Source organism: Notechis scutatus, chromosome 2 (genome assembly GCF_049901735.1).
Source record: "Notechis scutatus isolate UNSWTSFEM ecotype Mainland chromosome 2, rNotScu1.2, whole genome shotgun sequence".
NCBI lineage: Eukaryota > Metazoa > Chordata > Lepidosauria > Squamata > Elapidae > Notechis > Notechis scutatus.
Window position 1 is genome coordinate 1,553,504 of NC_142010.1, and position 57,120 is coordinate 1,610,623.

The window sequence follows — 57,120 nt, forward strand, 5'->3', positions numbered from 1 at the left end:
ACACACATATACAATGCATATGTATATATACAGACACACACACACATACACACACACACACACATGTGAGGACGCGGTGGCTCAGTGGCTAAGACACTGAGCTTGTCTATCAGAAAGGTCAGCATTCAAATCCCTAACACCGCATAATGGAGTGAGCTCCCGTTACTTGTCCCAGTTTCTGCCAACCTAGCAGTTTGAAAGCATGTAAAAATGCAAGCAGAAAAACAGGGACCTCTTTAGTGGGAAGTGTTCCGTGTGCCTTTGGAGTTTAGTCATGCTAGCTACATGATCACGGAGACATCTTCGGACAGCGCTGGCTGTTCAGCTTTCAAATGGAGATGAGCACCACCCCCTAGAGCCATAAATGACTAGCACATATGTGCGAGGGGAACCTTTACCTTTACCTTATATACATATGTATGTATACACACTCCCACACATACACACACACTTTGTAAATTAAAAATTCTTTCAGCTCTTCTAATATTTACTCTCTGACTTTCAATTTATTTGGAGAAATATATACAAGTGGTGCCTTCTAGGCAAATCTGAACAATTTACAACACGGAATTAATTTCATTTGGCTTTATACCTGTGGAATTTTATAGATGCTCAAGACGGTGGAGTGGCGGTCAGTAATGGCCGCCACAAAGAAGCTGACAGCTGGACAATATTGTGCTGGAGGAAGAAGGAGAAAGTTCTGAAGCGAAAGTTTTTTGGCTGAACTGGGACTATAAGATACAAGTAATATCCTGAAAATCCTGATTTTTTGAAAGATACTTTGTTTCCAGAAGAGATTTACAAGTGGCAAGTGAAAGTGTTTAAAGAGAAAGTTTACTCTCCTTCCACATGGATTTAACAAATGGATATTGAAAATCCTGCTATTCTACAGAAGGTAAAAATTTAAAGCTTTCTGTTATAAGTGGGAAGGGAGAGGACAAAAGGAAAATTTTTATTAAGATTTTGTTGGAGGAGATGCCTGGAAGATTTTGAGATTGGAAGTTAATTGTAATAAGACTTTAAAATATAGATTGGTGTTTTTTTTCCCTTGCCACTTGATATTACCCCAGGAAGAAAAAGTGTGAAGAACTTTGTGCTCTGTTTGGATTGTTTGATGACTTTGGGATTTTGGGAAATTGTTTCAAGCTTTGAATTATCTTGGTTGTTTTAAGAAGAAGAAGAAGGGAAAAAAGAAGAAGAAAAGGGTTATAATGGCTTTATCTGTTGATGAACTGAGAGAGGAATATGGTAAAATAAAAAAAGAAGGTAAAGACGGTGTGAGAGAAATTTTTCGCTTTTTAGAAATGGCGCTTGCTACTTATCAACAAACACAACAATTAATGGAGGATGAAGAAGAAGAAGAAGAAGAAGAAGAAGAAGAAGAAGAAGAAGAAGAAGAAGAAGAAGAAGAAGAAGAAGAAGAAGAAGAAGAAGAAGAAGAAGAAGAAGAAGAAGAAGAAGAAGAAGAAGAAGCCATCTTTAACGAGTCTACAAAATTGATTAAGAAAGGAAGGAAAAAGAGAGGAAGGAAAAAGGACATAAGATTTTAAAAAAACATCCAAGAAAGAGAAAAATGAGATGCAAAATCAATACAATGTTAGAAAGCAAAAGAAAAGAGAAATACAACAGAGAGGGGAAGCGAAGGGGGGTAAAAAGAACAGATGGGACAAGATAGGAAGGAAGAAGGGGGGGAAAAGCCACAAAGGTATAAAACAAGATGTGAAAAAGAAATCTTTTTTTAGGGATACTGGGTAATGCATAACTTTGTTTCAAAATATTTCTGCAAGGTACATAAGATAGTATTGTAGTATTTGTATTAGAAATAGAAAATTAGAATTTTATAAGACTTAAGTAAAGATTAAAACATTAAAGGTTTAATAATGATAGATTTTAAGATTTAATAAAATATTAAAAGGAATGTTTAAAATATTTAGTTTAAGTATAGAGTTTAATTGACTATTGTGTGGATGTTTGTATGAACTTATTATTATGGTATTTGTTTTTTGCAAAAGATAATTGGAATGTTATGAGATTTAATGTTTAATTATATATTTAATTACTTTATGGATTTACTATTTTAGTAAGTAGAATGTACTAAGCAGAATTAGATAGGGAACTAGGTGTTACCTTAAATGTTAATTTAGGGGAACGATGGAAAGGCATCATACTTCGATTAGTGATTTCAGGAGAAATCTTTTTTTTTCTAATATGAATGAGATAAATGGATAATTGGAAAAGAATGGACAAAAGATACAAATATAATGATTTAAATTAAGATGAAATAAATAAAATAGAAAGCGGGGAGAAGTTATAATGAAGATATAGAAGGGTAAATAAGATAGGTAATGGCATATAAGATGAACATGAATTTAATTGTAGTCCATACAAAGAGAGGTAATCCGGGGCCAAGCTACTTTTTAAAAAGAAGTTTTATGTTTTTGTGTTTTGTGTGTGTATGTTTGATTGAGATTTAATAAAACCTTGGGAGAAAGCGAGAAGAATAATTGTAAACAAGGCAGAGGGAAATATGAATATGATGAGTATAAAATGGATAAATATTGAAGAAATGTAATTGAATAAAGAGAAATAATGAGAAATCTGATTTAAGCGGAAATGGGATATTAGAAGTATATTGTATAAAACAGTGTTTTATCTGCCTTGTAAGAATTTGTAATGGAAAGAGGTTTAATGTTTTTAATGTCTAATGATGCTTTGTTTGTCTTTAAAATTAATAAAATTTGTTTCAAAAAAAAAAAAAAAGGAAATATGATCAAAGAGTTCAGAATCCATCTCTTCAAGAATAGCCAGCAGGTTCAGGACTTCCGGTTTGTCGGCTTCAGCAGCGGCAGGGATTCGCGATACTGCGTGATCCCTGCGGTGCTAGCCATCTTGGTGCCTCCGATCCGGACGGGTTTGGAGGCTGGGGCTGCCCCGTAGAGGCAGCTGAAGACAGGGGGGATCTGGAAAGGGGTTTGGGGGTGTTGCAGACCCCCTCCCCAGCCAGCCGGCAAAACCCCCTTTTCTCAAGACGGTGGAGCGGCGGTCTGTAATGGCCGCCACAAAGAAGACGACAGCTGGGTAAGACTGTGCAGGAGGAAGAGGGAGAAAGTTTGTGAAGAGAAAGTTTTTCTTGGGCTGACCCAGGACTTTAAGATGTACCTAACATCCTGAAAGCTATGACTTTTTGAATGATATTTTGTTTCCAGAGGAGAATTTCAAGCGGCAAATTCGAGGTGCTGAAAAGGAAAGTTTACTCTCCTTCCCTATGGAATCAACAAATGGATATTGAGAAACCTGCCTTTTTATAGAAGGTAAAAATTTGGCTTCTTGTGATAAGTGGGAAGGGAGAGGACAAAAAAAAAAATATTGAGATCTTGTTGGAGGAGATGCCTTGAAGATTTTGAGACTAGAAATCAATTGCAACAAGGCTTTAAAATACAGATTGGGCTTTTCTTTTCTTTTTATTGATATTACCCCAGGAAGAGAAAGTGAGAACTTTGTGCTTTGCTTGGACTGACTGATGACTCTGGACTTTGGGACTGTTCTAATTTTTGAAACATCTTGGTTGTTTTAAGAAGAAGAAGAAAAAAGAAAAGATTTACAATGGCTTTACCTGTTGATGAACTTAGAAAGGAATATGGAAAAATAAAGAAAGAAGGCAAGGACGCTGTGAAAGAAGCCTTTCATTTTTTAGAAATGGCGCTTGCTATTTATCAGCAAACACAACAACAGATGGAGAAAACAGAAGAAGAAGAAGAAGAAGAAGAAGAAGAAGAAGAAGAAGAAGAAGAAGAAGAAGAAGAAGAAGAAGAAGAAGAAGAAGAAGAAGAAGAAGAAGAAGAAGAAGAAGAAGAAGAAGAAGATGCCATCTTTAATGAATCCAAAAATTTAATTAAGAAAGAAAGGAGAAAGAGAGGGAGGAAAATGAAGGACTTAAGACTTAAAAAAACACCCAAGAAAGAGAAAAATAAGATGCAAAATCAACACTATGTTGGAAAGCAAAAGAAAAAAGGAATACAACAGAGATGGGAAGCTAACAAGGCAGAGGTTAGGAGAGGGGGGGGGGTAAAAAGGTTAGGTGGGATAAGAAAGGAAGGGAAAAGGGGGAAAAAAGCCACAAAGGTTTGAAACAAGATGGGAAAAAAGGAATTTTTTTAGGGACAAAGGGTAATGTATAATTTCTTTAAAAAAGAATATTCTGCAAGGTACATAAGATGGTATTGTAGTATTTGTATTAGAAATAGAAAACTAGAATGTTATAAGAATTAATAAAAGATTAAAATATTGAAATGTTTAGTAATGATAGACTTTAAAATTTAATAAAATATTAAAGGGAATGTTTAGAATATTGAGTTTAATTAAAGAGTTTAATTGACTATTGTGTTGATGTTATTATAAACTTATTACTGTAGCATTTGTTTTTAAAATAGATAACTGGAATGTTACAAGATTCAATATTTAGATTTATTATTTAATTATGTATTTAATTATTTTAGATTTATTGTTTTTTCTTCTTTTTAAAAGTTAGTAGGTAGAATGTACTAAGCAGAATCAGATTGGGTACTAGGCATTATTTTAAATGTTAATTTAGGGGGACGATAGAAAGGCATCATACTCTGATTAGTGATTCCAGGAGAAATTCTTTTTTTTTTTTTTTTTACTATAGGGAATGAGATAAATGGATAATTTGGGAATGGACAAAAGATACAAGCACAATGACTTAAATTAAAATGAATTAAATAAAATAGAATTAAGAAGAGTGAAAAGCGGGGAGAAGCTATATAGAAGATATAGAATGGTAAATAAAATAGGTAATGGTATATAAGATGAGCATGAATTTAATTGAAGTCCATATAGAGAGAGGTAATCTGGGGCCAAGTTACTTTCTTAAAAGAAGTTTTATGTTTTTGTGTTCTGTGTGTTTATGTCTGTGTGAGAATTAATAAAACCTTGGAAGAATGTTGGATGAGAATAACGGTAACCAAGTCAGAGAGAAATGAAGATGATAACTATAAATTGGATAAATATAGGAAAAAATGATAATAATAATAATGAAATTGAATAAGAGTAAAGAGAAATAATGAGAAATTTGCTAAGAGATATTTATATGTTCATATGGAAATGGTGTAAAATAGAATTATGTTGTATAAAATAATGTTTTATTCGACTTTTAAAATTTATAATGGAAAGAGGTTTTATGTATTCAATGGTTAATGATGGTTTGTTTGTCTTTAAAAAAAAAAAAAAAAAGAATAGCCAGCAGGTACTTTTGTCTTCCATATGTGTAGTTTGGGACGTTTTCCTGTCCCATAGAAAGCACGCCCAGCATGGCCTCATATGTCATTCTTGCATTGAAAAAGTTCTGGTAGATGTTGTAGCCCAGGGTGATGTTGGGTAAGAGCCTTGAATTTTGGTTGACTTCATGAACAGTGTTGAGGTAATTCCCCGTTAGGAGAATGAGTGCACACAGGGAGATGTAATGAGAGTAATGTTGAATAACACACACACACAGCACACAGCTACACTGTATAGTAAAATGTAGGTTTTACTTCCAGTAAACCAGGGGTCCCCAACCACCAGGCCGCAGACCGGTACCGGTCCGTGGAACATTTCCTACCGGGCTGCCGGTTTGCTGGGCGCCGCCATCTTGTTTGACGAGAAAGTGCTTCCGGGTGAACTTTTCCGGTTGGAAAGCGGCGTTTGGGTCCTGAAGGAATCCTCGTGCCTTAGTTTCATTGAAGGGGGGGGGGCTTCGAATGAAACTAAGGCGCGAGGATTCTTTCAGCACCCAAGGCAAGGCGAGCCAAGCGACCGTCCCGAAGCCGTCCCGAAGCGAAGCCTATCGACAAAGGTACAAAGGAGGAGTTGAATGTGGCGGGGAGAAGCGGGGGACGACTGGCTGGCCGGTCGCTTGGCTCGCCTTGCCTTGTCATGCGTGCTGATGCCGGTACCGGGCCGCGGATCATTTTGTGATGCCAGTACCGGGCCGTGGCACAAAAAAGGTTGGGGGCCACTGCAGTAAACAGTTAAGCAAAGTCCAAACACAGTCCAAGTCATACAGGGTTATAGCAGTCAGTTTTCAGTCCAGGAAAAATCCAATAACAAAGTCCAGTATGATAAACAGTTCAGTAAAAGACTCAAATCCAAGAATAATAACGATCAGCAACAGTCAATAGGGAAATGAAGGAACGGCAACACTCTCAACAACAGGACAGAACAACCCAGGTTTCTGTCTCCGTCTTATGGCCATTTGAGGAACCACACCCAATTACAATTTGAGCATTCCCTTAAAGAGACAGTATTAAAATGTCTAACCTGGTTTATGTATTTTCCAACCCAACTGTTAGGTGACTTACATTCCTAACATTCTCCCCTTTGGGTAGGAAAATATATACAACCTTACATTTTAATTCCATAATTCTTGCAGCAAGCCTTATGCTTTAAAGAGCTTTGGGCTTTTGTAAAATGATCTGCGATGTTATTTTCTGACATACAGTATTCCAGCTTAATCATCTTACTTTGCACACATTGTCTTACATTTAAATATCTTAGATCTGTGTGTTTTGATCTTGTCTTAACAGCAAGATTGGAAGCCATCTGTATTGCTGATTGGTTGTCTTCCCATATCAATTAATAGTTCCTTATAAAAAACTAAATCTGTACATAATAAAGACAAACATGAGAATTCAGCCTCCATTGTTGATAAGTTTAGATGTTTCTGTTGAATAGACCTCCATCCAATCAACACCTTTCCCAATAATACTACAGTACCCGATGTAGATTTACGTGTATTTACATCTGTAGCAAAACTTGCATCGGCATATGCAGTTAGACTTAGTTCATCCTTAGGCTCCAAATACAATGCATAATGCATTGTTTGTTTCAGATATCTTAACACATGTTTAGCAGCTTGCCAGTGCCTCTTAGCTGGCTCAGCATTAAACATCACTAATTGGTTAACACTGTATGCTATATCTGGCCTTGACCAATTACTGAGATAAGATAAACTACCAATCAAGGACTGATAAATGTTCTTATCAAAAACAGGACTTTGAACATCACTATGGCTAAACTCCTGGCTCATCGGTGTTTTAGCCGGTTTACAAAGTTCCATTTTAAAACTTTTTAGTAATTGGTTAATTTTATCTGCCTGTGAGATATTGTATCCTCCCCTAGTTTTATCTATCTTTAAACCAAAATATTGTTTAATTTCTCCTAACTGTTTTATCTTAAATTTCTTCTCTAACAGTGATATTATTTTAGTAGCTTCTTGTTCAGTTTTGGTGATTAATGCTATGTCATCAGTAAACAATAGCAACAATGACACTACACCATTATTTTCCTTTTTAAACAAACATGGATCAGCCATGCCAGCTACAAAACCTATCGTAGTTAATTCCTTAACTATACATTGGTTACACTCATATCCTGATTGCTTCAAACCATAAAGACTCTTTTTCAATCTCCAGAAATCAATTGTATTAGCATTTTTTATACCTAAAGGTTTCTTTAAATATATAGTGTGTTGCAATGGTGCATGCAGACATGCTGTCTCTACATCTAAATGATTTATAATGTATTTCTCCTTAGCTGACCACACTAATGCTGCCCTTAATGTAGTCGCCTTCAGACTCGGCGCAAACACCTCCCTCATAGTCATTTGCTGTCTGATTGAACCCTTGTGCTACTAACCTGGCTTTATGGGTAACAGTCCCATCTACACCTGTCTTCAGTTTATAAATCCATTTACATCCTATGGCATATTTACCAGATGGTAACTTAACATTTTCCTATACCTCCAACTTTTTTAATGATTCCAGTTCCTTAGCCATTGCTTCCTGCCAAGCAGCCTGATCCTTAGCAGGATACAGTTTCAGTTCATTATAGTTACTAGGAACTGTATTCACTTGGCATACAACACTAGCCTGATATCTATCAGGTGGTCGTGTTACTCGGGTTGAACGTCTGGGTAATACAGGGCTTACTAGTGAACTCTCCTGTTCCACCTGCTCCTGTTCTTCTACCTCCTCCTGTGCCTGTTCTCCTACCTCCTCCTGTGCCTGTTCTTCCTCTTTTATGGTTATTGATGGTTTAATTATTTCATCTTTAGGGACTACTTGGGTGTCAATAATGACATCATTGCTGAATACCTGTTCCAGTTTATCCCACCCAATGTGCTCAAGAAATTTTGCACTAGTGCTACAATAAACATGAGCTGTGCCTGGATCCCAGAATCTAAACGATGTATGGTTGGCTTCGTAACTTACGAAAAATAACTTCCTAATTATTTTGTTAGTTGTCCTTTCAGTCTTACTTGTGAGGGAATATGCACCCATGCTGGAGCTCCAAATATATGCAGATAACTTAAATTTGGTTTTCTGCCATGCCAACGAGTGAATGGCAATTCACCAGTTGTGTTCACCACATTGTTTAACACATGGTTGCTACACATTATGGCCTCACCCCACAGTGTTTGAGGCAAACCTGAATCAGATAACATAGTGTGAGCCATAGCTTGTAACATTTGCCCTCTTCGTTCTACAAATGAGTTATGTTGTGCTCTGTAAAGTGCAGAACGTTTATGCTCGACACCAGCCAATTTTAACATAGTTTGGAATCTCTTGTTAATAAACTCAGTCCCGTTATCAATAACTAAAGTAATTAGTTTAGTCCTCATTTTTCTCTCAGCAAATCTTAGCCAGTTAAAGAAATGTTGGAATGTTTCTGTTTTGTTTTTCATAAGATAGCAGAAAACGTACCGTGAGTAATGATCCAGTATACTCAAAACATAGTGGGCACCTCTCAAACTAGGTTTCTTAGGACCAATTATGTCAGCAAACACAACTTCTAAAGGTTCTTTGGTCTTAAACCCATTCAGTCTGTTTGCTGGAGTAACCTTGCTTTTCTCCTGACTATAAGCATTACATTTTAAATACTTGCTACAGGGTTTTAATTTTACTCCCTCTGACAATTCAACAGTTTGTTTCAACATTTTGAAATTAATGTGCCCTAGACGTCTATGCAGTAAATGTATACATTCATCAAGACTCACATCAAATCCAAGAATAACAACGATCAGCAACAGTCAATAGGGAAATGAAGGAACGGCAACACTCTCAACAACAGGACAGAACAACCCAGGTTTCTGTCTCTGTCTTAGGGCCGTTTGAGGAACCACACCCAATTACCATTTTAGCATTCCCTTAAAGAGACAGTATTAAAATGTCTATCCTGGTTTATATATTTTCCAACCCAACTGTTAGGTGACTTACCTAACAGGGCAGAATGTGGTAGAAGGTGTTCTCACTGCAACATAAGAAATTTCATCATCTTGTTTTGCTCTATATCAATGATTTATGTGATCAACTTAAAAGCAATTGTGTTCTTTTTGCCGATGACATAAAATTATTCAATTCTACAGATAATTCTGTTGTTGTGCAAAGTGAACACGACTATGTTACTGAATGGTCACCTATTTAGCAACTTCAAATTTTGATTAATAAATGCTCTATGTTACATATTGGTAAACGTAATTGGTAAATGTCAAGTATAAGCTAGGTGGCATTGATCTAGTAGATGACCCTCACCTTGTTAAGGACCTAGGTGTACTTATCTTCGATGATTTATACTCCACTGTAACAGCGTTGCTAAAGAAAAAGGATTAAGAGTTGTAAACTTAATTTTGCGAAGCTTTTTTTCTGGAATCATTGTATTGCTAATTAGAGATTACCTATTTGCAAAGCTAATATATCACTCATATCAATTCACAACAATCCATAAAATATAATTAAAATCATACCCTTTTCCCCAGGCACCGGACTACATATGTTCACAGCTCGCAACCCTTATTCCTAGCCCAATGCTTGGGGGGAAATCTATATCTTCCCACTCCTCCAGAATGTTAATAAGGGATGCTAACAAGTACATATTGTGTATGTTGTGATTATATTATATGATTTCTTCCTGTTATACTACCCTGGAGATGACTAACAGCTGGATTCAAATGCTGGATTAGCAAAAGGTATTACTGATCTGAAGAGGGATATCTCTTCAACTAGACATTGTTAGACTTAGTGATTTGCTGCAGAATATTTAAAGTTATTGTCCTATATTCTACAGTTAACTACAGTTAATGTGATTCCTCTGTGACTAAACATTAACTTATCACATAAAGTCTCTCCCCTCCTTGAATTTGGTTTTTAAAAGGTATCCCTTTTATTTAAACCAAAAGGAACAGGGGAGCCACAAAAGTGTTAAAGGGTGGAAAGAAAGAGTGGAGAGAGTGGTAGGAATTATAGAGTAAATGTAAGGAAGGGGAAGAAACAGTGGGGAGAAAACACAAGAGATACCACTCTGTTCTAAGGTATTCATTCAATTACTTTATTGGGAGTTACTGCTTCACTATTGTTAATAAATACTTATCTCAAACGATCTAAGCCCCAGAGCTCACTGTAACAACATTGCCAAAAAGGCATTAAGATGTGGGAATTGCTTATATGAATAATCAGTGCATTTTGTGTGATGTAATGCATTTGTGATAGGACGCTAACAAAAATTGCTACGTTAACAAAGATTGCTTCTAATAAAAGAGGGTTTCAGAGTTTGCTCTGAGCTTTCATCCCGAGACAACCCTGCGTTGTGTCTTCTTTTCATGAGAGACCACCACAACTGGTGATCCCGACGTGATCCACTAAAAGCGATACGTCTTTGGCACACCCATTCTCATCGTCTGGAATAGACTTGGTGCACACCATCTGCTTGAATCGCTGGCGACAATGGATCCCTCGTGAGTATGGGTGGTAGATTCTCTAAGGAGCAGGCAGCTCACATTCAGGAAATCAGAGAATTGACCAAACGAAAAAATTTTACCTTAAAAAGGGGGGCTCCCTTCATGCCCCCCTCACAAAAACCTCTATTGAGGAACTCCTAAAATACATTTGGCAACACTGCCCTTCTTATCCGGCTAAAGGCAGTATCAAAACTACAGTATGGAAGGAGATTGGAAAATACTTTCACGCAAGTCCTAGGGCCCCTTCATCTATATTAATTGCTTGGAGGGTGGTTTTTGAGGCTCTCTCCTCTCTAGAGCAACCCCTACTTGGCCCCCTTTCTGGACCCCCTCCCTATGTGAATCCTGCTGTACAAATCTTGCCCCCCGCTGTGGCGCCTGTGTCTCTTAAACCGACTGCCCCCCCCAGAGGCAAATGAGGTCGGTAAACCTCCCCCCTTCTCCTGACCCCCCCCTCACCCAATCCCTCTTCTTCTCTTGCTCTCCCTTCTGTGCCTTCCTCTCCTGCCTTAACTGCCTTTGCTGCTCCCACAGCTCAATATAATAGCCCTATTAATGCTCTTAACCTTTCTGCACAAGCCACTCTGCTTGCTCTCTCTCGCTTGGATGACCCTCATACCTCCGCACAATCTTTTGCAAAAATTCTACAAAATTCCAATGAACCCTATGCCGATTTTATTGAACGCCTCCAAACGGCCCTACAAAGGCAAATTACAAATGAGGCGGCTCGGCAGGAAATTCTTCTTAAATTGGCATATGAGAACGCTAATGCAGACTGTAAAACCTTGCTTACTCCCTTGAATAATTCTCCAGATGCCACTCTAGCCCAATTCCTACAAGCCTGCAGGGTGGTGGGAACACACCAATACACTTCCGAAATGATGGCTGCAGCTATCACCAGAGGTAATAAGCCATCTGGTAATTGTTACAATTGTGGGAAGCCTGGCCACTTTAAATCACAATGTCGAGCCCCCGGCAGGGGGGCAGCAAAGCCCTCCGCCAGTAGAGATGTTCGACCAAAAACAGTCTGCCCGAAATGTAAGAAAGGCTATCATTGGGCTAATCAATGTCGATCAAAAACTGAACCCTCGGGAAACGAGTAGAGGGGCCGGCAGCTAGCCCCTCTCCCAAGGCTGCCCATATACCACCCACTGTGTATGAATTATCAGTGGCAGAAGATGTGCTCATATCCTTTCCCCATCTACCACTCTCTGTCAGCGCACAGCTTCCTCCTTCTGCCTCTTTCTCCTCCGATAAAACTTCTCTTATACAATCTCACCCTCATGCCCTCCTCAAAGGAATCTCTGTGGTTCCCGATCTACTTTATCCTTCCTCAAAACTCTCAGCCATTAACCTTTCTGTGCTATCCACTCTTCCAACGAAGTTACAAAAGGGTGACGTCGTAGCAAAAATGATCATGGTACCGCAACTTCCCTCTGATGTGCTTGCCCTCACTAGATCTATCACTGAAACTAAGCCCACACTCTTGGCTTTAATCAAGGGTCGCCGCTTCACCGGTCTTCTGGATTCTGGTGCGGACGTCTCGGTGATACCCTCTGACGAGTGGCCTACAGACTGGGAAACAGAGACCTCCCTATCGGTAAGAGGTGTAGGAGGGATTCAAATGGCTCGCATCAGTAAATTTTGGCTCCCTGTGACTTCTGAAAATCTCACAGGGACTGCACAAATTAAGCCCGTCATCCTCCCCCTTCACACGAATTTGTGGGGGAGGGACTTGCTCTCTCAATTTGGTGCTAAATTGCAGCTGGAATGACTCACCCTCTTCCCCTTCGCTTGACCTTAACCACGGATGTTCCTGTTTGGGTTGATCAATGGCCGTTGCCAGCAAATAAATTGCTTGCATTGCAGCAATTAACAGCCGCATCTGCTGCTACTATTCTATCCGCTTTCTCTCTTTCTCCCCTAACCCCTTGGGACAGTCATAACTATTTTCATCAAAATAAAAGGGCTCTTATGAAGGAATTCCAAATCACCGCCCAAGAGGCTGCTGCAATTATTCAACAATGCCCTACTTGCAGCAAGCAAGCCCCTGCCCTGCCAATGGGAGTAAATCCCAGAGGCTTAAAAGCCTGCCAAATTTGGCAAATGGATGTAACCCAGTATGCACCTTTTGCACCATGGAAATATATCCATGTTTCAGTGGACACATACTCAGGGTTCATCATGGCCTCCCCGCAAAGAGGAGAGACCACAAAACATGTCATTAACCACTGCATCCAGTCATTTGCGTGCCTGGGAAAGCCCTCGGAATTAAAAACTGATAATGGCCCCACCTATACTAGTACCAACTTTGCTACCTTTTGTAAACAATGGGGCATTTTGCACAAATTTGGCATTCCATAAAATTCTCAAGGGCAGGCCATAGTAGAAAAAGCCAATCTGACCCTAAAGAATGCTCTTGACAAAGTTCAAAACTCAATGGGGAAACTCACCCCAGGGCTACCCACGCTGCAAAACAAGCTTAACTTGTGCTTATTTACACTGAATTTCCTGAATGAGTCTGGCACACCTGCTTCTTCTGCCGTCTCTTGACACTTTTGCTCTCCATCCAAGGATGCTCCTAGACCTCCAGTCTACTTTTGACAGCTGCCAGATCCCACATGGCATGGGCCTGCTGAACTTATAACCTGGGGACGAGGGTACGCGGCTGTTTCCTACAACAACACCACCACCTGGGTCCCCGGACGACAAGTGAGGCCTTTTCTACCCAAACCAGCCTTGCCTACATCAGCATCATGAAGCTGCCCGCTGCATTCATCATTTGCCTCCTGGGCTTCCACATCGTTCCTGCCGATACGACAGCCACCCCATCCTCCTGCGACGCCTGCATCAAAACTACTCGCAGCGGAACGAAAACCCAATCCACCCTGATCTATCATACTTTGAAGCCTGAGTGCAACTCCATGACGGTCTCCCCTTGTCTGCATAACAACACTCAATATGCGCGATGTTACACTGCTGAAGGCATTCAGTGCTACGAGCCTAAGGCAGTGGGACCCATTACAGCATCCCTCTATGTCTATGCATACAAAGGTGGCTCCAGTTCTGATCTTGCAGGAATGTTCTCAACCAGTCAAACAAAAAATGGGTACATAACCCATAATGTCACTCGGGGGGGTACCAACACCTCAGTATGCTTTGATGCTTGCCTTGCCATCAGCAAAGATCAAGGTTGCGCATGTACCCGTACAAACATGGAATGGTCTTGATTTTAGAGACATGTTTGGATCCTGGTTCCCAAAATTGCCTGGTTTGCAAGCTATTGTAGCGCTCATTGGTATGATTGCTGCGGGATGCGTTGTATTGCATTGTGTATTACCCATCTTTGTATGCACTATTTCTAACAGTTTATCCCTCTTGGCTGAGAAAAAAGCCACTGCTCAGGTAATGGCTCTCTGGAATCAACAAATAACTAACACATATGAACCACTGCCATCCGAAGATGAGATAGGAGAGCCAACCTGTGATGACCCAGACGAGGACAAGATGTTTGTGATGGTTGAAGAAGTCACGAACGCCATGGATAACATCAGCATGCACAGCACTCTTGCCTACGCGCCTGACAAAGGCTGTTATTGGGACTAAAACACTCCCTGTCTCTTAAAAAGGAAAAACAGAGGAGATGTGGGAATTATTCTTTGTTCTTTGTGTACGTGCCAGGACAACGGAGCCTTCTGGTGGTTGACTGCAACACGAAGCAAGGAGCAAGGACAAATTGTTGCCATTTCTTACCCAGAACTGTAGCAAACTTAAACTTTGCAGCTTTGTATGCTTATACGAATAATCAGTGCATTTTGTGTGATGTAATGCGTTTGTGATAGGACGCTAACAAAAATTGCTACATTAACAAAGATTGCTTCTAATAAAAGAGGGTTTCAGAGTTTGCTCTGAGCTCTCATCCCGAGACAACCCTGCGTTGTGTCTTCTTTTCATGAGAGACCACCACATTAAGAGTTAACCTTATTTTGTGAAGCATCTTCTCTGGTAACATAGAATTGCTAACTAGGGCATACAAAACCTTTCCCAGACCAATTCTTGAATACAGCTCATCTGCCTGGAACCCACACTGTATATCGGACATTAACACAATTGAGGGGGTTCAGAGAAGTGTACTCCACTCCTCCACTCACAGTAGAATTCTGTATGCCTCCAACCTTGAAATTTTGGGCTTGGACAATCTGGAACTCCGCTGCTTGCAGTCCGATCTAAGCATAATACACAAAAGGGTCTGCTACAATGTCTTGCCTGTCAAAAACTTCTTCAGCTCTAACCACAATAATACATGGGCAAACAACAAGTTCAAACTCAAGGTAAACTACTCCAAACTCGATTGCAGAAAATACAACTTCATTGAAAGAGTGGTCAAAGCCTGGAACACCCTACATGACTCCATTTTTACAGCCTCAACCCTCACAGCTTCAACGTCAAACTGTCTACCATGGACTTCACCCCATTCCTAAGAGGTCCTTAAAGGCGGCGTGCATTAGCACACCAGCGAGCCTAAAATCCCTCTCTTACTGTCCCCATTTGTCTGTATTTACTCCTTTTGTTCATGTTAATGTTCATACCTATACTTGTTACCTTGTACATGTTTGACAAGCAAATAAAATAAATAATAAATAAATACAATAAATATGAAAAAATAAGTTGCTGACTCCACAGTCCGTCCATACAAAGAAGGCAAGACAAGAAACAACAGTTGGAAACTAACCAAGGAGAGAAGCAACCTGGAATTGAGAAAATTCTTAACATTGAGGACAATTAATCAGTGGAAAATCTTTGCGTCCAGAAGTTGTGGGTGGTTTTTAAGAAGAGGCTAGACTACCACTTGCCTGAAATGGAATAGGGCCTCCTACTTTGACTGGGGGAGGGGAGGTCAGATTAGAAGACCTGCAAGGATGCTTTCAGCCCTATTCTGATCTCTCTCTCTCTCTCTGGAGGCCTCAGGAACCTATAGATCCCTTACCTGGGAAGAGGGACACAAGGTCCTTTTCCCACTGGCCTTTCAGTGACCACTTTCTACCACCTGTATTTTCCAGGGGGGGGGGGGCAGCTGGGAGGCTGGGGACACAGCTGCGAAGCCAGTGAGATCCCTGTCGGCTGAACGGGAAATGTGCCAATAACTTGCCATGAATGATCAACATTTAAGAACAAGGGAAATCAGACCCCTCACATCCTGGACATAAAACTGTTTCAACTCCTACCCTAAAAATGACGCACACCAGAACAACCAGAAACAAGGACAGTTTTCCCCTCGCACGCCATCACTCTCCTAAACAAATAATTCCCTCAACACTGCCCAACTATTTACTAAGTCTGTATTACTGTTACTATTAACCTTCTCATCACTCCTTATCACCCATCCCCTCCCACTTGGGACTGTATGGCTGTAACTTTGTTGCTTGTATGCTTACGATTTATATTTCCTAGTATGGGTTGATTGCTTATTTGTAACCTATGACTATCGTTAAGCGTTGCAGCTAATGATTCTTGACGAATGTATCTTATCTATGGACACTGAGAGCATATGCACCAAAGACAAATTCCTTGTGTGTCTAATCACACCTGGCCAATCAAGAATTCATTCATTCATTCATTCATTCATTCATTCATTATCTAAAGGGATCAAAACAGTGCAAGCCATGGTGTTCCCCAGGACTCTATGAGTAGAATCGAATCGAATCGAATCGAATTGAATCGAATGAAATGAAATGAAATATATATATAAAAGCGAAATACCACTCATGCATCATCACAAAATCTCCAGAACCATAAGGCCTGCAAACTTGAAATTTGGCATGTATGTTCCTCTTGGCTTCTAGGTGCTCACTAAGAAAGGATTTTTCAAAATGACCATCAGAGCATTAGTATTTCATATATTATTATTAACGTGCTCTGATGCTGAGGAGTTCTACTCCCCCTCTTCACCTGAAAATCTGTTCCAAATGCAAAATGCAAGCAGAGGAGAGGAGTTTCAGTTCTAGTTTCACAGCAGCAACCAGCTTTAGTACAAAACAGTTGAGCTAAGCCACGCCCAGGCTCCTTGCTGTCTCCTTGCTCACACAACAAATACTGTTTCAGTTTCCAAACAGCCCTCTCTCACACACTGACAGGACGCTAGCCAGATGAATACCGATGGATGCTGGTAGGCAGAGGCAGAATTTTTTCCCCTTATTTTCCTCCCAAAAAACTAAGGCCGACCACATAGTTCTGTAGTGAATACAGAGATTGAGCTAGTATAGAATATAGAGTAGTACAGAACAGAATAAAATGGAATAGAATAACTTTGTTGTGACTTTGAATGTATACTAGTTGGCATACATTAAAATGAATTTTTGTTTCATAAAACTCTTAAGGTCACCACTTCCAATTTTACACTACATAAACATGATGATAAATAAGTAGATAAACAAACAAGTAAATACAAAATTATGTATATACCAACCTATATTATATGACACAGAGAAACAAGATTACAAGAAACAACAGCCTAGTTATACATATTTATGGTGAGAAAAACAAATCCTGCGAGTTTAGCAGACTGATAGCATAGGATAGGGAACAAAGCCGTTACAGAATCAGGTAGTCCTGCTAGAAATCCTTGGAAACCTCCTCCCAGAGGTGAGCACGAATCTTGGAAAGTTTACCAGGCGGATGGCATAGGGAGCAAAGCTGTTATAGAATCTGGAAGTTCTGCTATAGATACTTAGAAACCTCCTCCCAGAGGGGAGCAACAGAAACAGACCGTGAAGTGGGTGTGTGGGGTCTCTTCATGGTTTGAGCTCTGAGCATCAGCAGCATCCCGAAGGGAGGGAAAGTGGGACTTTGAAGAAGTAATCACGAAGAACCAACAAGGCCTTGATGGCACATATCCAGCCTGGGGCCTTGCATTGCAGCCCTAGCCTTTGCTGTGGGGAGAGTGCAGAAAAGCCCTCTTTAAAAGGCTCACAGCTCCGCTCTTTCCTTTGAGGGATGAAAGGGAGAGAGGAGGAGATGCCCTGAGACCTTGGGCTGCCTGAGGACTCCACTGTAGGGAATCAGGACAGAAACGGCTGGAAGGAGCTCTCAGAGCAGGGCTCCCTGCATTGTCCAGCCATCCTGCTGAGGTCTGAGATGTTCCCACCTTACACCGACCACCCAAAGCACCAAGGCTGCCCAAACCTTTGCATGCAGCGCAAAAAACTTCCTGGGTCTCTTTCTTTGCAGGACATGCCCGCCTCCACAGCCCCCTTGCCCCCTCGTCTTGTGGGAGGCAGGCAGGCAGGCAGGCAGGCATGCATGTCCAGAGAGCGAGTGGGGGGAGACTCTCTTAGGCCGTAAGTGCAGGAAGATTGTATGTACTTCAGCTTCCTAGCTGGCCCAACATGGCCTCCTGAGCCCATCCAAGGAGCTGTCCAAGGTCTTCCTAGAATTCTCTCCTGTCCAGCAGGAATCCTGGATCCGGATTCCCGGTCAACGTAACTGAGGCTCTGGCTGCTCATAGATTTTGCCTCCATTCTCTTCATGCAGTTCTGTTCAGCTAGTCCTCAATGTATGACCACAATTGAGCCCAGAATTTATGTTGCTAAGTGGAAAATGTGCCAAGTGAGTTTGGCCCGGTTTTATGACTTTCCTTGCCACATTCCTTAAGTGAATCACTGCAGTTGTTAAATTAATAACATGGTTGTAAGTGAATCTGTTTCCCCCTTGACTTTGCCCATCATAAGGTCCCAAAAGGGGATCCCATGACTCCCGGACACAGCAACCGTCATAAATGGGAGTCAGTTGTCAAGCATCCAACCGTAACTCACGTGACCAGGGGGATGCTGCAATGGTTGTAAGTGACATTGCCACTTCGGACACTGAATGAAGTGTTGTAAATTGAGGACTACCTGTACTACGGTTCGTTCCTTTCTGCTTCCTTTAATGTATTTATTTGTACAATCAACTTTTTGTTTTCAATGAAACAAAGTCTGTTGATCTATTTGGCAGTGGTCGGGAATGGAACGCAGGCCTCCCGCATCATAAATGAGAGGCCTTCCACTGAAGCACATCAAAAGTGACAGCTATGGCTTTCTCCCTATTCTACACCAACCGGTTGCTTCATGTCTTCATTTCACGTATTTCTCCAATTTATATCGCCTCCCATTTGACAGACGTACACAGGCTCTCTTCCTCTCCATTTCTGCCAAATTTCCACGACGTTGCCTCCTGAATGAGCCTCCCTTCGTTTCGCATGGCTCCTCTGCCGACGAGCAGCCTGGCCGGATGCACCCAGGCACCAGCAGCAGCGGCGAGGCAGGTGCACCCAAGACCGGGGCCGGTGAGGAAGAGGAAGAAAAGAGCGGACATATGAGGAAAAGGGACGAGAAATGAGGAAAAGCGACGAGAAACGAGGAAACGAGACGATGGACAAGGAAAATGGCTCCTTTGCAAGCCGGCAGCACCCCCGCCCCCTGCCCGCCCTTAGAGGCCGAAGAGCACATGGCCGCTGTGCCACAAAGGCCAAGAGTTGCTGCTCTTTTATCAGCGGAGACTCTGCAAACGGACGTCCACGTTAATACTGAAAGAAACATAGCGGTTACAAGTGGAATCGGGGGCCTTTGAATTTCTGACTCTGGGTTTCTTGGTGTTTTTTTTATCCCCCCCTCCCCTTGGCTTCAGCCTTAATTCACTGCTCGCCCTGACAATTCGGAGAGTGGAGACCGACGGTCATAAAGGGGCCATAAGTCCTCGACCCTGACTTTAAGAAGTGCCCGCAGCTCCGTTTCTACTTGTCCCGAGATCAGGAAGCGCAAAACGGAAGCCCCAGAACACAACGTCATCTGCATGCCGCCATTTGCTCTGCACCTTTTCCTTCGCCCTAGGCTCCAGGTTCCTCAACCTCGGGGCATCCTGGCCTGGTCAACGGCCAGCCCATCAATGGGACACATGAAGATGGAAATCCCCATTGCCTGTGATCAGCCCCATCTCGTGAAACAGTCCCGTCGATGGGACACATGAAGATGGAAATCCAAAATTGCCCCCAATCATCCCCATCTCGTGAACCAGTCCTGTCAACGGGACACATGAAGACGGGAATCCAAAATTGCCCCCAATCAGCCCCATCTCATGAACCAGTCCCGTCGATGGGACACATGAAGACGTGAATCCCCATTGCCCCAAATCAGCCCCATCTTGTGAACTAGTCCCGTCGACGGGACACATGAAGATGTGAATCCAAAATTACCCCCAATCAGCCCCATCTTGTGAACAGGACACAAGAAGACGGGAATCCAAAAATTGCCTGCCATCAGCCCCATCTCGTGAACCAGTCCTGTCAACGGGACATATGAAGACGGGAATCCAAAATTGCCTGCCATCAGCCCCATGTCGTGAATCAGTCCCCTCGACGGGATACTTGCAATCGAAGTTGATGGAATCTCAATCGTTGGCGTTATCATTATCGTTAGGATCAGTACTAGGAGAGGCCAGTTTCTTGAGAGGCGCCTCCTTCCCTCCTGTCGCCCCGCATCTCCACCTGCCGCCGCCACGTTCTCCATGTCTCTTCTTCTCCGTTCCATTCAAACACCCGAATTGCCAGCAGACACTCAAATGTCTTTAAGCCACGACCGGCCCCAGCTTAAAGAGGTACAATCCATTAGTTAGCCTTATGTTCCTTCCATACACAGAGAACAGTCGTAGTAGCAAACTAGGGCTCCTTCTCTCACAAGCTTGGCCTAACCCATGGAGCAACTTTCTGTACATCTTGAATAAGGCACTGTCTAAACATAAAGACACATCACAAAGATGGCGGCGACCAACTAGGAAGGTGAGGCTCTCTCTCCTGGAGCACTATCACCCTATAAAGCCACCGCCTGCACCAGAAATCACCTTCAAAGCTACCACCTGCGCCAGAAACCGTGAGTAAATTGGAGCCCACCCCAAAAAATAAAAATAAAAAACGCTGGATCCCGAAGCCCTGGAGCCCTTATCAAGCCAGCGGAGCTCCTGCTAGCAGGAGCGCTGAATTCCAAAAACGTAACAACACTGAATTCCAGAGCCCTCCCCAGAGAAGCAGAGCTCCTTCCCTCGATCCCTATTAACCACACCGGTGGAACTCAAGCGAGCTGGAGCCAGTGGAGCACAAACAACGCACCTTCATTTAAATCCCACACACAGCTAATCGGAGAATCTTCCACGCCAGACAACGTGTCCCATTTCAAATCCCCCAGACAAGTTTCCCCGGAGCCAGTGGATAGCTGGCAGGGACAAACAAAGAGGGAGGAGAGAGAGACAAAGACTTGAGGAGAAGCGGAGAGAGATAAGAGCCTGGACGAGCTGTAATTTATGAGTGTGTGATTCGGACACTTACAGAGAGACTGATTTTGAGCCATTCAATGAGCTGTGACTGGTGGGCAGTGTGATTTTAAGCTGCAGAGAAAGAGACGGAACTGACAGAGGGTGTGATTCTGAACGGCTGTTAATTATGGAGAACTGAGGTCCATTAAATCACCAAAAATCAATCACTTTGAAGCCATTTCAAACAATAAGAAACCACATGCCTTCCACATCTACCTCACCAAGATCAATCCTAGTAGAAAATCACTCCAATTTCTGCAGTGGAATTTTCCTTGGAAAGTCGAACTCTAAGAAGGAAAATAGCTGCGATTAACTCTGGCATTACTACCAGATTTAGTTGGAAGTAAATGACAAATCGGATAAGTAAACCCAAGCCACGTGACTGTATTTTCTCCTACTACTCAATTTGAACAGCTTAGGAAAGTTTTTCACTGTTTCAAAAAACCCTTTGAGCATCGTATTACAGTCTTGTTTACAGAGTAATAGCAATCTACTATTACAAAGAGCAACAATTTCCTCTCAGTCAACAACAGCATTAACCCTTTCCTTGCAGACTCTTAATACTAGCTCATTACTTTAATCAAACACTGATTAACTCAATACCTCAAAACTTACAACTTTTCTACCTCATCATCTATATCTACGGTTAGATAATCAATTTCTATAAAATACTTTATTAATGGTTCAATTGATTTATGGTCCTAATTGATTAGTGTGACTAGAGTGTTTAGTGCAAATAGTGTTATTACTGACTAGTTGAAAAGATCAATATGCATGTAATTTTAATTGAATAGTAAAATCAATGATTTAGTGAATTTAAATGAACAGTGTGATTAATGATTAGTGTAATTAATTGATTAGTGTTTAGAATATTTAATTGATTAGACTGATTGTTGCCCAGAAATATTATCTGACTAGAGAGATTACTGCAATTGATGATTGATTGGTGTGATATTGTTCCATTAATTAATTTAATCAACGTACCATCTTAACAAACCTACCATGACAAGAAAAAAATCCTATGCCAAAGCACTACCTACAGAGAACATAATCCCCACCAATGATCCACAAGACTCCTGCACATGCCTTAAATGCTACAAAAATCTAAAGGATAATGAAAACTCCATCAAATGTTCTCTGTGTAAGAAATACACTCATCATGACTGCTTGGGATTAACCGAGCAATTTATTCAATACCTGGAATCATCCAATGAGTTTCCATATTACTGCAATTCATGCAAACCCAAACTGGATCTGTTGGAAAGAATTGATACCATTGAAACCATAGTAGCATCCCTGGACGCATGCAAACCCAAACTGGATCTGTTGGAAAGAATTGATACCATTGAAACCATAGTAGCATCCCTGGACGCCATAAAAGAAAGAATATCCAACCTTGAAAAAAAAGAAACAACGCAAAAACTTGAACTTCCAATAGCTACAAACCACATCTCTACCCAACAACCACAACCCAATCCAAAACCCAATCCACAAATAAACACAACCCAGACAAATATTGATATCCCAATCCTCATCAGAGAAGCTATTGAGCGTGAACGGAAACGTCCAAACGCCATCTTATTTGGTCTAGAGGTCACCAATAACAATGATGACATCACAACTGTCTGAAACATCATCAGGGATTATCAAGCATCAACCATCTCCGCTGATGAAATACTTGACATTTCACGCATTGGCCGAGAGCTCAATAACAGTGACGGCTCTGTAGCCCCACGCCTGTGCAGAGTCATTTGCAAAAATGAAACAAGCAAACGTAAATTCATTTATACTATAAACTCACTCGCCAAAACCAACACCAACCATAAGAACCTCCGTTGCCGCCCTGACCTAACCATGCAGCAACGTGCCCGCTCCCGTGTACTCCGCATTGAACTCAAAAACCGTCTAGACAATGGAGAGAAGGACCTGTACATTGACTACCATGCTGACTGTATCAAAAGTAAGCCACGCAACCCAATACTCAGCTTTTACCCTCAACCACAACCCTACCTCAACCAATCCACCATCACCCAAGACTAGGCACGCACGCCCCCAACTACCTCAATTCCAACTACTGCCGGCCTTAAATGCAAACTACTCAATGCAAGAAGCCTCGTGAATAAAATACCTGAATTTCTCATCCTCCTAAATATGGCTAACTTTGACATTATATTTGTCTGTGAAACATGGCTCAATGCATCTCTCCCCGACTCCATTACCACAGTAAGAGACTATCATGTTTACCGATCAGATCGTGAAAATCGTCGAGGAGGTGGTGTTGCTATCTTCTATAAAAAATCCTATAAAAATTCTATAAAATCCTATAAAAATTCTATAAAAAATATCCAAGTTACCCAGGAGCTTGCTCTTCCTGAGACCATCATCTGTGAACTATCCTTAAATATCACAATTCGATTCTTACTATGTTACAGAGCACCTGATTATGACATCGAACATGTAAACAAGCTAAATACATTACTAACATGGGCTGCATCCTGCCCATACCCTTTTATCTTTCTTGGTGATTTCAATCTACCTCATATTGACTGGACCCTAAATGATTGTACAACTGAAATCATACACACAACCTTCTACAATGCTACTACAAATCTGGGACTGGAACAACTAGTAACCAACAACACTAGACTAAACAACTGCCTCGATCTCATCTTCTGCAATAGTTTGAATTTAATTTACGGAATACAAACTAAAGAACCCTTTTCCAGTAGCGACCACAATATGATTGACTTTTGTCTCAACATACGTCCACACAAAAATCACCACAATGATGTAATTCCCAATTGTAACTTCAAACAAGGCAACTATGATCTTATACACAACGATCTCTCATCCCTTGATTGGCAATCTCTATTCACTGGATGCAATACTGTTGAAGACCATTACAACATATTTTTACTTGAAGTCAAAAGAGTCATCAAACTATATGTACCAACAACAACTCCCAAAACAAAACAAAAAAGCAGATTACCCATATCAATAAGGAAACTTCAATCCAAAAAGAGATCACTCTGGCGGAAAAACAAATCTGGTCACGTTGCCAATTTCAAAAAACCGATACAAAAATTTATGCCACCAGATAAAGACCGAATGCACCAATTATCACATTAAACAAGAGGAAAACCTTCTAAGCACCAATTCCACCCGTGCTTTTTACAATTTTGTAAACAACAAACTAAAAGACTCAAGGTCCATCCCTCCCTTGATAGGACCTGATGGTAAAGACTGCAACGACGACACCATTAAAGCCAACATCTTTAACACATTCTTCGGCTCAGTATTTGTAAACAGCAATGGATCATGCCCAGTATTTCCTAGCCGTACCACAGATAACAACAATGATCTAATACATATCGATTTCACAGAAGACAATGTTGAAAAAGCACTACGCAACCTAAAACCATCTCTATCTATTGGACCGGATGGAATATGTGCCTACTTCTTAAGAAAGCTATCCACTGCCATAGCCAAACCTCTAAGCATAATCTTTGAAAAATCTTTCAGAACCAGCTCCTTGCCTAACCTATGGTCACAAGCCACAGTCATCCCCATCTTCAGAAAGGGAGACCCAAGCCTAGTTGAAAATTACAGGCCAATCTCCTTATGCTGCGTCACCTGTAAAATCATGGAATCAATTATTAACCAATCCATCATCCTTCACTTAGAGACAAATAACCTACTCTCCAATAAACAATTTGGTTTCAGAAAAAAACTATCCTGTAATCTGCAACTCTTACACTGCAAAAAACATATGGACGACACAACTCGACCAGGGCAAAGCAATAGACGCAATCTACATAGACTTCTGTAAAGCCTTTGATTCAGTGGTACACGACAAACTACTCCTAAAAATAAAATCCTATGGTATCTCTGGACAACTGAATAACTGGATAGAAGCATTCCTGTCAAACAGACAACAAATGGTCAAAATCGGGAGCGTCCTATCAAATCCAGTACCTGTCAATAGTGGTGTTCCCCAAGGCAGTGTTCTAGGACCAACTCTCTTCATACTCTACATAAACGACCTCTGTGATCATATTAAGAGCAATTGCGTTCTCTTCGCTGATGATGTAAAGCTGTTCAATACCACAGACAATACTGCTACCCTACAAAAAGATCTTGACTATGTATCAGAGTGGTCAAACAAATGGCAACTTCAAATCTCAACAAATAAATGCTCTGTCTTACATATTGGCAAAAAAATCAGAAAATAAAATACAAGCTGAATAGTCAAGATCTTGTTGATGACTCAAGCTCTGTAAAGGACCTTGGAATACTCACCTCTAATGATCTAAGTGCTAGAGCCCACTGCAACTACATAGCCAAAAAGGCATTAAGAGTTGTTAACCTAATCCTACGTAGCTTTTTCTCTGGTAATATCACACTACTAACCAGAGCATACAAAACATTTGCTAGACCAATACTCGAATACAGTTCATCAGTCTGGAACCCACACTACGTATCTGATATTAGCACAATTGAGAAAGTCCAGAAATATTTCACAAGAAGAGTTCTCCACTCCTCTACTCGTTGTAGAATACCTTATGCCACCAGACTTGAAATTCTAGAACTTGAAAACCTTGAATTACGCCGTCTTCGGTCTGACTTAAGCATGGTATATAAAATCATACATTGCAATGTCCTACCTGTCAATGAATACTTCAGCTTCAACCATAACAACACAAGAGCACACAATAGATACAAACTCAAAGTAAACCGCACCAAACTTGATTGCAGGAAATACGACTTCAGCAATAGAGTGGTCAATGTCTGGAATACTCTACCCGACTCTGTAGTTTCTTCCCCAAACCCCAAAAACTTTAACCTTAGACTGTCTACTATTGACCTCACCCCTTTCCTAAGAGGTCTGTAGGGGGCGTGCATAAGCGCACCAACGTGCCTACCGTCCCTGTCCTATTGTTTCTCCTATTCTTTTATTTTTCTTATATGTACCCATTTCATGTATTCACAACTATGTATACATTTATACTTATTATCTTGTAAACAATTGGCAAATCAAATAAATAAATAAATAAAAAATAAATAAATAAACCAAAAGATTAATCAGGGCAATATATGAATTAGAGGCAATATATATTGGGACACGGTGGCTCAGTGGTTAAGATGCTGAGCTTGTCGATCAGAAAGGTCGGCAGTTTTGTGGTTTGAATTCCTAGCATCATGTAATGGAGTGAGCTCCCGTTATGTGTTCCAGCTTCTGCCAACCTAGCAGTTTGAAAGCACGCAAAAATGCAAGTAGAAAAATAAGGACCACTTTGGTGGGAAGGTAACAGCATTCCATGCACTTTCGGCATTTAGTCATGCCAGCCACATGACCACGGACACGTCTTCGAACAGTGCTGGCTCTGATTGATTTATAGTAAGAGCAAGATGCAATGGTAAAGGAATAAGTAAATACATATACTGAAAAATTTAAGGAAATGCAAAAGATGTCTTGATGTTGATAACAATGTATAAAGTTTTGTTTTATGTTTTTTAAAATTTGGAAAATTAATAAAAAAATTATTTAAAAAAAGAGTTGTAAACTTAATTTTCCACAGCTTTTTTTCTGGAAACATTGTATTGCTAATTAGAGCTTATAAAACTTATGCTAGACCAATTTTAGAGTATTGTTCAACGGTTTGGAATCCCCACCATATATCTGACATCAGTACAATCAAGCGGATTCAAAAGTACTTCACGAGAAACTCTTGCACTCTTCTGTACACAGTAGAATTCCTTACGCCACCAGACTCGAAACGCTCTGTTGAATAACTTAGAACTGCATTGCTTGTGGTCAGACCTAAGTATTGCATCCAAAAATGATACGTAGTAATGTTTTACCTGTAAATGACGTTTTCTGTTTTAATTGCAATAATAGGCACACGAACAACCACTTTAAGCTCAATGTAAATAGTTCTAACCTTGACTGTAAAAATGTATGATTCCTGTAATAGGGTTGTCAAAGTCTGGAATGCCCTACCTGATTTGGTTGTCTCAGCTACCAATTTTCACATTTTTGGTCACAAATTGACTTCCATGGACCTTACGTCATACTTAAGTGGTCAGTAGAGGGGGGCATGCATAAGTGCACCAACTGTCCCTGTCATTGTATTTTTTATTCTCTTTTTCTTGTTCTCGTTTTTGTTTGTCAAATTCCAATATATAAATAATTAAATAAATCTTCAGTTTGGACTTTCAAGAAAGCATGTCATCTTTACTGTAGCTTTATATCTATATAGTGCAATGCCCAAAAGATATCAGATACTCATTATTTAATTAAATTATTCCATTTATTTGGACTTCGCAGGTGATAAGACATTTTTGAAATTTCTATCAGAAATTCACACCACTAGGAGCTTCTTGCCAAAAGAAATATCAGAGAGAGATAGCAAGCTCATTATGTATGGATGAAAGGAATCCTATCAAAATCACCAGAACTGATTCTGTCAATACATTTCTCCAAATTATGACTTGGGAGGGAAAAATAAGGAAAATTATTCTTATAGTTCAGTAGCCAGGTAAGGAAAACAGTTAAAATAGTAATAGTAACTTTTTAGTCAAAAAGAAAGTGTGATGGTTTCTTACTATTGTAACTGCTTCAATCTGCTTAGAATAAACTTTTGCAAAACCAAAGCATTTTTTTAATTGACTTACCTATTTGCAAAGCTAATATATCACTCATATCAATTCACAACAATCCATAAAATGTAATTAAAATCATATCCTTACCCCCAGGCACCACACTTCATATGCTCACAGCTGACAACCCCCATTCCTAGCCCAATTGTTGTGGGGGGAGTGTATCTTCCTACTCCTACAGAATTTTAACAAGGGACACAGTGGCTCAGTGGGTAAGATGCTGAGCTTGTTGATCAGAAAGGTAGGTAGTTTGGCAGTTCAAATCCCTAGCATCTCATAACCGAGTGAGCTCCGGTTACTTGTCCCAGCTTCAGCCAACCTAGCAGTTCGAAAGCATGTAAAAATGCAAGTAGAAAAATAGGAACCATTTTGGTGAGAAGGTAACAGCATTCCATGAGCCTTCAGCATTTAGTCATGCCAGCCACATCACCACGGAGACGTCTTTGGACAGCGCTGGCTTTGTAACGGAGATGAACAATGCCCCCTAGAGCCGGAAATGACTAGCACATATGTGTGAGGGGAACCTTTACCTTTACCAAGTGTATATTGTATACGTTGTGATTATATTATATTATTTCTTCCTATTATACCCAGGAGATGACTAAAAGGTGGTTTCAAGATTAGCAAGAGGTATTACCCACCTGAGAAGGGATATCTCTTCAACTAGACTTTTTTAAACCTAGAGATTTGCTGCAGAACATTCATGGCTTTAGAGTTATTGTCCTATATTCAATAGTTAACTACAGTAAATGTGATTCCTCTGTGACTAAACATTAACTTATCACATGAAGTCTCTCCCCTCCTTCAATTTGGTTTTTAAAAGGTATCCCTTTTATTTAAACCAAAAGGAACAGGGGACCCACAAAAGTGTTAAAGGGTGGAAAGAAAGAGTGGAGAGAGTGGTAGGAATTATAGAGTAAATGTAAGGAAGGGGAAGAAACAGTGGGGAGAAAACACAAGAGATACCACTCTGTTCTAAGGTATTCATTCAATCACTTTATCACATTCAATCACTTTATTACTGTTTCACTATTGTTAATAAATAAATAAAATAAATATGAATAAATAAGTTGCTGACTCCACAGTCCCAAGATAATCATTTTGAAAGCAGGCAGAATCCATCCAAGCAAGACGTATTGTGGGACAGTGTTGGCAGTGCCCAGTGTTGCCCAGTGTTGTTGAAGAACTTAAAAGGAACTTTGCAAACTCTGGTTGTACAAAATCATCATGTTCCCCCGGAGCTTTTCCTCTAAAGCAAATTGGGATAAGCAACAAGGACTTGCCTTTCTCAAGGTGAGGAATAGGAGAAAGAAATCATTCCAGGAAAAAACATTGGAGCAGGTAAAATCAATCGCCAGAATCCTGGACATGCTGACAATTACCTTTTCAATTGGTGGATTGGAGGCTTGGAGAATGAAAATTGGTACATTCAACCTGCGACTCAAGACATTATTCCAGTAATCCAGTAATCTCCTGGTTTGTAGTAATGGAACCATTCCTTTTCTTTTATTATCACCTTAGATGGACATTTCATCAGCATACTGGCACAGGGAACTTGAGACAGAAGCTGAAGCAGAAAAAGCTGTACATGCAGCAACAGCAACATTTGACATATACTCCTAGAGGTCCTTCCTACAGTTCTTTCTTCAGCACAGAGTTAAATCTCAGAAATCACAGAAGACCACAATTACAATGAGGAAAGTCCAGTTTGCCCCCAGATTTGGAAGTTTTATCTTCCAACTTTTAGACTGCTACAGAATTTTCCCAGCTTTACCCCAACCTCTGCCTTCAACTCTGAAGGAGGCTGTTACAAATCAGATGATCAAAGGCTGTCTATCCCATTGGCTGTCACATTGATTGGCAACTAATTGTGGTTGTGGAAATCCCAAAGGAGAATATATAATCATAATTTTTAAAATGAGAAGGCAAATTGGGTATTAACATTGCCACAAAAGTGGGCAGTTGGAGAAAAGAGTTTTGTTTGACTCAGGAGAATAATCCTAATTTCAGAATCAAGAAAGGAACAATTCAGGGAAGTTTGATTGTTTTTTTAGTCTGCAAACTTATTCTTGAGATTCTAAAGCTTAAAATGTGGGGAAATAAGTTCAATGTTCTTGAACTAGGCAATGGGCCATTATACTTCTTTCTGATTCTGTTTGATGTGGATGAGGCCATTTTTCTCAATGAAGGTTAGATACTCCAGAATGGTTAATTCCAGATCATGATATAGTGAGGAACCTATTGGAGGCCCCTGTTAAATGTCTTGTATCTTTCAAAATTTGGAATACTATCACTCTTCATGGTTACAAAGAAGATCTCGTCAAAATTCCCTGGTGCATTAATCTGAAAAATAGCTTGTTACTGACATCTTCATGCTGTGACAATATTTGCTGTCTCTTACATAGGAAATCTAACAGGGAACCAAGAGATGATGCTATATCAGTACATTACCAACAATGCCTGAAGGTGAAGGGCTAAACAACATGAGCTGAGCCTATGGCCAATGCTATATGACAGTGATGGCTAATCTTTTTGGCACCTAGCATCCAAAGGGCATGCATGCATTCCCCAAATGCAATGTTCGTGTGTCCCCACACATGCATGCACATTCCCCTGCATGTGCCCCATGACCACACACATGCACAGCAGACACCCAAAGACCAGCTGGCCAGTGGGAGGTGCGTGAGCATGCATGGCAGAGTGAATAGAATAGAATAGAATAGAATAGAATAGAATAGAATAGAATAGAATAGAATAGAATAGAATAGAATAGAATAGAATAGAATAGAATAGAATAGAATAGAATAGCAGAGTTTGAAGGGACCTTGGAGGTCTTCTAGCCCAACCCATGGTTAGGCAGGAAACCATATACCATCTCATTCTTATAGAATTTATTCCTGTTGAATGCTGGGCTCTGGACACTTTGATTTGGTAATTGATTGGAGGGAGGAAATATTTCTCACCTTTGCAAATAACCTAGAAGTGGCTAGGGTAAGTTTGACACTAAACTGGCAGAAATCAAAATTCGGACAATCTAGAATCCTGATTTATCATAATTGGTGAAACTGGTCAGAATGTGAATACTGAAATTGCATTTGGGAGGGCTTTGCTTTTCCAATGCTTTCTGAGTGAAAGAGATAGTGTGGAAGGCAGAGGTAATGGCATTGAAAGGCCAAAACAAGGGGTGATGCTTACCTTTGATTCACAAATGCAGAGCCAGGTCTATCTGACGATGCTTCCATGATCAAGTGGCTGACATGATGATATATCATAGAGGCATGGAACATTGGTCCTTTCCCCTGAACTGGCACCTATTTATCTACTTGCATCTTCATGATTTTGAATAGCTAAATTGGCAGGACACACAGACACAAACAGACATGCACACACCAGAGGTGGCATTCAGCAGGTTCTGACCAGTTCTGGAGAACCGGTAGCAGAAATTTTGAGTAGTTCAGAGAACCAGCAAATACCACCTCTGACTGGAGGTTTTACAATATCCTTTCCCTGCCACGCCCACCAAGCCATGACCACAGAACCGGTAGTGAAAAATGTGGAATCTCACCACTGGCACACACTATATGTATATGGAAATAGATATGGATATAGAGATGAATACAAAACAGGAACCAATTGTAATACTCATAAGCACACCTTCATTGTCACATCAGGTGTCTACCTGATTTTTCCCTCCAAAATCATTCAGAGTTGTACACATTTTTCTTTTGATTGAAGACTGTCAAAAATAACAATAAGTCTCATTAATTTATTCAGAGAAATGGGTTAAAGTTGCTCCAATGTTCATGTTGATATTTTATCTATTCTTAATTTATAGAATGTTAGCTGTCTCTCTGTTTCTCAGCCTCTCTCATCTATCTAACTCATTTATCTATCTATGTGATCTTACATTATCCATCCAGAAGAGACCAATCAAATATATATTTGAAATTAACTGTTTTTTAATAGTCAGAACATCATCCCGGAAAATAAAATATAACACCAACCTGTATAGCAACAAAAACACACATAATTAGCCATAGTCCTTAATTTAGTCTAAAATCATATCAGAACATCTCTGGTAACAGTTTATCTGAGCTGGTTTCAGAAATTTTATTAATGTCATTGATGATAGTTATGATTTAACATGAATTCAGATTGTGACAATTGAAGGATATGATTAATTGAAAGAGTTTGAATTGTTTTAGCAACTTTACTACTCAATTATTATAATTCAAAATTCACATGGAATGAAGACAGATAAGAGACAAGATGTACGACATTATTTCAAGGTATGGGATTTTACACTGCATGTATACTGAACAAAAATAAACACCAACATAAGGAGCCTTAATGAGTTTTCATCATCAGATGTTCCTTGGTGTTCATGTCAGGTCTCAGTGTAATAATGTAGCATTTGGGGATAAAAATGCAGCCCAGTAAACCCAGGCTGGAGGCCAGGATGGAGAAGATCTGCACGGCTACCATGTATTTCCCTTTGGTGCTCAGGTAGGTGGGGACAAAGGAGATCCAAACACTGCAAAAAACCAACATGCTGAAGGTGATCAGTTTGGCTTCATTGAAGGTCCCTGGAAGATTTCGAGCCAGAAATGCCACCAAGAAACAGATGGCAGCCAGAAAACCCATGTAGCCAAGGGCAGTGTAGAACATGGCCACTGAACTTTCATTGCACTGCAGCAGGATGTGTTCTGGCTGGGAATAAAAGTCAGAATCTGGGAACGGGGGAAAGATTGCCAGCCATGTCATACAGATGCCTACTTGAATACCAGAGCAGGATAAAACAATTGAGTGGGCCAGACCCTTCCCCAGCCATTTCCTCATCCTGCTTCCTGGCTTTGTAGCAAGGAAAGCTACCACCACCATTACAGTCTTGGCCAGCAAAGAAGATACGGCAACAGAGAAAACAATACTGAAAATGGTTTGTCGAAGGAGACAGGTCATTTTCATGGGGCGACCGATGAATAGAAAGGAGGTCAAGAAAGAAAACAGGAGTGAAACCAGTAGGACGTAGGTGAGTTCAAGGTTGTTGGCTTTGACTATGGGAGTTTCTTGGTGTTTAATGAAGATTCCCAGAATAAAGGCAATGGTTAGGGACAAAGAAATGGCAAAGAAAGCCAGGATGAGTCCCAATGATTCTTCATAGGATAAGAAGCTTATGCTTTTGGGGACACACTGATCCCGCTTCTTATTGGAATACTGGTCATCTGGACACTTTTCACAATGGGCTGCATCTGGAAAAAAAATTGGTTAGAGTGTATCTTTCTGCTGCTGTAGGAGCATGAAAACCGCATCAGAAATCAATTATTTCATTTTCAAGGAATAATATCATGTTTCTGCCCAGGGATATTCATATGACACAACATTAGTTAAAATAACCAACAACCTTTTTAAAGGCTGAAGATGAATGTGAATATCAGCTCTCAAAACTTGTCCTCTTTTCCAAAACCAAGCAAGAAAGTAACACCTCAATAGATTATTTTAATGCTTGCATCATCGTACAAAATTTGGGGATAGTGCTCAATCATTGAATTGTTTGTGGATGCCTTCAAGATGTGTAATGTTTTTTCTTTCTTCTTGATCAAATACCCCAAAAAAGCAATAGAGAATTTTGATTGTATCCTTGTTGTTTTGTTGTTTTTGAACCCACCTACTGTACCTTCTTGCCCAGAGAATGTTCCTTCCATACACAGAGAACAGTCGTAGCAGCAAACTGGGGCTCCCTCTCTCACAAGCTTGGCATAACCTGCGGAGCAACTTTCTGTACATCTTGAATAAGGCACCGTCTAAACATAAACCAAAAGATTTATCAGGGCAATATATAAATTAGAAAGGAAAGAAGTTCCATTGCAAAAGGTGTTTCTCCTTAGTGCATGTATGAGAATGCAATAACTTGTATATATTCTTTCTCCATCTTAGCTTTCTCAGGAAACCTCCAAAATCTAGCTTTCTCTAGAGTCCCTATCTTTCTCTCCTACAACTGATCATTGTATCATCATATGTAAATGGCTTTTTTAGCTGCCCTCATTTCCCTCACCACATTCTTTTTTTTTTTTAAACAAGTTTTATTAATTTTTAAAACACACAAATCATCATTATTCATTACATGTTTAAACCTTTTTTCATTATAAATTTAACAAGTCAGATAAATTATGATTCTGTTTTAAACCATTTCCATATAACATACAAAAACCTCTTATTCAATTTCTCTTTACTTCTCTTTACTCTTATTCAATATCATTATTATTATTTCATCTCTTTCTTTCTGACTTAGTTACCATTATTCTCATTCTATATTTCTGCAAGTTTTTACTAATTCTCCCCCCCAAAAAAGCATATACACACACACACAACACACAAAACATAAAAAAAATCTTTTTGGAAAGTAACTTGGACCCAGGTATCTCTCTCTTCATGGACTTCAATTATATTCATGCTCATCTTACATATCATTACTTATTTTATTTACCATTCTAAGTCTTCTATATTAACTTCTCCACATATTTCACTCTTCTTAATTCTATCTTAATTAATCATCTTAATTTGAATCATTATATTTGTATCTTTTGTCCATTCTTTATCATCCCTTTGTCTCATTCCTTATAAAAAAGAAGAAAAGAAGTTTCTCCTGAAATCACTAATCAGAGTATGATGCCTTTCTATCTCCCCCCTAAATTAATCAAATTAACCTTTAAAATAACATCCAATACCCAATCCGATTTTGCTTGATACATTCTATCTAACTAGTACATCCAGAATAATTAAATACATAATTAGACAATAAATCCAGATATTAAAAACAAATACTATAATAAAAATTTTATAATAACATCAATACCATAATCTTATTAAACTCTTTAATTAAAACTCAGTATTCTAAACCTCCCTATTATTAAATTTTAAAACCAATCATTATTAAACATTTTAACATTTTAATCTCTTATCAACTCTTAAACCATTACAATACTACCATCTCATCTTATGTACCTTGCAAAATCTTTTTGAAGAAATTATACTTTATCCTTTATCCCTAAAAAAAATTCCTTTTTTCCCATTTAATTTCAAAACATTGTAGCTTTTCTCCACCTTTTCCCTTTCTTTCTTCTCCCAACAAACCTTTCTACCCCCCCTTCTTCTAGCCTCTGCCTTACTGGCTTCCCTTCTCTGTCGTGTTCCTTTTCCCTTTTGTTTACTATCATCATATTGATTTTGCACCTTATTTTTCCCTTTCTTAAGTGTTTTTTTAGATCTTAAGTCCTTTAGTTCTCTTCTTTTCTCTCTTCCTTCTTTCTTGATCAAATTCTGAGATTCATTAAAAATGGCTTCTTCCTTTCTTTCTTGTTCCTCTGCTGTCTTCATCTGTTGTAATGTTTGTTGATAGTTAGTAAGCGCCATTTCTAAAAAAAGGAAAGCTTCTTCCACACCATCTTTACCATTTTTTTTGCTTGCTCATATTCTTTTCTCAGTTCCTCAACAGAAAAAGCCATTATAAATCTTTTCTTTTCTTTTCCCCTTCTTTCTTCTTACAACAACCAGAATATTCCAAAGAAAATAAAAAAAAAAATAAAGCAGTCCCAAAGTTATCAGTCAGTCCAAACCAAGGCAGAGTTCTCACTTTCTCCTTCTGGGGTAATATCAATCAAAGAGAAAGAAAGTCCAAATCTGTTTAAAATCTTATTACAATATATTCTAGTCTTCAAGTCCTTAAGGCATCTCCTCCAACAAAGTCTTAGCATACAAATATTTTCTTTTTAATCCTCTCTCTTCCCACTCATCGCTTAAAACCAATTTTCACCTTAAAAAAATAGGTTTCTTAATATCCAGTTATTTATTCCGTAGGAAAAGAGGGTAAGCTATCCTTTCAGCACCATCAAACTGCCGCTTTTTTCCTCTTCTGGAAGGTATTATTCAGAAAATCATACTTTTCAGGAATTTTATTAAATATGTCTTAGAGTCCTAGGAGCCAAGAAAAACTTTCTCCTTTCAAGCACTTTCTCCACTTCCTCCTGCGCATTCTTACCCGGCTGCCAGCTTCTTTGTGGCGGCCATTACGGACCGCCGCTGCACCGTCCTGGGAAAAAGGGGTTCTACTGGCCTGGGAGGGGGTCTGCAACACCCCCAAACCCCTCTCCAGATCCCCCCTACCTTCAGCTGCCCCTGCAGGGCAGCCTAGCTCCGTACCCGTCTGGGTCGGAGCCCCAAAAGCGGCTAGCGCGGCAGGGAACGCGCAGCTTCGCAAATCCCTGCCGCTCGCGAAGCCGACAAACCGGAAGTCCCCCTCACCACATTCTTAATGCTTTCTTCCTCTTATGCAATTCAATGAGCTAAACCCTTCCTATTCTGGATTTTCTCCCCAAGAAGCTTTTACAAAAGACAACTCATCATTTCACTGACAACTGAATTTGAATCATCAGAATATTACTAAAGCTGGGAGTGTTGGCATGACTGGAAAGAACAAAGATAGGAAATATATTAGTAAATAATGTTAACTGTAAAGGAGGTAGTAATTACATACTCACAATAAGATGTTCTGACTGAATGGTGGCATATGGAAGGGTTTATATTTCTTGCAGTCATCTGGTCGTTAACAGTCTTTTTGAAAGTTGTTTAGGCCCCTTGGAATTTATCTGTGCCCTCAGGGTCACGTGAATAGGGCAAATGGGTGTGGAACCTTCCTGCAATTGCTGAATCTATATCCTGTTGACAACACAGTCTTTTTAGCAGTTCCAAATCCTTCCATCCTCCACCATTCAGTCAGAACAAAAGAAACTTCTTGGATGAGAAGTGAAACATCTTCACGGGAAAACAAAATCCAGGTGCTTTCTAAAAAAAAAAACACCTTTGGCACAACCATGACCTGGATGACTGACATAGACATTCTGGAGTTTCTCTTACTGAAAACAAATTAATTTCATGTACTATAAATTATGGCAACATATTCCAGTTTAATAATGTAGATTGCAAATTCCGCAATACAATGCAGCAGGTTCCAGTTTGTGACAGATTATTGTAAGACCTCTAAAGTAAAATATATCTAATAAATTAATGAGGCTTTAAGTTCTCTTAGTTGGAAGTTATCTCAATTGGCCTCATTAAGAATTATTTCTGAGCATAAAATTTACACATATGGAGGTAAATAGAAGAGCAAAATCCAAGCAGCCTCAACTACTTTGTTAAATAAAGTTGGCCATTGGATGGCACTTTGATTGACAGAAATCTTGACTTCTGAAGAGGATTGGCTTTCTACACTCCCAATTTTCACCCCCGCACTTGATTTGTTCCGAACTGATGTCCAGTGCATGATATCAAAATCACCAACAGGAACTCCATTTTCATCAAAAGAAATCCCATCTCTGGAAATATTTTGATGTTGGAAGTTCCTCAGGAACGTATGGAGCTGCAGAAACATAGAAAGAATATTACAATTTGAGCCTTTATTCGATGTTTTTCTTGCTCTTATTCTGGATTGGAGGTACTCTGAATAATTCAACCTCTTCAAATCATCAAATTTGCAGGCAACATTAAGCTGGCAGGAATAGGCAACATCCCAGAAGACAAGCTGAATATCCAAAAAGATCTTTGCAAATTGGATATGGGCCCCTACCTAACAAAATAAAATTCAGCATAGATCAAAGTAAGGATTTCCACTGAGGCAAGAAAAACCAAAAGTACACGTTACAGACTATGTGAAACTTGGTTTAATGCCAGTAATTGTGAGAAGGATCTTGGAGTCCTAGTGGACAATCACTTAAATATGAACCAACAATGTGTGACAGCAGATAAAAATGCCAATGCAATCCTAGGCTGCATTAACAGAGGATTAGGATCAAGATCACAAGAGGTTCTAATATTGTTTTAAAAAGCCTTAGTAAGACCACGTTTAGAATACTGCATCCAGTTCTGCTCATCAACACAATATAAAAAAAGGTACTGAAACTCTGGAATTACTGCAGAGATGAGCAACAAGAAATGATTAGAGGGCTGGAGGATAAAAGATACCACAAACAGTTACAGGAATTTGGTATGTCTAATCTAAGGAAAAGAAGGAGTGGGGAGACATGATATCACTTTTCTAACATTTCGGGGGGGGGGGGTCAAAACATTTCCCAAAGTACCAATAGGCAAGAAAAGAAACAATGGTTGGAGAGAAGCAAGCTACAACTAAGAGGAATTTCTGAGCAGTGAGAGCAATCAACCAATGGAATAGCTTGCCTTCAAAAGTTGTGAGTGCTCCATCACTGGAGGGTTTCATAAAGAGACCTGGGCAACCATTACTCTGAAATGGTATGGTATAGGGTAAGGGTCTTCAAATTTGGCAAGTTTAAGACTTATGGACTTCAATTCCCAGAATTCCTGAGCTAATATGACTGGAGGAGGAATTCTAGAAGTTGAAGTCCACAAATCTTAAAGCTGTCAAGTTTGAAGATCCCTGGTATAGGGTGTCATGCTCGATTAGTAGGTTGGACTAGGGAACCTGTGAGGTCCTTTCAAATTTTATTATTCTAAATTTCATGTTCTGTGTTTTGCAGCTTCACCATCACAGCCCATCTGAGGTAAGACCATTTGCAGATATGGGGAAACTTGTCATGGGAGAAGATGGAGAATACAATTTTACCATCAGTCCTGGTCAAGATGAAGTTAGCGGAGTTTAACTTTGGGCTAGGAATGTAACAAAAATTGCATAGTGATGTTATCTCTTTCAAAGAGTAGCTATGGAAGCGTATCCATTAGTTCAGGAGATGATCGGACGAAGCTTTGGCTGTCCCCAGAAGATGCTTTGATTTATACCTTGTTGCTATGTTACAAACTTTTAGCCAGCAAAGTCCAATTTTAATCCAGAACAAACAACCCAGCTGAACTCCTTAGCTTGGAGACTAGATGACTTTGTGATCACAATAAAAGATTGAGGACTGCTGGACTATTCTGATGTTTGTTTAATTTTGACATTTTGTCAGCACTGAGCTATTTCTGACACAAAAGCGTCCCAAACTACGCCGTCTTCGGTCTGATTTAAGCATGGTATATAAAATCATACATTGCAATGTCCTACCTGTCAATGAATACTTCAGCTTCAACCATAACAACACAAGAGCACACAATAGATACAAACTCAAAGTTAACCGCACCAAACTTGATTGCAGGAAATACGACTTCAGCAATAGAGTGGTCAATGTCTGGAATACTCTACCCGACTCTGTAGTTTCTTCCCCAAACCCCAAAAACTTTAACCTTAGACTGTCTACTATTGACCTCACCCCTTTCCTAAGAGGTCTGTAGGGGGCGTGCATAAGCGCACCAACGTGCCTACCGTCCCTGTCCTATTGTTTCTCTTATTCTTCTTTTATTTTTCTTATATGTACCCATTTCATGTATTCACAACTATGTATACACTTATACTTATTATCTTGTAAACAATTGGCAAATCAAATAAATAAATAAAAATAAAATTAATAAACTAGACAGGTTGTTTAACTCTGGAATATTTTTCTCTATCACCTCTCTCTCTCTAACTCACTGTCAGGGTTCCAAGTAATATGCCTGTAGCAAACAGGACTCTGAGGTAAGTAGGTTCCTCAAATATCAGTTTTATTGGACATATCATATAGGCATAGGCTGGTGAAAACTGACTTGAAACATTACCACGGTTTTCACTTAATTAAAAATAAAAGTTTTCCTCCTCTTTCCAAACTATCAGTCACATGGTCTAATCAAGGTGTCATCCAGTTGCCTGGTGACTTCACTCATCCTCTCTCTGGCCATCGCTGGGAATGTCCTTGTTTCCCAGGAGAAAACAAAACCCAAGCTATCTCTATTCTCGCCTCCCTTTCCCTCAGTTCCAGGGTGGCAATACTGAAGCATCAAAATGGCCTCAGTCAGGTGAGCTTCAGGTTTGACACTTACTTTCAAATACCACTAACTGGACAACTGCTCTTTGGAATATCTCACCCTTTTGACATCTAATTTAATATTGAGGAATTGGAAGGGGAGAATCAATGGAACCTCAAAGGAGAATACACACCTGCCATGGCTGTACAATCTGGGGTGGTTGATGGTATCCAACTTGCATTCTCCTCTTACTCCATTGCGAGGAAGAGGCAGCACTGAGCACCCGGGCCACAATTTGAATTATTTGGGAAATACTGGAGGAATCCTGAGACAGGATTCTTGTAATCACATCATGGGATGGGAATTCCCAATTCTCTTTTTCTCTGCATTTTTTCCAAACTTTCTTTGATAACAGAGGATTTGAATAGGAACATTGGAATGCTTCATTTCCATGCAATATGACAATAGATGCATAAAATTTAAAGTTATAATACTGAGTCCTTCTCTTTGTCTGGATGAGGTAGGAAAACAAAGCATGTTTATTTTGGAGATCAACCCAGAGGTCAAAAATACTTACACTTGAAGCTGTCAAAGTTGTTGCAATCCACACCCTTCCCATAATGGATGTATTAGTCATATCAATTATTTGTATTGCTGCTGCTAATATTGCCGAGGCCTGAAAATCCAGTTGGCATACTATAATTTTTATTTGACTCTTGAGAAGAGAATAGAACATTTTCCTTTTTTCTTGCATGAGAGTTTCTCCAGCACTTGTCTGTGCATTTGCTTCTGGGACAGTTCCTGAGAGGACAATGCAAATCCCATTTTTTAAGGCAAGAACTTCCAAACGTCTTTTGAATTTTTCTCCTCTTTCATTGTCCTGAGAAAGGAGGCCGATCCACGTCCATTGGAACTGCAGGAGCAGCTGGACAATCGCTGAGTAAGGAGGTTCTTGGTTTGGGGTCATCCGATATGAAAAAGTGAAACGATGATTTTGCTTAGCCATCTGGTTGATGACACTGTAGTTGATCTAAGATGAAAGAGAAGGTAGTGGCAGTTTTTGCCAGTTTTAACTATGAAAGTCAGATTATAAATCTAAGGGCCTTCCCCCACTACTGAGAGATGTTTCACATGGTAACTGCATGAATTTTGCAAGTTCCCTTGATGTTCTGTCCTGTCGTTTTGTATGCTCACTTTGAAACCAGATGTCAACTCATAAAGCATTCCTAGCTTGCTCTCGAGTTGCCATAAGAAGGAGTAGGGGAAGATCTGATGGAGCAGTTTGTTGCTATGATCAGAAGGACAGTCCATGAAGCGGGACTTCCGGTTTGTCGGCTTCGCGAGAGGCAGGGATTTGCGACTCTGAGCGATCCCTGCCGCGCTAGCCGCTTTTGGTGCTCCGATCCGGATGGGTCCGGAGCTAGGCTACCCTGCAGGGGTAGCTGAAGATAGGGGGATCCGGAGAGGGGTTTGGGGGTGTTGCAGACCCCTCCCGGCCAGCAGAACCCCCTTTTCCCAATACGGTGCAGCGGCGGTCCGCAATGGCCGCCACAAAGAAGCCGGCAGCTGGGCAAGTATGCGCAGGAGGAAGAGGAGAAAGCTTTTGAGAGTGAAAGTTTTCTTGGTTGATCCAGGACTCTAAGATACATTTAATATAATTCCTGGAAATGATGGCTCTTTGGATGATTCTTTCCACAAGAGAAAATAAGCGGCAATTTTGAGGTGCTGAAAGGAAAGTTTATTCTCCCTCCCGACGGAATTAATAAGTGTATATTGAGAAACCTGTTTTTTTCAGGTAAAACTAGCTTTATGGGATAAGTCGGAAGGGAGAGGACAAAAAATATATTCATCTGGTTTGATTTTGTTGGAGGAGATGCCTTAAGGATTTGAAGACAGAAATATAACTCCAATAAGGCTTCAAAATACAGATTTGGACTTTCTTTTTTCTTTTGTCTGATACTACCCCTGGAAGAGAAAGGGGGAATTTTGGCTTGGCTTGGATTGATTGAGGATTGTGGACTTTGGGATTGTCTTACTTTTCTTTTGGAATATTTTGGTTGGTGTGAGAAGAAAGAGGGAAAAAAGAAAAGAAAAGATCTATAATGGCTTTTTCTTTTGAGGAACTGAGGGAAGAATATGAGCAAACAAAAGCAGCCGGTAAAAATGGTATGGAAAAAGCCTTCCTATTTTTAGAAATGGCGCTGGTTAACTATCAACAAACAATACAACAGATGGAGGCAGAAGAACAACAAGAAGAAGAAGACGAAGACGCCATCTTTAATGAATTCCAAAATTTAACTAAGAAAGAAGGAAGGAAGAAAGCGAGGAAAATGAAGGACTTAAGATCTAAAAAAACATTTAAGAAAGAGAAAAATAAGATGCAAAATAAATATAATGATAGTAAACAAAAGAAAAAGGGAACACAACAGAGAAGGGATGCCAGCAAGGCAGAGGCTAGAAGAAGGGGCCGTAGGAATATTTGGTGGGGGAAGAAAGAAAGGGGAAAGGCGGAGAAAAGCCACAAAGTTTTGAAATTAGATGGGAAAAGAGGAATTTTTTTTAGGGACAAAGGGTAAAGTACAATTTCCTTAAAAAAGATTTTGCAAGGTACATAAGATGGTATTGTAACATCTGTATTAGAAATAGAAAATTAGAATGGCTTAAGAGTTAATAAGAAATTAAAATGTTGAAATGTTTAATAATGATTGATTTTAAAATGTAATAAAATATTAAAGGGAAAGGCAATGGGAATGTTATAAGATTTAATATTTAGATTTATTACTTAACTATGTATTTAATCATTTTGGATTTATTACTCTGTTTTTATTGTTATTAAAAGAAAAAAATTAGTAGATATAATGTACCAAGCAGAATCAGATTGGGTATTAGGTGTTATTTTAAATGTTAATCTAATTAATTTAGGGGGAGGATAGAAAGGCATCATACTCTGATGAGTGATTTCAGGATAAATTCTTTTTTTTTTTTCATTATAAGGAATGAGATAGAGGGATAATAAAGAATGGGCAAAATATACAAATATAATGATTTAAATTAAGATGGATTAAATAAGATAGAATTATGAAGAGTGAAATGTATGGAGAAGTTTATATAGAAGATATAGAATGGTAAACAAAATAGGTAATGATATGTAAGATGAGCATGAATATAATTGAAGCCCATATAAAGAGAGGTACCTGGGGCCAAGTTACTTTCCTAAAAGATTTTTTATATGTTTGTTTGTTGTGTGTTTATGTTTTTGAGAGTATTAATAAAACCTTGTAGAAATACAGAATGAGAATAATGGTAATCAAGTCAGAAAGAAATAGATGAAATAATAATAGTGAAACTGAATAAGAGTAAAGAGAAGTAAAGAGAAATTGGATAAGAGGTATTTTTATGCTGATATGGAAATGGCTTAAAATAGAATTGTATTGTATAAAATAAGGTTTTATCTGACTTGTAAAATTTATAATGGAAAAAGGTTCAAATATGTAATGGTTGATGATGATTTGTTTGTCTTTGAAATTAATAAAATTTGCTTAAAAAAAAAAAGAAGGACAGTCCATGAATACCTTTCTCCATGTTGTGCCTCAAGTTACCAAGCCCAGCCGGAGAGACGTGGCATGAATTCCACAGCCCGGCGAAAGTTCTTAGTTGGAGAATGTGATTTATGACACACCCTGGGAGGAGGGGGGAAACAGGGTAATAGGTGAACAGTAAATTACATGGGGCAGAGCCGACTGCACTTGGGAAAAGTGCCAACATGTATCCCCTAATAAATAATTGGATTTTTTTTTTGAAACTCGGCTTGAGGCTCATGAATTAATTAGAGCTATCATTGGAACCCTGACACCAGGGAGCTCTGAATTATCTGTGGGTAATGTTCATTGGTGGTCCTCATAGAGCACACCCTTCTGGTCACATTATAACTCTGTGGGTCACCCATCCACTCAGTCAATTAGTCAGTCAGAAAAGAGCTGGAAAGTCTTCTAGTCAAAACACCTGCTCAAGCAGGAGATCCTACTCCAGGGGTACCAAACTGAAGGGCTGGGGGATGGATCTGGCCTGTAGGGTGCTTAGATCTGGCCTGTGGGAATGCCCTGGAAATAGCAAAGGTGCCGCTGCCAGCCAAAAATGGAGCTAGAGAGGGCTGGGCATGGTTCTCCCGAGTTTCATTTTTACTGGCAGAGAGTTGCAGGAGGCCATCCGAACCAAAAATGGAGCTCGGGAGCCCGTTTTCGCAGGCAGAGGATTCAGGCCACCACAGGTGCCCCCTGCCACAAGTGATGTCATGCTGGCCACGCCCATCTTGGTAACGCCTCCCCTCAAGGTCAAACACAGCCCTGATGTGGGCCTCAATGAACTCGAGTGATACCCCTACCCTAGTCCAACCGCCTGCTCAAACAGGAGACCCAATACCATTTCAGACAAATGACTGTCCAGTCTCTTCTTTAAAAATCCCAGTGTTGAAGCACCCAAAATGTCTGAAGGCAAAGCTGTTCCAGTGGTTAATTGTCCTCACTGTCAGGAAGCTTCTCCTTAATTCCATGTTGTTTCCTTCCTTGATTAGTTTCCATCCATTGTTTCTTGTCCTGCCTTCTGGTGCTTTGGAAAATAGATTGACCTCCTCCTCTTTGTGGCAGCCTCTCAAATACTGGAATACTGCTATACACTCATGGAATATCTTTTTAAAATGACAAACATATTAATTTCTCATAGATTATTACTGCTTATTTGATTGTTTTATATGTTGGGCTTGCTTATTATATCTCCACCTAGCAAGTGGTATATAATATTGGTATATTATTTCAATGTCTACCTATAGTTGATTTCAAATATTTCTGTATAAACACTTTAATTGCCTGAATTTATTTCAGACATTTGAAATGCAGAAGTCAGTTTAATAACCTCACTTTAAAAACAAACCCCAAGACAACTGGCATTGTGCCAAGCCCCTGTTCAAAATAAGAATGAATATTATGACATATTTTATTCTGTCTTGTACACTAGAGAAACTATGTACAAGCTGCTTTATTGAGGAGCCTTCTAGCTATCTTGACCTATTCATTTTTCTTCTTCATTTTTTTTCTTTTGAATTTTTTACTTCAGTCTCAAGTTTACAAAAATGAGGAATTCCTCACTGTGAGAGTTATTAGGAGTTGGAACAGCCTGTCTCCTGGAGCTCCATTGCTGGATATTTTCAAGGAAAAATTGGACAGCAATTTGTCTGTCGTGGTCTGACCATTCCTCCTCTATGGAAGGAGTTGGACCTTTTATTCTATGATTCTGTGGAAAAAAAATCTTTTTTGTATTGGTCACTACATTTTCAAAATGTTTAAAAGTCACTGATCCAACGCTCATATGTTCTATGACAAAGTCTTGCTTTTCAAAAGTCATCATTTTCAAAATTCCCAATGGTCACACCCAGGCCTTTTCTACTACCAGAGGCCTGTTGGCCACATGACCTGAAGCCAAAGTCTTTTACCCAGAAGCTGTCAAAAATGTTTTCCTTAGATTTCACATTCTTATAGCTTCACCATCATCTGAATAATACACTTCAGCTTCTCTTCCAGTGGGCCACCCTCTTCTGGAGCTCTGCAGATCTTCAAAAAAAAAAAGCAATCCATGGGAAATGGGATGTAGAAAGGAAGTGGAGCCAGGAGGCTAACAAAGCAAAGGAGTCCCAGGGGAGGATGTAAAGGCGAAAAGAACAATGGGGTTCCCAAGGGATTATAAGTGAGTATGAGGTATCTGGGGAGACTTTGGGTGGCCTCTTTCAACATTAGGCTCTGGCCTTCCCCACTCTGAGATCCCTCATGTGCATTTAACCACCTGTGCATTTCATTAGCAAATGCATTGGGTAAATCAGGCAGGGATCACGTTTATTTAATGTGATTCAATCAATCGGATCATCGAGTAATGAATATACACACAGAGATATATATACAATGCATATGCATATATACAGACACACACACAAACACACACACACTCATATGTGGGGATGCCGTAGCTCAGTGGCTAAAACACTGAGCTTGTTGATCAGAAAGGTCGGCGTTCAAATCCCTAGCACCGCATAATGGAGTGAGCTCACGTTACTTGTCCCAGCTTCTGCCAATCTAGCAGTTCGAAAGCATGTAAAAATGCAAGCAGAAAAATAGGGACCCTTACAGTGGGAAGCGTTCCGTATGCCTTTGGAGTTTAGTCATACTGTCCACATGACCACGGAGATGTATTCAGACATCACTGGCTCTTCGGCTTTGTAATGGAGATGAGCACCGCCACCTAGAGCCATAAATGACTAGCACGTATGTTCGAGAAGAACTTTTACCTTTACCTTATATACATATGTAGGTATATATACTCACTCACACAAACACATACACACTTTATGAATTAAAAATTCTTTCAGCTCTTCTAATATTTAATCTCTGACTTGCAATTTATTTGGAGAAATATATACAAGTGCTCCCTTCTAGGCAAATCTGAACAATTTACAACATGGAATTAATTTCATTTGGCTTTATACCTGTGGAATTTTATAGATGCTCAAGACATTGGAAATATGATCAAAGAGTTCAGAATTCATCTCTTCAAGAATAGCCAGCAAGTTCTTTTGTCTTCCACATCTATAGTTTGGGATATTCTCCTGTCCTGTAGACAGCACATCCAGCATGGCCTCATATGTCATTCTTGCATTGAAAAAGTTCTGATAGATGTTGTAACCCAGGGTGATGTTGGGTAAGAGCCTTGAATTCTGGTTGACTTCATGAACAGCCAAGAAGAAGGGAAGAATGTTGTAGAAGGGGTTCTCACTGCAACATAAGAAATTTCATCATCTTGTTTTACTCTATATGAACGATTTATGTGATCAACTTAAAAGCAATTGGGTTCTTTTTGCCAATGACATAAAATTATTCAATTCTACAGATAATTCTGTTGTTGTGAACACGACTATGTTACTGAATGGTCACCTATTTAGCAACTTCAAATTTCGATTAATAAATGTTCCATGTTACATATTGGTAAACGTAATTGGTAAATTTCAAGTATACGCTAAGTGGCATTGATCTAGCAGAGGACCCTCACCTTTTTAAGGACCTAGGTGTATTTATCTTTGGCGATTTATGCTCCACTGTAACAGCGTTGCTAAAAGAGCATTAAGAGTTGTAAACTTAATTTTGCGAAGCTTTTTTTCTGGAAACATTGTATTGCTAATTAGAGTTTACCTATTTGCAAAGCTAATATATCACTCATATCAATTCACAACAATCCATAAAATGTAATTAAAATCATACTCTTACCCCCAGGCACCAGACTACATATGCTCACAGCTCGCAACACTTATTCCTAGCCCAGTGCTTGGGGGGAAATCTGTATCTTCCCACTCCTCCAGAATGTTAATAAGGGATGCTACCAAGTGTATATTGTGTACGTTTTGATTATATTATATGATTTCTTCCTGTTATACCACCCTGGAGATGACTAACAGCTGAATTCAAGTGCTGGATTAGCGAGAGGTATTACTGATCTGAAGAGGGATATCTCTTCAACTAGACTTTTTTAGACCTAGAGATTTGCTGCAGAATATTCATGGATTTTAAGTTATTGTCCTATATTCTACAGTTAACTCCAGTTAATGTGATACCTCTGTGACTAAACATTAACTTATCACCTAAAGTCTCTCCCCTCCTTGAATTTGGTTTTTAAAAGGTATCCCTTTTATTTGAACAGGAACAGGGAAGCCACAAAAGTGGCAAAAGTGTTAAAGAGTAGAAAGAAAGAGGGGGCAATGTGGTAGGAAATATAGAGTAAATGTAAGGAAGGGGAAGAAACAGTGGGGAGAAAACACAAGAGATCTCACTCTGATCTAAGGTATTCATTCAATCACTTTATTGGCAGTTACTATTTAATTATTGTTAATAAATACTCATCTCAAACGATCTAAGCCACAGAGCTCACTGTAACAACATTGCCTAAAAGGCATTAAGAGTTGTTAACCTTATTTTGTGAAGCTTCTTCTCTGGTAACATAGAATTGCTAACTAGGGCATACAAAACCTTTCCCAGACCAATTCTTGAATACAGCTCGTCTGCCTGGAACCCACACTGTATATCGGACATGAACACAATTGAGTGGGTTCAGAGAAGTGTACTCCACTCCTCCACTCACAGTAGAATTCCCTATGCCTCCAGGCTTGAAATTTTGGGCTTGGACAATCTGGAACTCTGCTGCTTGCAGTCCGATCTAAGCATAATACACAAAATGGTCTTGTTAGGGTTTGGGGATTAACCCCTAGAAGAGTATTGCAGCAGTAGTCAAGCCAGGAAGCCAAAGGAGAGCGGAAGGGCCCCAGAGTATACACACACTGAACACAAACACTGTTTGTAGTTTAAATAGTTTTTAATCCAGTTAGAGTTTAAGCATTGTCATTCAATCCATTAAGTCATTCACAGTATTTCCATCCAGTAAGACTCACTAGTATAGTCCAAGTTAAGAGTCTTTGCAATATCTTTATCAGCCGATAAAGATATCTTCTCCTCCTCCGGTTTCACTCTCCAGAGAAACAAACGCTGGATATTCAGCAAACAGTAGCAAACAAAAACAGTTCAGTCACAGGCACTCACAGTCAGTAATCACAGTTAGTCACAGTAAGACACAGTAAGTCGCAGCAGCACACAGTTACAGTAACACACAGTTACAGCCAGACACAGTAAGCTTTCTTATATTGTAACTTCTAACCGCACCCTTAATCGGCTAATTGCCTGCTGCATTGTGCTTAAAGTGATAAGCACTTAAACCATGATATCTAAGTTTTATATATTTATTCACCCAAACCATATTTGGTATCAATGTTATACCTAACATACTCCCCTTTTGGGTGAAATAAATATATAATACCTTTACAATCTAACCCCATATTTTTCACAACTCTCCTGGTGCTTACTGGCACCTTGGGCTTTAGTAAAATTATCAGCTAAATTGTCCTCCGACATACAGTACTCTAGCTGAATCATCTTACTTCTTACAGATTGTCTCACGTTTAGGTATCTTAGATCTGTATGCTTGCTCCTTGTTTTTACTCCAATATTTGTGGCCATTTGAATTGCTGCCTGATTATCTTCATGTATAATTATAGGATAATCTACAGTTATACCTATATCAATTAACATTTGTTTATACATTATTAATTCTGTACATAACAATGATAAACAGGAGAATTCTGCCTCCATAGTAGACAAACTTATATGCTGTTGTCTTATTGACTTCCAGCCTATTAATGTATTACCCAGCATTATGGCTGTTCCTGAAGTCGACTTTCTAGTGTCTCTTTCTGATGCAAAGCTAGCATCTGCATATGCACTTAGAATTAAATCACCCTTTGGTTCTAAATACAATGAATAATTCATTGTCTTTTTAAGATATCTTAATATCCTCTTAGCTACATTCCAGTGTCTTTCACATGGTGCAGAATTGAATCTAGCCAACTGATTCACGCAGTACGATATATCTGGTCTAGACCAATTACTAATATAACTCAAACTACCAATTAAAGATTGATAAATCACCTTATCAAACTCCGGGCTTTGTTCATCAGTGTTGCTAAACTCCTGACTCATTGGAGTCTTAGCTGGCTTACAAAGCTCCATCTTGTAATCTTTTAACAATTTGCTTATCTTATCTTCCTGAGATATCTTAAAACCTTTCTGAGTTTTCTTTATATTCAAACCGAGATACTTCTTTATCTCCCCTAATTGCTTGATCTTTATTCTCTTTCCTAATGATGCTATTATTTTATTTGCTTCATCATTAGTTTCAGTTATCAATGCAATGTCATCTGTGAATAGTAATAATAATGATACTTTCCCATTTGTCTCACTCTTAAACAGACATGGATCGGCTAAACCAGCTTTAAATCCTATATTGTCTAGTTCCTTTACAATATACTGGTTCCATTCATAGCCTGATTGTTTAAGACCATAGAGGCTTTTCTTTAACAACCAACAATCATTATTATCCTTATTTTCACTTTTAATACCAACAGGTTTTTTCATATAAATAATATGTTTTAATGGGGCGTGCAAGTAAGCTGTTTCCACATCTAGATGGTTAACTATATAGTTTTTACTAGCTGCCCACACTAAAGCTGCTCTCAAGGTTGCTGCCTTAAGACTAGGTGCAAACACCTCATCATAGTCATTAGCATTCTGCCTAAAACCTTGGGCTACTAACCTTGCCTTATGGATTAAATTACCATCTTTATCTATTTTTACCTTAAATATCCATTTGCAGCCAATGGATTTCTTTCCTACAGGTAATTTGGCATTTTCATACACCTTCATATCTCTTAATGAATTCAGTTCCTTATTCATTGCTGCATACCAATTTTTCTTTTTCCTTATTAGGATACTTTTTAATTTCTTCTACAGAATTAGGAACTTGATTAATCTGGCACACTGTGTTAGCCTGGTACCTATCAGGCGGTCTAGATATACGTGTAGTTCTTCTGGGAATTACAGGGCTTACAGGAGGACTTTGTTGAACTACTACCTGTTCATCTTCCTCATCCTGTTCAGCTATTGAATCTGTTTCTTCCTTTATGGGCACTATTTCATCCTGTATTTGTCTCTTTACTTTATTTTTAAAATTACAGGGATAACTAATGGGATTTCTATAGGATTCAATAATTACATCTTTATTGGCATCCTGTTCTAATTTCTCCCATCCTTCATGTTCTAGAAATTGGGCACTAGCACTACATAACACTTTAGATGTGCCTTTCTCCCAAAATCTATATGCCCTATGGTTTGCCTGATAACCAACGAAGAAAAATCTTTTAGCTCTATGTTGCCCTTTTTTTCTGAGTTGTGCAGGAATATGCACCCATGCTGGTGCACCAAATGTGTGCAGGTAACTTAGATCAGGTTTCCTGCCATGCCATCTGGTGAATGGTATTTCACCTGTTGTTGTATTAACAACGTTGTTCAATATGTTATTAGCACACATTGTAGCCTCCCCCACAAAGAATCAGGTAACCCAGAATCATTTAACATTGTTCTAACCATTGCCTGTAGTGTTTGGCCTCTTCTTTCAATAAAAGCATTATGTTCTGGCCTGTATGGAGCAGACTTCTTATGCTCTATTCCAGCTACCTTAAGTCTGTTCTGGAATTTGTTATTAATAAATTCCGTGCCATTATCTGTCACCAGGGTTATCAGTTGTCGTTTAGACTTTCTTTCAGCAAACCTAAGCCAATTGAAAAAATGTTGATATGTTTCAGTTTTGCTTTTCATTAAATAGCAAAACCCATATCTAGAATAATGATCCATAATGCTCAGTATATATCTAGCACCCCCCATACTGGGTTTCTTTGGACCTATGATGTCTGCAAATACTACTTCTAAAGGTTCTTTTGTTTTGAAACCATTTAGCCTATTTGCAGGCAATACTTTGCTCTTATCTTCACAGCAAACATTACAACGCAAATATTTATCACAAGATTTTAACCTTATTCCTTCAGATAACTCAACTGTACGTTTTAGCATTTTAAAATTTACATGCCCCAAACGCCTATGCAATAAATGGATACATTCATCATGAGGCTTTATATTATTAAATACAGTCTGAGCCTCCCCTTTCTTACTATTATCTAAGACATATAATGTTCCATTTAAAGCTGCAGTTACCCTTTTGTTATCTTTTTCAATTATGCAATTATTATCCTTAAAAGTAATTACATAACCTAATTTATCTAATACCCTTACTGAAAGCAAATTAAACTTTAGTTGCGGTACATACAACATTTTTATATCCTGGTTTATGTACGGACAACGTGCAAAACCTTGACCTTTTGCTTTCAGGTTCCAGCCGTTAGCAAGAGATATATGTTGAGAGCTTGTAGACATTTTTATAAATTTTGTCTTATCTCTTGTGATGCAGTGGGATGCGCCACTGTCAACCACCCATAAATTATTCTTCACATCAGAGTTGCTAAACGTGGCTAGTTCAAATGCTTTCTTTGGCTTTTTACATTCTGGCTTTTTCTCTTTTGCAGAATCTTGCCAAATGTCCTCTGCCTCCACAATTAAAACACTTTTTAATTGTGTATGCCGTCGAAGATAAATTCTCTTCTTCCAGGTGCTTTACTTTGCTTTGCTGGTTTCTTTCAAACTTTGAAGATAATTTCTCTTTTTCTTATCTTCTCTCAGCTCGTCACGCTCACGCCTTCTTCTGGCTTCTTCTAGTAGCCTGCCTGTAATCTCGGTTAATGAGAGGCTTTCTTTTGGCAATACCTCTAACGAAGTCACATAGTCATCATAGCTTTGATCTAATGAAGATAATATTATGTATACTTGTTGCAGTTCATTAAATATAAGCTCTTTTTCTTGCAAATCTTGAAAAATGCTCTTCATACAGTTTAAATGAACTAACATATCTCCATTCCTCTGAAGATGCGTTCGAAAAAGCTTCCGTGTAAGATTTATATGTGCTCCTACACTGTCCCGAACATAAATCTTCCTGAGGTTCTCCCAGCAGTTTGCAGCATTTTCTTCTCCACGAATATGGACAAGCTGCTGATCACAGAGAGTCAGTCCTATGATGCATAAAGCCTGCTCATTCTTCAGTTTAAAGTCTTGTAACTTTTCGTTATCATCATCATTAGCAGGATCCCAGCTACTCACATCTGGTGGGTTTGCTATAATGTCCCACAAACCTTCTCTGCGTAGAAGTAAACTACATTTCATTGACCATGAAACATAGTTTGTTCCATCCAGCCTGGATATCATGGACAGTTGTGACAAATTTACTTGTGCCATTACTCTTCAGATATTTTGACTATTTTAAACTAATTAAAACAGTTTGTTTTTACAGTAATGTGCAACTCACACCAACTCTCTCTGCTATATCCTGGTTAGTTAGACTATGCTGCTGGGCCCATAACCAATGTTAGGGTTTGGGGATTAACCCCTAGAAGAGTATTGCAGCAGTAGTCAAGCCAGGAAGCCAAAGGAGAGCGGAAGGGCCCCAGAGTATACACACACTGAACACAAACACTGTTTGTAGTTTAAATAGTTTTTAATCCAGTTAGAGTTTAAGCATTGTCATTCAATCCATTAAGTCATTCACAGTATTTCCATCCAGTAAGACTCACTAGTATAGTCCAAGTTAAGAGTCTTTGCAATATCTTTATCAGCCGATAAAGATATCTTCTCCTCCTCCGGTTTCACTCTCCAGAGAAACAAACGCTGGATATTCAGCAAACAGTAGCAAACAAAAACAGTTCAGTCACAGGCACTCACAGTCAGTAATCACAGTTAGTCACAGTAAGACACAGTAAGTCGCAGCAGCACACAGTTACAGTAACACACAGTTACAGCCAGACACAGTAAGCTTTCTTATATTGTAACTTCTAACCGCACCCTTAATCGGCTAATTGCCTGCTGCATTGTGCTTAAAGTGATAAGAACTTAAACCATGATATCTAAGTTTTATATATTTATTCACCCAAACCATATTTGGTATCAATGTTATACCTAACAGGTCTGCTACAATGTCTTGCCTGTCAACAACTTCTTCAGCTCCAACCACAAAAACACACAGGCAACCAATTCAAACTCAAGGTAAACTGCTTCAAAGTCGATTGCACAAAATACAACTTCAGTGACAGAGTGGTCAACGTCTGGAATGTCCCACCCAACTCCATTGCTACAGCCTCAATCGATCACAACTTCAATCTAAAACTGTCTAATGTGGACCTCACACCATTCCTAAGAGTCCTTAAAGGGGGCGTGCATAAGTGCACCAGCGAGCTTTCCACCCCTGACTTACTGTCCCCATTTATCTGTATTTACTTCCTTTGTTCATTTTTATGTTTATACCTTACTTGTTATCTTGTAAATGTTTGACAAACAAATAATATAAATAATAAATAAATACAATAAATATGAAGAAAAAGTTACTGACTCCACAGTCCTAAGATAATCATTTTGAAAGCAGGCAGAACCCATCCAGGAAAGATTCATCATGGGACAGTGTTGGCAATGCCTGGTGTTTCCCAGGGTTGAGGCTGACACTTTTGAAAGAACATAAAAGGAACTTTGCAAACTCAGGTTTTACAAAATCATTGTTCCCCAGGAGCCTTTCCTCTAAAACAAGGGTCTTCAAACTTGGCAAGTTTAAGATTTGTGGACTTCAGCTCCCAAAAATCCTGAGCTAACATGACTGGAGGAGGAATTCTGGGAGTTGAAGTCCACAAATCTTAAAGCTGTCAAGTTTGAAGACCCCTGCTCTAAAGCAAATTGGGATGAGCAATAATGACTTGCCTTTCTCAAGGTGAGGAATAGGAGAAATGAAATCATTCCTAGAAAAAACATTGGAGCAGGTAAAATCATTCACCAGAATCCTGGACGTGCTGACAGTTACCTTTTTAGTTGGTGGGTTGGAGGCTTTGAGAATGAAAATTGGTACAATAGAGCTGGGATTCCATACATTATTCCAGTAATCCAATAGTCTCCTGGTTTGTAGTAATGGAACCATTCCTTTTCTTCTATTATCACCTTAAATGGACATTTCATCAGCATACTGGCACAGGGAATTTGAGACAGAAGCTGAAGCAGAAAAAGTTGTACATGCAGCAGCAGCAACATTTGACATATCCTGCAAGAGATCCTTCCTACAGTTTTTTCTTCAGCACAGAGTTAAATCTCAGAGATCACAGAAGACCACAATTACAATGAGGAAGATCCAGTTTGCCCCCAGATTTGGAAGTTTTACCTTTAAACTTTTAGACTGCTATAGTATTTGCCCAGCTTTACCCCAACCTCTGCCTTCATCACTGAAAGAGGCTGTTACAAATCAGATTATCAGGTGCTGTCTATCCCATTGGTTGTCACATTGATTGGCAATTAATTGTGGTGGTGGAAATCCCAAAGGAGTATAAATATTCATGGTTTTAAAAATGAGAAGGGGAATTGGGAACGAACATTGCCACAAAAGTGGGCAGTTGGAGAAAAGAGTTTTGTTTGACTCAGGAGAATAATACTACTTTGAGAATCAAGAAAGGAACAATCTGGAATCTGCAACTCTTGTACTGAAAAAACATATGGACTACACAACTCGATCAGGGCAAAGCAATAGATGCAATCTACCTAGACTTCTGTAAAGCCTTTGATTCAGTGGTACACCACAAACTACCCCTAAAACTAAAATCTTATAGTATCTCTGGACCCCTGCATGACTGGATAGACGCATTCCTGTCAAATAGACAACAAATGGTCAAAATTGGGAGCATCCTATCAAATTCTGTACCTGTCAATAGTGGTGCCTCCGAAGGAAATGTTCTTCATACTCTACATAAATGACCTCTGTGATCATATTAAGAGCAACTGAATTCTCTTCGCTGATGATGTAAAACTATTCAATACCACAGACAATACTGCTATCCTTCAAAAAGACCTCGACTATGTATCAGAATGGTCAAACAAATGGCAACTTCAAATCTCAACAAATAAGTGCTCTGTCTTACATATTGGCAAAAAAAATCAGAAAATAAAATACAGTCTGAATAGTCAAGACCTTGTTGATGATCCAAACTCTGTCAAGGATCTTGGAGTATTCATCTCTAACGATTTAAGTGCTAGAGCCCACTGTAACTACATCGCCAAAAAAGCATTAAGAGTTGTTAACCTAATCTTACGTAGCTTTTTCTCTGGTAATATTACACTACTAACTAGAGCATACAAAACATTTGCTAGACTAATACCCAAATACAACTCATCAGTCTGGAACCCACATTACGTACCTGATATTAACACAGTTGAGAAAGTCCAGAAATATTTCACAAGAAGAGTTCTCCACTCCTCTACTCATTGCAGAATACCTTATGCCACCAGACTTGAAATTATAGACCTAGAAAAACTAGAACTATGCCACGTTCTTTCCGATCTAAGTATAGTATATAAAATCATACATTGCATTGTCCTACCTGTCAATGAATACTTCAGCTTCAACCTTAACTGTAGTGGAGCGGCGGAATAACAGAGGCGAATGTAGAGCAAACTTCAGCTTTATCTTTATTGAAACAATAAAGGGTTGCCGCGACTGCCGCGCTAACAAGGCAGCCAGCTGACGGGCAACAGCTGATGCCATTTGACAACTCCCTTTTATAGTCAGCTGTCAACTGGCATCAGCCAATAGGGATGGTCCATGTTCCTGCTGGAAGCACGGACCGGAGTGAAGACTTCAGCTCAATCTTTTTGGAATGCAACACTCCTTTCTCCCCGAATGGAGCATCCGTAGTCCTTCAGGTAACTCGGGAGCTTGCGCAGGTGACCAGATCTCAGCTCTGACAGAGCTGCTGCTGGATGGGTCTCCTCCGCTTGGCAAGAAGCTTCTGGTGACGAAGAAGTGGGCACCTCTGCTTCAGGCAGCCCCGGGTGCAGGACCGATGACTATTCAGGTAGGCTCGCGTCGCTGTCATTTTCATGGTGAGCTTCCTTGGGTGCTGGTGGTCTCGCTGCAGCAAGAACATCCGGAGGGCCACCTGTAGACGTACCCAAACGCCCCCTTAGTTGGTCGACATGGCGGCGCCAAATGTGACCGTCTTGCAATTGGACCCTGTAAGACTTAGGACAGGTTACTGCCACAATCCACCCAGGCATCCACAAAGGATGACCTGCATAGTTCCTAGCATAGACCTGGTCATTCTCAGCAAACTTCCTAGTCTGGCTATTTGATCCCAGGGGTGTGACTGGGGCCTAATTTGGATGGAGTCTGTCTAGAGTAGTCCTCAGATGGCGACCCATGAGGAGTTCAGCTGGAGACCTATTTGTGGTGGCACAGTGAATCGTATGCTGGGTTAGGAGGTACTTAGTAAGTCTGGAGTGCCAATCTATGGCCCCAAGCATCTCCAGGACATCCTTAGCAGATCTGTCTGCCCTTTCAGCCAGACCATTACTGGCAGGGTGAAAAGGAGCTGTTAGGGCGTGTCTGATTCCTTGGTTAGCTAGGAAAACCTCAAATTCACAGGAAGTAAGCTGGGGGCTGTTATCAGACACAATGGTGTCAGTGAGGCCATGGTTGGTGAATATTCTCATCAGGGCCTTAATGACAGTTTCTGAAGTTGTGGGGGTCATTAAAGTCAGCTCTACCCTTTTAGAAAAAGAATCAACCATCACTAAGAATGTTCGCCCATGAAAAGGGCCAGCCAGATCAATATGCAGCCTGGACCAGGGGCCCCCTGAATCTTCCCACGTTCCTAGAGAGGATGCTGGTGGAGAAGGTCTGGTGGCCTGGCATGGCTGACAAGCATTCACCCAGCTAATAATCTGAGCATCCATGCCCGGCCACCATACATAACTGCGAGCTAGAGCCTTCATCCTGACAATGCCAATGTGACCCTCATGCAGGACTTCTAAAGCTGAGGTCTGCAACTGGGAAGGTCTGCACTACCCTGTTCCCCAAATAAAGCAGCTTGGACTTTGTTAGGA

At 39.7% G+C, this 57,120-nt stretch overlaps 1 protein-coding gene across 1 annotated transcript; it reads right to left on the reverse strand.

Moving 5' to 3' along the window:
• Positions 1-32,137: 32,137 nt before the first annotated feature.
• LOC113431623 (vomeronasal type-2 receptor 26-like) lies at positions 32,138-46,412 on the reverse strand. Its single transcript, XM_087958815.1, has 3 exons — positions 46,161-46,412; positions 33,465-33,591; positions 32,138-33,039 (listed from the first exon to the last, which is right to left on the reverse strand). Exons 1-3 carry the CDS (start codon positions 46,320-46,322, stop codon positions 32,138-32,140), a joined length of 1,191 nt encoding a protein of 396 aa, XP_087814941.1. The 5' UTR covers positions 46,323-46,412.
• Between the last annotated feature and the right edge of the window lie 10,708 nt (positions 46,413-57,120).

Coding starts and splice junctions, on each gene's coding strand:
- LOC113431623 (XM_087958815.1), bottom strand. CDS start 46,322: ATGACATATGAGGCCATGCTGGATGTGCTGTCTACAGGACAGGAGAAT. Junction 33,592..46,160: donor GCATCTATAAAATTCCACAG/GTATAAAGCCAA, acceptor GTTTATGTTTAG/ACGGTGCCTTATTCAAGATG. Junction 33,040..33,464: donor AACATTCTCTGGGCAAGAAG/GTACAGTAGGTG, acceptor TTTTTTTTCCAG/ATGCAGCCCATTGTGAAAAG.